At 38.3% G+C, this 60,948-nt stretch overlaps 1 protein-coding gene across 1 annotated transcript; it reads right to left on the bottom strand.

Moving 5' to 3' along the window:
• Positions 1-3,394: 3,394 nt before the first annotated feature.
• lgr4 (leucine-rich repeat containing G protein-coupled receptor 4) lies at positions 3,395-48,770 on the bottom strand. The gene is made up of 19 exons (XM_052561216.1): positions 48,466-48,770; positions 47,990-48,279; positions 28,595-28,666; positions 21,470-21,541; positions 20,546-20,617; positions 15,661-15,876; positions 14,023-14,094; positions 12,741-12,809; positions 12,181-12,252; positions 11,990-12,061; positions 11,486-11,554; positions 11,225-11,296; positions 10,487-10,552; positions 10,330-10,401; positions 8,972-9,043; positions 8,608-8,733; positions 8,224-8,321; positions 8,007-8,063; positions 3,395-6,959 (listed from the first exon to the last, which is right to left on the bottom strand). The coding sequence occupies exons 2-19, from the start codon at positions 48,187-48,189 to the stop codon at positions 5,587-5,589; spliced, it is 2,922 nt and encodes a 973-aa protein (XP_052417176.1). The 5' UTR covers positions 48,190-48,279; positions 48,466-48,770; the 3' UTR covers positions 3,395-5,586.
• Positions 48,771-60,948: the final 12,178 nt, after the last annotated feature.

Genomic DNA, 60,948 nt, shown 5'->3' with positions numbered 1-60,948 from the left:
GCTTAAAAATGAGCCTTGCCACGGTGCATCTGTGTGAGATGTTTGACAGCGAGAGATAAGCTTGCATAAGCAGGATGTGGCTAAGCTGAAGCCGTTCCCCAATGAGGCGGTGATCACCTTCAGCCGCTGAGAGAGGAAAGCCAGGGGGAGATGAAAATGGGCAACTCAGTGTGATTAGGTGTGTGCTTTCTCCACAAACAATCAAGATGGCAGATGTGCCACTGTGAATTACCTTGTAATGTTAGCGAACGCTAATCCCTCAGCACATTCGTGCCCTTTGCTTCCTTTTTTAAATAATGTCTGCTGATATGAGCAGAGTGTGTTGTCAGAGATACCACAGACAAGGCCATAGGGAGATGAACTGTGCTATTAGCAGCCTCTCGAGTGGAGAGAAATCATGCTAACTTTGTACTAAAAGACTGTTATAGTGGTGACGTTAAAATTAAACTGGAACTAACTTGTAGTTTACATGCTGTCTGACTGTATTTGTTCCAAACTTTGAGTAAACACACTTGGCTCCATTCAGCAAACAACCATAAAGCTATGGTGCATCTAAATATAAAGACAAATATGTTCTATTGTTGAGGTTATGTATTGACTTTGGTGGTGGAGACCTTCCATCGTACTAGTTTTTGTTCAAAATTATTTTAAGCATGTCAGCATCTAGTAGACTGGCGTTTGAGTAACTGCTTAGATTCTGGACAGTAGCTGTTGAGAAAATTATTATTTAAAAGAATATTAATGTGGTCAAGGAGATTGGACAGATTGTCTTTAACCCTTTATAATGCATTTAAATAAAGTGTTAACCAAAAAGCTCATCAAATTCACAAAATCACATAACAAAATTACTAAAACTTAAAACGAAAACTGAAAATACAAATATAGATGCTCATTCAAAATATGCTAATAAACAATCCTAAAACAACACTACATTTGCACAATGTTAGTGGGTTAAAGTTGGGGTGGAAGGTATGGTGGAGCTTTATTTGGTTTGTGAGATTTCCGACCATGTGCCACAGCTGACTGAATTTGTAGGCGACAGACTGAGGGGGGTTTATTTTTAACAGCTTAAGTTTCTTTACAAACTCAGTCTAACGTTGTCTCTTCCAGGTCCAGATGGACAGCTCTACTGATACCCTTTTCTTATTCATTTCATGCCAGAAAGAATCAACATTCTGAACACTTATAGACGTAGTTTTTTCTTTCTCTTTTCCCTGGTTCCGGTCCAGCGTCACTCCCTCCCAGTTTGTCCTTTATCCGGAAACTGCACTAGGAGAGATTTGTGGCTCAGCTGCTCCATTGGTACAGCGCTCTGAATGACTTTTATGTGCTAATGACTCTGTTTAATGAAACCTTGTAAAATTCTGCACATGGTGAAGGAAGCCTAATTTAAAGGCTTGGAGATTTCAAGCTCACTAAATTGCAGAACTGATGGCTCTGTTCGGGCCTTCTCTCCATACTTTCTTAATGATTCAAGCTTTCCAGTGTGCGTGGCAAGTCAGATTTCTAATAAACAGATTATATGCAAAACATTCAAAATTCCTGGATGGAAATATCATTCACAGACCTCTCAGCTGACATAACATAACTTGCATTTAATCTTCACTCAAATGAGTATGAACAGTAAAACAACAGTTACAGTAAGTACTGTAGTTATTAAAGATGTAAACTGAAGATGGATCCAAGAGAACAGGTGAAGCTATATTAGCCTTCCCAGTTCATAGTATCACCATAGCAACCCTCCTGGAGACTAAATACTTTATAAAACGGCAATGTCATACATCTTTATATAGAAGATTGATTGCTTCAGCAGTACCAGATATTGGCAATAGTAAAATAAATACTAGAGACGACAGAACTACACAACAGCTCATAAATCTGGAGCACATGACTCTTGAAGCCAGATGATGGCACATACAGAGTCGTAAAGAATTTTTGATATATATTTTTAAACATTTACACTATTAGGCTGAGCGACATCAGCAATGTTAATAGTAAACGTATAAACGGCTCAAGTTGAAATGTTAGCAGGCTAATGTGATGGCCAAGCAAAATCAATATGCAGTGTGCACTTACTGTACATATGAAGGTTACAGGAGGACATTTGGAAAGATCAGAGGCTCACAACAGCTGGGGAAAATCTCCTGCGTTCAATGTTGAGCTGAAGTAGCAAGGAGTTAGAAACCAGCTAAACGGCACTGCCATCTACAGGCACGAACCAGCCGGAGCATATGAGGCCTCCCTCCTGTCAGACTCACTAATTACATGTTGAATTGACTGTCATGAGCCGTATATTTAGTACTGACGGTGATATTAGTCTTAGTAATGAGTCTTTTTCTCAGCCTGGATGGTTTAGTCTATCACCAGGAACATTAAGGTAATAACAAATCCTGGCAGGCTACTCCTTCTCACTCCTGCTAAATCAAAGCTATCCATTCAACACACGCAGTGAGGTCTGCAGTGACCCCATAGATCTCCTCAAACACCAAACTGTGGACCGTAAGTTATGTAAGATCAGCCCTGTTCAGAAAAAGGTTTTGTGCAGATCTGTACAACTAATATTACATAAGTTTGGAGAAAGATGGCAGTTTATCAAGCATTAACCAGCGTGACTGTAATAAGGTTTATTGCAGAAAGCGTTCACGCTTAAGTGGTTGGTACAATTATGGCCACCTTAGGATAGATTCCCACTGAGATGTTTTTGCAACTCGACGATGAGCTCCAGGGGGTCTACTTGAAATTCTCTTATTCCGCCCCTCGAGTTAAGCATTGGGAGACTGATAACAGGGAAATTAGAAAGAGGGGAAAAAGAAGAATTGACTGGCCTTTATTAAGAATCCCTCCCTGTGCCTTCTGGCAGTGTCTGGTGGTTCCACACTCCCCAGCCCTCCCTGCCTGATCGGTGGAGCCATTTTCCACAGCACCGGCTGTGATGTTTTTCCTTTTAGGGAACCGATAATTCCCTTGGGTTGAGCAGACGATTGTTTTGTAGACACTCTCCTCTCTTTATAACACGACGTACTAATGCTCCATTAATTGAATTACTAATATCGTCAAGCATTTAAATGGCATGACAGGTTAAAGAATAATGAATGCATTAACCGCATGAAATGTTGTAATATCGAAGATAGCTGCTATTTTTGGATGAAAGAGCTAATGTTCATTGTTATGACACAAAGGTGAAGTTTTAGGAGCTGCAGTTAGTGGTATAAAGACGATGAGCTCGTTTAGGATGAAAGTCATAATAGTGCAAGGTTAAATCTATCAGTGAGAGGAACAGTGTCAGGGCCTTTCAGCTCCATTGGAATAAAAAGCAGATGTAACTCTTCAACCAGAAGAGGACTAAACTATCATGAGGGAAACTTCTTAATAACAAAGGACAAGTACTCCCATCTTTCAAAGCGAATCAGTTTATATAGTTTGGTTTACAAAAAATGTCTGTATACAGTATGTCATTTTCTCCCAGTACAAACTAAGGCGTGACTCATTCAGTGAGAACGTACAACTAGATGTATTTACAGCGCAAGCAATCATTCCAACAAAATAAACATGGGAACGTAACCACATGTACTACTCACTACTGGCAGCCGCTACGGTTGAAGAGGTAGCTTCCACAGTTAGACAATGCATCCCAATTTTGATTAGATGTGTCCTACAAAAATAATTTACAACACACTAACATCTCTAAATGTCACACACACACATTCAGATCTCTCACACAAATGTATAGACATATGATTTGGAATTCTGTCAGTTCTATTAGCTACGACCTGCAAGGCTTGTCAGTTGATGCCAGAGCTTAATGACTGGCGTAATGGCATCCACTTTGCAAACATGTTACAAGACCAAAGGAAGGTGTTGACATTCGGCAAACAAACACGCATGTCTTTTCACTTGAATTCCTGAACATACATGGGCAAAGGTGTACAAATGGAATCACGATGATGAAACATTGTTCTATATTCCTGAACACAAAGACACAATTTGGTCCCCTTGTCCATCTCACGTGACATAACTTACTGGCAACTTGAACATCGATATATCATACAGCTGATCAAACAACTGCTACTGTATGGATGAAAGTGTAGCGAGAGAGAAAAAAATGGTTTTATATGGACAGGTTTTAAATATTAAAGACCTTGATACAAAGCATTTAATGCCAGCTTTTGTGCAAGGATGCACAACTTTCAGTTTCTTTGCATTTAGATTGAATAATATTGGATATTTACTTCTTCCTATTTTTACATTAAGATTACTTTTGCCAGCACTAAACATTCACTTAAAGTTTACGTTCACTTAAAGTTTATCTTTAAAAACACTAATTATTCAGTAACACTGTTAAATGTTTTTTTTTTGGCTTTTAGCATTTTATTTAAATTGAGTCATAACAGTATAAATATTAATATCGGTCATTAATAATTTATCAACCATATCATAAAATAATCATTGTCTTATATTGGCCAGAATCTTAATACTGGTGAATCCCTTTTTGTGTTTAATGTAGTAAGCTGTATAGTCAGATTATCTGGACAGGAAGAAGCTTTTAATATACAAAAAGCCTTTTTTACTCTACCCAGTGTACAAAATACATATTGAAACAATCTAGTGACATATTTGTCAGGAATAATAGCTGAATAAAAAAAGTGTAGTTTGCCATTCATGCATCAAAGCATTTCCTTGTCTAGCAATAAATTATTAGAAACTTACTAGCGATTAAGAAAGTTCTGGTCAAGAGATCCAAATGTCAATTTAAAACATAAATTAAAGAATTTCTTTTGACAAACAGTTCTGTACTGGCATTACTGGATCACTCTGTTAGCTGAAGGAGAGGGTTGTGATTTTAGGATCACTTTTAAAATAATCAACAGGAAAGGAATGAATGCTTGGCAAAACTAACAGCCACCAGGAACTGTGAGGGGACACAAGACAGCGTGAACATAAACTTGTTGATTACATTCTCATCGGCATACTGGAAGTCCAGTATAAGGAGGAACTTTGCTACATAGAACGGGATCCCCCGCCACACTCAGGACTTACGATGACAACAGGAAATAAGAGAAAAAGAATCGACATCACTATAAACAGTGGCACATATATCCCTGCTTTAAATCAAAACGACAAACATTTGTAAGAATAAAAGGGAAAACATTTTTTCTTTTCTAAAAATGCCCTAAGAAAATAAACAGACAAGTTCTACTCTCTTGCAGACTGAAAGGCAGGCACTGGGAGATAAGATCACTGTGTCCATCAGCCGTCAATCAGCCCTGGGTGCCGATGCAACCCAATTTGGCTGAGGGGGACAGGAAACAGAAAACAAGACGTTGTTGTTTGCTGACAACATTTGGCTCAGTGAGTCTTTCTGTACTGTTAGCTTCCCTTTTCATGGATTCGGTCTACATTCACTCGTACACACACATACACACAAGTGTGAAAAGAGAGAAAGTGCTTCTGGTCTGTTTGGGTTTCCACGGCTCTGCAGCCATGTGTCCAGCCCCTCCCTGTCCTCTGTCCTTGAGGAGCAGGGACACTCCACACCCTGGAGGACTGTGTGAGGAAGTGAGTGTGTGAGCGCTCGGGGCTGTGAGCTCAGTCTGTCATGCGGGGGATGTTATAAGAATAGTGTACTAAAGGGAAGCCGCGGCTCTGACAGAAACAGGCTCGGCCGCACGCCTGCACCTGTTCCGAACTGTCCGACACGAACGAATCGCCCTCGTCCCCATATTCCGACTGAGCGGAAAGCGTCCCGGTGTCGGGCCAGTACCCCTCTGAGCTCAAGCACTGGGGTGCGTTTGCCATCAAGGCCGGGCAGCTGTGGGACTTCACTAAATGTCTGCAGGCTGAGGAAGATGAGGAAGCGGAAGAGGAAGACGCGCTGATGTGAAGGGTTGCGTCACAGTGCTCGCACATTCCCCCAGTGTCCCCGTGGAGCTTCGTGTACATTCCGCAGTCGCTAGACAGGCCTTCGCCATCGTCAGATGCCGCCGAACCCTCTGCTACCGTCCCCTTGGTGACCTCTTTCCTGACCAGCCCACAGCAACCTCCGGCCCGGCCCCGTCCTCTCAGGCGAAGCCAGTCGTATCTGAAGGAGGGACTGAAGCAGACGTAGAGCACGGGGTTCAAGCAGGCAGAGAGGGGAAAGAATATGAGCGTCACAGATTTGGCCATCTCTGGTCCTCCCACTGCAGTACTGGTCCCAGCCAGCAGGGGTGCGAAAGAGAAAGCAGCCACCGGACAGAAGAAGATGCAGTTGGTGAAGATGAGCCAGGCGATGTGCCTCACAGACCCGGCCTGCTCGGGGTCAGCCAGCTGGGCACGGCCCAACCTGCAGTATAACCGTGTATAGACCACCGCGCTCAGCAGGAACGCAAGTGTGTTCATTAGCACCAGGGCCACTGTGAACCCCAGGCCTGGTCCAGGACCTCCAGAGAAGGGCAAGCAGAGAGGAGAGCCCATGGCTGATCCGTGATACAGACTGAGGCAGGCAGCTGCAACAGATACCAGTCCCAGCAGGAGCGCTGCGATACCGAACCTCCTTCGTCTTTCCCTCCTTTCGCCCCTGGACCTCAGAGCTCCCGCCTTCCCCATGAGAGCCCTCACAGCCAAGCAACGCTCCACCGCAGCTAAAGCCAGCAGTAGGACGGCCCACTCGGAGGAGAACACAGCGAGGAAGCCCACCACCTGACACCCAGCGCCTGTTTCCCACCACACGCCATACTCTGCAAACGAGCCCCAGGTGACCACGTCCAGAAGTGTCAGTGCCGCCACATAGACCCCTGTCAGCAGGTTACTGGAGGCCAGGAGAGCCACCAGGAGGCGGGCCGGGGAGAGAGGGGAGGTGCGTGGGGAGAAGGTGGCAGCGAGGACCAGGCAGTTGAAGAGGAGCGCCACCAGGCAGATGAACCAGACGGTCAGTCGGATCATCCAGCTTCCCAACAAGTGTTCGCAAGGTTTAAATGCCCCTGGAAGACGAAAACCACAGAGAGCCGAAGTATGAGAGGTGCATAAGAAGCTAAATCAACATTTCACAACAAAACAAAACACAAACAATCAACATTTCAAAATTTTTGGGGTTAGATTGGTGTTTTTGAAAAAAAAAGTCTCTTAAATGCTCACCAAGGCTGCCTGTATTTGATCAATAAATATGTTACAACAGTAATATTGTGAAATAATATTACAATGTAAAATATATTTAAAATGTAATTAATTCCTGGGATGCAAGATTGACTTTTCAGTATTATTACTCCTGCCTTCTGTGTCACATGATCCTTCAGAAATCATTATAATATGCTAATTTCATAATAATAAGAAATGTTTCTTAAGCACCAAATCTTTAATACAGTTGTGTTGCTTCTTGAACAGGAAGTTTTTTAAAGTAGTTAAAGAAGTATTTAATATATATATTTTTTGCAACATTACAAATGTCTCTTTTGATCAGTTTAGTTTATCTTCCAGACCCCAAACCTTTGAAAGACAGTGTACACATTAGGTATGCACAGATATTATTATTAGTTACTACTACGATAAGCAGGTAATTATTTTTATTTAACGGCCAATAACCTGATTTCGTGTAATGCCAGATATGAAAATTCTATACTATTTTGTGTAAATCTAAAATAATACCGTAATTTTAAATGCAAAAAGTGAATTTAAGAGTCATTAACATTATAATGTACAGTATAAAAAAAATCTGATATTTATTTTGAGATTACAAGTGTTATTAAATTATTTATTTTAGTTTTAAAAGATCTTTATGTGATCTTTATATAATTTAAATGTTAAAATATTGGAAACTGGAATTTAAATATCCACTTCCAGCCAATAAATATCTAATAATCTGTGATATCAAATAAAAACAAAGCATAATATGCTACAGATGTATTGTGCATCCCTATTACATAGAATGCATGTGCTATGTGACATTAATCTGTATCACGTAACATTTCATTACCCAGAGTTCTCTGACTATATCAAAAGGAGAGAAAAATATACTTTTTTTTTGTATTTACCGGGTGATGGTGAACAGTGCATGACCAGAGGAATCCTTTCCATCTCCTCCTCGCCACCTAACATATATATTTATATGCATGTCAGCTAAGAGAAACATAATACCACACATAAATACAGCCAGACCACTTCATTCAATCACATGCAGCCACAAACACCAAAGCAGCAAGCAGCTGAGCTGAACTGAACTGCTTTATAGTGCACACCAAAAAGTCATACCAAATGCATTTCTCCGCTCATCATCCTCCGCTGAGTTAACTGCACTGTCACAAGCCACAAAAGCACAACACTGGTAGGCATAGGGAACTGTTATAGACCTGTGGGGACAAAGAGGGAGAGAAAGAGAGAGAGAGAGAGAGAGTGAACAAGAGAGAGAAACACAAACTGCTTTGGAAGACCCAAAGATTTACTTAATTATCTGGGTTTTGTTCACAGAAAAGCTCAAGGTCTCTCTGATTTCTCGAGTACGCTGTAAGTGTGATTACAGAGTACGGGTGAAGGTGGGGACGTCACGTCATTATTCATATAAACTGGGACACAGGAGCAAGCTTAATGACCTGTAATCAGTCACGGCTCATGAGTAGAGCTGTGAAGAGCTCTAACCTGAGTTTAGGCAGACTCTTAGACATTAGGCCGTTCCTCAGCTCCACATTTCCAGTCAGTTTAAGCTGGTTCAGTGCACTCAGTCCTGCGGTAGGAACGCTGGCAAGGGAGTTCAGACTGAGATCCCTAATGGCATGATGGAAAAAAGGCAATTATATTCAAGAACACACAAGAAAGCCCCGTATGGGTTTGTTGTTTAATCAGAGGCACTCTGGTGGAGAAACTGCATCAAAGTACTTTTGATATCTTTAAGTAATTCAACAGCAATGTCTGATAAATTAAATCATGACAGTTATATTTCAATTCCCCAGCAGTTTTTCTACTAAAATGAAATGAATGTGAATAATTATAACTGAACACTCACAGGTTGGTGAGTGCACTGAGAGAAAGGAAAGCATCTCTGTGGATGAACTTGATCTGGTTTCTGCTCAGGTCTCTATAGAGTCAGTGGGAAGAAAACAAACAGATCCACAGGCTAAGCATATACAGATGGCTCTGGGTAAAGATTCCCAATTCAGGACAAGCCTTGTGCGAGCTCACTATGAGGAGATCAGTCAGAGTGTGATTACTGAACTGCTGTTCATTTCATTAAAAGAGTCATAAACTGGTCATTTTACCATTGCCTTGAAGCCCTCTTAACCATGGTAAAAATGACTGTAATATAGGGTCTCCTGTTACTTTTTTTTTTTATACAACAGTGACAAAAGCAATTAACAGTACATTAAACGAATTGAACGCAGGCCTGAGCCTTGTGGCGCGGCTGACACAGAAGAGCGTACGCTGCCTGCTTTCAGCTCATAGTCTCCAAAATGTCGCTACGGTGATGCAGAGAGACACAAAGGAGGCAAATTGTTGAATAAAGTCGCTATGTTTGTTTTATTGATGTGCAAAAAGTATTCTCTTGACTTCATAACATTATGGTTGAACCACTGATGGCAGATGGACTATTCTGGCGATTTCTTTCATACGTTTCTGGACCTTGACAGTGTATTTACTTGGCAGTCAATAGGACAGCCACAAGCCTCATGGTTTTCATCCAAAATATCTTAAATTGTATTCTGAAGATGAACAAAGCTTTTATGGGTTTAGAACGACATGGGGGTAAGTGATTAATGACAAAATCTTCATTTTGGGGTGGAGTATCCCTTTAAAAGTTAAAAATATTCAGTTAAATATGTTCATGATACAATTATTATTATCGTTATGATTAGAAATAAAGAAATATTTAAGTAATATAGTTTATTAGACCATTTACAATTTTAGTACAGCACTCAATATTGAAGTTTAAACCTTTTCACAATTGTTTATATGCATTTCATGCAAAGTAGATGTCGTATTGTAAAACTTTAAGGTATACTTTATTCTCATTGGATAATTTCAGCATTCTGTGGTGAAATATTGTATGCATAATAAGCACTTATCTGCATAATTGACAGTTTCCTAAAATGTGTACCGGTAATAGCTTCAGGTCTCTCTGTTGTACCACTCCATGGTCTCTTTTTTCTCATATAATAACGTCTTTCAATTCAAATCAATATTTCATGTCCATTTATTTATTTATGTGGAAAGTAGCCAAGTAATAAGTGGAATAATGTAGGATCATCTAAAACAGGACTGATCACCCTGTCTGGGATAATTTCATGATAATGACCGACTGACTTCACATTATAATTTTCATATACATACATTCATGGCTCGTTTATGAAAACTGTGATTACTTACAGCACTCTAAGGCTGGACATGCCCTGGAAAGTTCCTCTGTCTATCTGCCGGATTTGGTTATGCTGTAGACTTCTGCAGAGCACATAATTAAAAAACAGAGAAACGTCAATGTCTGCTCAGAAACACAATTAATTCCAACTTCGAGAACCAAACTTACATATCCTGCAGTCTAGCACAGCCCTGAAAGGACGGCAGGTCTTCAATCTCATTATAGGAAAGATCTCTGTCAGAAACACACACACACATGTTGAGACACTGAGCTTGTGAGGAATGGAACTGTTTTGATGAAGTTTAGACAGGAACTGAAGGATCTGTTATGTGTTGCAGCAGTCAGGCTGGGAGCAGGCCTGCTTCTGGCACGCTCTCCTCCGGGAGGTCATTAGACATCACTTTAAAACGTCCCCCTGCAGCTGTGCCTTTGACAGGCCACTGTGCACGGACGGGCCTATGAGGTGGATGAGGCCGGACTGCGCTTGTGTGCGACGGATTGCGTCTGTGTGTATTTGAAGCGGAGACGGAAAGGGCAGTGTGTGGTTATGACTGACATGCCGAGCATATGTTAGTCTCTTGAATGACAGCACCGGCTTGAAGGCTTTTCCGGGACACTCAGTGTTCTGAGTGACGGCTAACCTTTGTGTGTTAGGGGCCAGTGACTGATGATTAATTACCGAGCGCTCGAGGCTGTAACTGGCACATCATTGGCCACTCATGGACATTTGACTGACATGTGTTACGAACTATTATGAGTAGTGTGTCACTGCTTAAAAACATGCTGGTCACAATGTGGTATTCAGTGCTATTATCTTTCTGTGTGTCTCGGATGTATTACACTGTTGTGTCAGCAGTATAAGAATGGAACTGAATTATAAATCATGTGTTAATGTGTATGACTTACAGTGTACGCAGCACAGTCAGATCCTCACACAGGTCTTCTGGGATGCCTCTGATATTAGTTCCTGTTAAAGTCCTGGACAACACGAGAAACGTGAGGTTTGCTCAATTTATACTGTATTTCAAACTTTTAAAGGGCTTAGTTATTTGTCATTTATTATTATTTCAGGCTGTGCTGTGTGACTTTTCCATATTAGGCATATTTTTTATTGTAACTGATGCTGTATTTTTTTGTGCATGCTTATGCCGTGTAAAATAAACTCACAGGCTTTCTAGATTTATTGTTCCAGTCAGGCTCGGGAAATCTTGCATCATACTGGCACCACGCAGCATTCTGAAATACATAACAAATTAAAGAAAATAAAAACACTGTGTTCATTACTTCGACATGAAAAGAAAAGCTTAGCAGAAACTTTGACCTGCTCTTTTCCATATAATGAAAGTAAATGGGGATGCTGTAAAGCTCTATTAAAGTATGATATATAGTTTATTAAATGGGAAATGCAATATAGAAAACAAATACATAATTAAAAAACCTTCTTTGTCGTTTCATGGAAAGAACAGAAAAATCATTCTAGACTGGAATAACAACACTGTAATTTTGGAGTGATTAATTGCTATACGGTTGGATAAACAGAAATGAACAAATAAAAGGAAGTAAACACTATAATATGCAAAAGAGCATTTAAGTGACAGGTGTCAGTGTGAGTGACTGACATGTGTAATTATTCCAGTTCCAGAACAATGACTGAATAATGGTTCTGCTTACAAAGAGTGCAAGTCTGACAGGTTCTGGAAAGCCGTGGTTCCCACGAAGGACAGCGGGTTGTCAAAAAGATGGCTGCAGACACAGATATAATGGATGTTTATAGCCAACAACATAAATAAATAAATCACAGCATTTCAACTAGACTGTGTGTGTGTGTGTGTTGCGTGACAGTGGGATCAGCGTTTGCTTACATTGTGCGGAGCAGGGGATTCCTACGGAAAGCTCCCTCGGGGATAGATGCAATGTTGTTGCTATGAAAACCACTGGCAGACAGGGAAAAATTAAACGCATTATAAAATCATTAAGCTAGAAATCTTTAAGAAGCTCTGTGAGATGAGATACTTTCCCTAAGGATTCATAACTGCTACTTCACTGATCACAGCTCAACGTTAGGAAGAAGTTATAATTCTCAACACTAGATGGCAGCTTGGCACAAGTGATGCTTTTTTAAAGCTCTCTGAAACTCCAAACACAATGGTGAAGAGGTTAACAGACACCTGTTTGGTACCCTTGATTTTTACACTCTCCTAGACTTTTAAAAGGATTATAATTTTTCAAATGATGAAAGAAGAAGCTGAAACTCCACACCAGTTTGATTTCCTTTCCTCTCTGTAATAGAGGCTCATTAATCCCAAATTTCAAACTGTGATATAACGACACCAGCAATCCACATCAAAAGCCAAGTGTCTAAGAGGAATGATTGGAATGACTGTAAATGAGTGTGTGTGTGTGTGTGTTTGGAGACACTCACAGTTCTTTCAGCTTGGGCAGCGTCTGAATGGCCTCTGGAAAGGTCTTCAGATTATTGAAGTTTAGATCCCTAAAAGGAGACAGCACAGATGAAAGTTAGTCACATTAGGACAAAACTAAACACTTAAGCTAAAGCAACTTTTATTGTTCTTTATACCTTCCTTGTACTGTATATTTAATAAAGCCGTATAATAAGGGCTATTTCTGTTCTATGTTTAAAGAAACACTAGACAACCATAACTGAAGATCATTTCTGGCTAAAAGACAAAAAATGTGTTTAGAGAAATCGACTGTACTGTTTACAGAGGCCAATCCGGACAGCCAGTCTGCTGATTTCTTCAGTGTGTTATTGTTTGTCTCAGCTGCCACATGATACACAACCTGGCATGATACTTCCTCTCTACCCCCTAATGCCCCTGTCCGGTGTCCCACTCTCCTCCCTAGGGGCACAGGACGTTGGCGTGTCCTCATCCTGTCCTAATTATGGTCAGAATAAGTAAATAAAGCAGAATCAGCGATGGCTATCTGCCTTCCCCTTCCCCTCGCCTCTTCCTCCCTGACGCGGTGGATGTTTGCTAAACGAACTGTGGTAAGTGGAGAGAGAGAACGGAGGCAATAAGGTAAAGCCAAAGGTCTTGAAAAGACTCCTTTGTCCTTTATCGGTATACTGTAAATCTTGCTTAACTCAGTTCAAGTGAAGCAGTAATGACTCATGAGTGTTGCCGGGCTTTAGGTGGAACTCTGATCACATCAAAATATATGAAGAAAATGCATATTACTATTTATTTGAACTTTCAGAATAACAGCTTACTGCACATACTGTACCAAGTGTCAAAGAAGGACTCGTCTATGCTACGTAATAAAATGCTTATAAATGCCATTAAGTCATAAACCTCATGTTTTGAAATGTCTTGCATGCTTTTTATTCATAATGAAATGCATGAGGTAACATTTCAGGCTCAAGGTTCAAGGATTACACCCTCTACTCTACACTGCATACAGGTTTTAAATAACTGAAGCTAAAGCATCCTTACAGAAAGCTCCCAACATTCTCTGCAATACTGAGTCTTGCAGAAGAGGGCGCTAGAGCAGCAGATAACTATCCTATCAAACACTGCATAACTATACTTGTACCCACATACAGTCTCTTGTCAAATTATGTAGCATGATGCTATTGATGACAGACCCACTGCAGCAGATATAAATGTAGTGTTGCATGCTGTTACAATCTCTTTAACGTCAGGAAGTGTGGCTACACATGTAGGTGAAGGGGAACAACTCACAATGTCTCCAGGTTGTCCAGCCCATTAAAGCAGTTTGTTCCAATCTCTTGGATTCGATTGTTGTGTAGATGCCTGAACAACACGGACAAACAAGATTTTAGAAGCTAGTATTTAGGCATTCATTAACATACACACAACCAATGGACAAAAATGTAAATTCTATACTATACTATACTATACGAAGATATTCATTTTGAGATTTGCTAAAGATTACATTTTAAAATATTATTAAATAATTCAGTGAATTTTAAAGATTAACTCTAGGTGTGCATTAGATGACTAAATAGGTGAACTAAATATAAAACTAAAAATAAAAAGGTGAACTAAATATAAAAATAAGGGAAATTACCATGCACCATTGAATATCAATATAAAACACCACACTCAAAAATTGTTATTGTCAATAATCAGTAAGGTGCACTAATGCTAAAGTGAGTATAATCTGAGAGGTAAAATTCATTTCTGCAGGTTTTATAAAGGAAAATTTACGACTCTTTATGAACAAGTAAAGAAAATTTAAGCAATAAATTGAATGGCACACAACCACATGATAAATAGAATAGAATACAACAAATATTAATTACTTTTTAATTTATTGAAAAAATAAATAAAAGCAAGGCTAAAACGACTTTTAAATCAAGATGAATTTATTCGAGAAGCAAAATGTAATAAAATAAAAAGTCTCGTTTCTTCAGAAACTGATAAAGCTAACTAATTTCAACCTAAATCTAATTAAATTAACTTAATCTTATCCCATTAACAGATATTTCTTTAGGTATAAACTTCAATTTCTCGGAACAAAAAGACTACATATGTTCAAGTTGCATCTCAAGTAAATGTATCCTGATTTAAGGATGTTTAGATATTTGTATTGGCAAACAAAACAAAAATACATTCATGTTTAGCAGTGAATGGAATATTTAGTGCCATGACTTTATAAATGTAAGACGTTTTGTGGCCATCATTTATGAAAGGGCGAATTAAGACTTTAAGAGCTGAAGAAACCCTCTAAAAGAATAGCATCTCATCTATGCAGAATCAATTTAGATGACAAGGGATCTATTTCGCTTGAATTTTCCAGTCATTAAAAAGATGCACTTCTCAGCAGAACACCAACACAAACATCTTCTGTCCCTGGAAGATAACTCCTCAGCTGTTTTGCTGAGCACTTCACCGCACAGGTCTGTGTGTTTGTTCAGTCTACTTAACGGATTAATTGGCCTCCACTCCTAAGACAAATATTTTCCAGCAGCTGGAATGTAATTGGTAAATCAGACCCACATAGAAGCTTCCAGAAGTAAGGCACGGAGAGCGAGAGAGCGAGAGAGAGAGAGAGAGAGAGGGTCTATAGCCTCTGTTTGACTTTGCAAGACACAAGGGTCCATTTTACTTTCCCCTGTTTTCTCTCTCTAAAATCGTCCATCCACGCCACTGTTTACTTGCATGTGTACTTAACCATGTGCAAGTGTATTTGCATGAGTGTTTTACGAGCCACCTAGGACTACAGTTAGTGTAGCGCATTGATGGATTTAACTGATGTGTGTTAAAGGGCAACGAGGGAAGGTCAATTTCTCAGTGTTAAAAGTAGGATCTTATGAATTCCTCTGGTGTGTGGGACCAAAATGGCAGAGTACTCACAGAACAACGAGGCTGGAGAGGTTGGCAAAGGCGTTGTCAGGGATGTGTGTGATCCGGTTGAGGGCCAGCGTCAGGGCCTGCAGGTTACTCTGGTGCCGTAGCGGCCCGACGGGAACCTCGGTCAGGCTGTTGTCATCTAGCCAGAGGTGCCTGAGCTGCTGCAGACCCTCAAAACTGTCCTCAGGCACTGACGTGATCTGGTTAGCATCCAATCGCCTGCACAGATCGTGAAAGAGGTTTCTTCAAGGTGATGAGGATAGAGCATAAATGAGTTGAAAATGTTTTACGTGATGAAACAGACGCTTCGACAAACGCCACTGGGTGAGCGTGCATATTGGGAATAACAGTGTGCTATCAAGTAGGTGCTAAAACATCAGTTAGCACTCAGTCTCCGAACACTGTGCTGTTAAAGAAGCACAAGCCATTTCCATGATCTCACTGCACTGGCCTCCCTTTTTCACACTGTCCATCCGGGAACATCAAAACTGGCCCCACTAAAGGGCCCCTTCGATTGGTTTATGAGAAAAGAGGACCACACCTTTCAGGCCTGAGGGCTAATGACCGAAATAAACAGTGCTGTGTCAAATACTGTGGATGCTTAAAGGATCTGACTCAGTATGGATATACTTTATCAACCAGTGTGAGTTGCACATGACCTCGGAAGACTATGAATAAAGTGCACAAGTCACGTGGAGCATTTTCTATTTCAATTTTCTATTCTAAGTTAGGGCTAATCATAGGGAGGAAGGGTTTGATGGGTAATACTGGTGGGGTGGTGACTTCCTGTTTATGAATGACTGACACTGACTAAGCTATACTCTCCCTCCCCTGAAGATTGTACAATTAAAAAACACAAAAGGGTAGAGCATGCGTAGGTGTAGATCTCAGTTAGAACAAGAACTAAGCCTTATAACCTTTTCACTGCAACTTTAAGTATGGGAACACACACACACACACGCACACACACACACACACACACACACACACACAGTCCGTTATCAGACTTAGCTGAGCTGTCTAATGCCTACCTAGATATCCTAACTCAAACAGAACCTCAGAAATATCTCAATTTTTGAACACTTTGTCCATCGAACAAAATGACATCACAAGTCTACTCGCTTGTTGATGTGTCTGACAATTTTGGAATAAATTACTTCAGTATATAAGAAAAAATTTAAATTGTATCAGGTTTTTAGTTGAAACGCTAAATATAACTGTAGAAGTCGGACAGTCAACATGTCATAATCATTGACATTAACACAAAGGATAAATGTGTAACTAACACTAATGGGCAAAATAAAATTATTTTGTACAAATGTAATGATATTTTGTTTATGGATGATCATTTAAAATTTGTCAAATTGTTTGTACTACCGTCTGATCCAGCACTTTCATTTTTTGAGATTACTGGATGGCTTCTGGGAAACAGACCGAACAACTCTTTATTCTTGGAATACCTAGTAACCAAATTGCATGTACCACAACAACACCTTAATCTTAGAAATAAGCCAAAAAAAGGAGGTTTATATGTCACAGACAGTTCAGTAAGTTTGACAGCTAAAATGGTGGATAACGACAAAGCTTCTCAGCAACTGATTTGGATAATCAATCATTAATCTGTAGTAAAGTCAACTCTATATACCATACAAAAAAAATTCCTCTTGTAAATCACACAGCGGGGTCCTTTCAACTGATTAACATTTGATAAGTGATCACTAAGCTAATCACGATTCTCCATTAAGCATATACATTACATTTACATCTGTTCCTTTTGTTCTATTTTTAATTAGTCTGAGCTATTTCTATTGACACTTTTTCACTGAGCTTGCCTTAATTGCTTTCTATGTACAACACATCAAGCATATGCATATGTCGCCTTAAAATGTTCCATACTGTATACAGTCAGCTCACTATATGGGCACAGAAACATACACAGTGGGGAGATTATGAATGCCTTTGTTCAATGGAAATATATTACAGAGGTCTAGTGGATCTATCGAATGAAAATATAAACAGCTCATAATTGTTCACAATGGCCTTGCGTGGAGTAATGTGTGCACAGTGTACTTTAAGCTTAGTCTCACTAGTTAAATAAACTTCTAGTGCTCTCTCAGGCCATTCGAAGAAAGGAGGACTAAAGAGTGAAAACCAGTTTTTTAATACATGCACTGTTCCCCTTTTTTTTTCTGAGTGCAAGTCTTTAGGAAAAACATTTCAGCACTCCGAGGCATTTGTGTGAGATACAGTGAGAGATCATCTCAACTGACATGTGCTTTGGATATGAACTCTGGCTCACTTTCGGCTTTGGCACGTTTGAGAATGTTTGATTCTCCGCTCTACACAGACATGAAGCTCACACAATGTGGGCATAATGTGGGGCCGGTGAGTGATAGGTAAACTGAAATCAGTGAATGAATGACACAATCTGGCATTCAAAGTCCCTTATAGATCTATCCCAAAACGGACAGTTAATTTGTGAATTGAACTGAATTACAATTCAGGAGTCGACTCCGGAGGCTCTTATCTATGGAGATATAGATCTGTCAGCTGCAGCTGAAGGCTGTGCATGCTGCTTGTTTTGAACGTACAGATCTAGGCATGTCCACATCAGCCACTTCCAAACCTGAGCGTGCACACGCTAACAAACACATATAGTACAAGATTCACAGAGAAAAGGGTTGGGTGGCACAGACGAGAGATATTCATTTAAGATCTATATCTCCAAGGAAACATTTGGCCACAGGAGCAGTTGTAATGTAACACATTAGCAGCTCCATGTTTGTTACGATTTATTACTTTGTAAGCATTTTCCGATCATAAGGATAATTGTTCATGATAATGAATTGCTCTTTGGTCTGTTGCATGGCTAGGAAACCACAGAATTGACTTTTGAGGTTACAAGAATAAGATCTTTACCGGATCACTGCAAACTGTGGCACAGGCAGCCACTTGAAATTATAGATGGACCTAGGATTATAATTGTGGTTTTGGAAACTGTTTGAGTGAGGAGAGGCAGTCATATTTCTAGAACATATCCGTAGCATCAACTGCTCAAACTAGGGATGCAAAGAATGTTGGCCAGCTGAAACTTTAAAAAAAGAAAAGAAAAATTAAAAGAAAGAAGGAAATGGTCCTTTCAAATTTAAATTCAATAACAGAATCATCGGCATGGAAGAAAAAGCAGTGTGCACATGAAAAGATCCAGCTTTGATGAGATTTAATTTAAACACGGGCTGTTAATGGATAATATACTGATAGGAAAGAGGTTGAGTTTTATAGTTGTTGAGACAAGCACACCTCAGTATTCACAATAGATAAGAGCTGACAGACAAACACACTATTGTTGAAAAGCTTAGGCTCAATATTTGATGAACGGCATAAATTCAGTGACAATGACATTTCTAATTCATCTATGTGTGTGTATATATATATATATATATATATATATATATAATAAATGCTGCTCTTGGAACCTTCTATTTAGCAAAAATATTATCATGGTTAAAAATAAAATATTAAGTAGGACGATTTTTAAGATTAAATGTAACTTTAGCTTTGCCATCACAGGCATAAATAAAAATACATTACATACTGTAATATCCCAAAATATTCAAATATTTTGTTCCATTTAAATATATATTTTAATGGAACAAAATATTTGAATATTTTGGGATATTACAGTATGTAATGTATTTTTGATCAAATAAATGCAGCCTTGGTAAGAATAACAAAAAAAAAAAAAAAAAAAACTTTTGAATAAAAGCACAGACATTTTGAAATATGAAAAAAAAAAAATGTTATTTTAAACATATGCTAATTTAGAATGGTTTTGGTTTTCAGTACCAGCTTTTACCAGAATGCATCACTGGCTACAACCAAAAATGTATTAGTCGATCTATCAAACACCGTGAAAGCAGAACTGCAGTAAGGGGTGAAATAAAGGGGTTTTTCTGGTGTTTTCTACAGGCTTTGACTCCACCTGGTTCCCCACAGCAATGTTACAGTAATTAGGAGTTTTTTTTTTTTTTTTTTGGTAGCCTGATTAGTGCAGCTGAAGAACCTGTGCAGAAAGCCTGCAGGGTGAACACATTCCCGGAGGACTGCCCCCTTCCTTCTCTCATGTGTCTCTCGTCCTTGGCCTCTGCTCTGACTATATTCCCACTCTTTCTCTCATCGTCCATGCTGAGGGGCAGAAGGCCCGTTGATTGACAGGTCGTTCTCTAAGGCATTATCCCAAAGCAGATGGACTGTGCCAAAACACATTACTTTAGCACCACAGGGAAAAAGAAAAGGAAAAACACACAACATGAGGGGGAGCGATAGAGAGAGAGACGAAGAGATCTGGAGAGGTGATAATGGTTCAGAGCTGATTTTTTAAACATACATTGACCCACAGCAGAAACAGCAGCTGGACTAAGTCTCTTTTGAGACAAAGTTAGAGGACAAACACACAAACAAAAAATGCAAGTAACAGAAACACTAATGCAGCTGAGACATTTCCATGTAAATATAAAATAATACATTAATTCTCACTATTAACTACTTGTTTATTAGCATGCCTATTATTAACATATTAGTTGTGTATTAGTGCTTATAAACCACATACAGTATTCTGAATGACCATATTCTACATCCCTAATCCTACCCAATACCTAAACCTAACAACTACCTTACTAACTATTAAGAACCAGCAAATTAGTAGATTATTGAGTCAAATAATAGGTAAAGGTTTGTTAATACTGAGAACTGGACCTTAAAATAAAGAGTGACCATCATTTCTAAATAAAATCAATAATCTCTATCTTACTATACCTTACTGACCCCAGTTGTTTTGATGATAGTTTACACTGAAATATTTGTTCAAGAAAATGAGTGAGATGCTTACAAAGACTGCAGGGCATGGAGATTCTTGAGAGCTGCGCTTGGGACAGTCTTCAACTGATTGTTCTGAAGCATTCTGAAAAAGAAGTTTAAAACACCACCATTATATACTGTGTGCACCTCTATATCACAACACAACAAATATGCACTTCAAGATTTCTCCATAATTATAAGCTCTAGTATTGATTTATGTTGTGTCGTGTTCTGAGTTAATCAAGGTGCATATCTTGCTTCCTCTACCCTATCGGCTCTCTGGCGTCACTCAAATGGCATAGGCCACGGGGACAGCTTTTCCCACTCAGTGCCAGGCCACAGCACACACAAGTACACACTAACACACACATATACAATTACACACATGCAGCCCAGCCAAGAGGCATTCACAAACACACGACCACAGCAAATAAAAACTGGTCTCAAATCATCTCCAACATCTATAGCTCCAAAGCCCTTGGCTTTTGGTGCACAACCAGTTTCTCTAAATCAATTCCCACTAGAGTGTTTGGATGAGCTGTAACAGCACCATGGGGCTTTGAAACAGCCCTGGATGAGGGCAGGAAGAGGAAAAGTGAGCTTTATGTAAATCATGGCTGAGGGGACCAGGCAGCTGATAAGCTGCATTTGAATTCGCTCACAAACACCTGAAGGATAAAATACAGTATAAGTTACCGCAAAGAGAGAGAGAACACATCACGCTGTATCATGATGAAAGGTACTCTATCAGACACTGACAGACTCGCTGATCCAGTAGCAGCGAAATTCCTGTTAGTTACACAACACCACTTAACAACTCAACAAAACTCACAGCAGGATCTACTGCTCTCTCACTGCGCTGTACTCGATCTTCTCACTGGGTGAACGAGTAAGCCTGTATCAAATAGAGGTGTGTGTATGTGTGTGTGTGTGTGTGTGTGTGTTGAATACTTACAGGACTTTAAGCTGATGGAGTCCAGACAGAGCCTCTGGGTGGATGAATGCAAGGTCATTACCAGCCAAACGTCTACGAAGAGAGAAAGAGACATACTTCATATAAGCTAAAATGCAAAAAAAAAAAAAAGTCAGATATTCTGATGGAAAGCTGGAGAAAGGGTGTCAGAGGGACTGAAAGTGAAGTAATGAGAGGAAAGGAACAGTGAAGAAAGAGTGATTTAAAAACTAGGCTGGATGAGCTCCTACGACTTTCTTATTTTTTACATTTACATTTTTACTTTCACTAAGCACCACCTTAAGGCCATGTGTCCACCAAAGCATTTATAGCCAGCTGGAAACACCAGATGATCTGCTGAAAAAGCCTAGCTGTGAGTGCTTCTCTGTTTTCAGCTGAGACGCTTTGTTTGCTATAGTATTATAGAATATCCGCATTGCAAATTAAATGATTCTCCAAGTATTTTTTTTTTTTTTTAAATTGGTAATCCGGGGTTATTCCATCTGGTGAACACAAGGATGTTTGGAGACAAACAATATTAACTTCTCCATTGTTATTCAGTCGTAGTACAACCATGGTATGAAGGTTGGTCGGTGTGGTATTAGTAAAATTTTATTAGGTATAAATTAGGTATATATTAGGTGTTAAATTAGGTATATATATATTAGTAGCAACTAATATACAAAATATATATATATATTCGTCTAGCAGAAGAAACCCAGGAATTCCCTACAGTATAGCGGTAGCCGAATAAACAGAAGATTTAATGTCTTTCATTAATTCAACGTGACTAATAAACACACGACTACAACAATATATGGTTTATCTGAGTTTGTAATAATTTTTATTACAATAAAGTATATAATAATGCAATGCTAATCGACATTAACCTTTATCACTGCTTAGAATACTATGAAATATGTTGCGTGCCTTATTCTGTGTAAGAAACCACATCATCTCACGGAAAGATTTATTTCAAACACTTGGTTGACGTTATGAAGTGGGTTTGGAGTAAAAAATTTTTATTAAATGTGTTATTTTCACATGCTTTCAGATGGAGCAGCATTTACTGCACAGAGCCGTAGTTCACTGACAAGCTACACAAACAGCTTTTATAATTGCAGAACGATTTCTTTGATTTCATAATTGCGCGATTAAATCGTCTGCGATTATGAACGCAATTTTGCGTAGTTTGTCAGTGAACTACGGCTCTGTGTAGTAAATGTTGCTCATCTGAAAGCACGTGATGGAGATTTACTACAAATCACAGAAACGGCTTTACTGACAAGATGCGCAAGACAATTAATCGCAAAGCCCAATAATTTATACTATAAATTATTTACACACATATAAAGTAAATACATGATTTCATAGTGATTTCAAGGATCATGTTACATTGAAGACTAGAGTAGCGTCTGCTGTCAGCACAGGAATAAATTACATTTTAAAATATATTAAAGGGGTCATCGGATGCAAAATTCACTTTTACATGTTGTTTGAACCGAAATGTGTCTTGGCAGTGAGAGCACACAACCACCCTACAATGATAAAAATCCAACCAGTGTTCCTTTTTTTTTTTTTTTTATCCCAATAAATCATAACCACCGCCTCAGATCAAACTGTTCTCATACATTTGGCAGAGTGGACACAGTTCTGCACAGGCCCCTCTCACGATTTTTGATCGACACTGGTGTTTTACCTTAGACCTGCCCTTAGCTTGCTCTTTGTTGGCCAAAGCCTCTCCAGACTCTCTGTCTGACTGGGCAGCACAAATACCTAAGGACGTGTCAGAATGTGATGGTCGGAATGAATGTGCTGTGGAGTTGATGAGCTCTGATTGTACAGATATGTTTTGGGCTGGACAACACTTACCCTGACACCTTCTATTCAGAAAGAATCTAGTGGACATCTTGAGTCAGAATTTCAGATGGCGTGTGAAGGCATGTTACACAGGTTAAGCTGTACTGCATAATAGGATGTAAATTGTTTGTATACATGCATTTTTCAGTGCTGCATGTGCCATTAGAGTGTTTGTGTGTGGTAAGGCAGGCAGAAGGTCCACATAACTTCACCAAATCAGGCCTGAGAGATTAACACCAGATTTATCAGCCACTGAAACTGGAGTCAGAGAACTCTCTCACACTCTTCTACTGTAACTCTCTTATCGTCTCTCTCTCTCTCTCTCTATCTGTTAGGAGCATAAATAGGCCACAGTGTTTCAGAAAGAACAGAAAGCCTTCCATTTGGCCTTCTCATCACAGGAAGTGCTGGACAGCACACATTTATCTGGATGTTTACAGCATCAGGACGTGTTAACTGCCCCTTGGTGGCCCTAAGATGCATGTCTGAAATAAATCAAATCTAAAATATAATATACAAACAAAACATTTGCTTTGTGATTATTTCAATTTAAAAAACAAAAACACATTCAATTTCCATCCTCACTATAGCACCACCTGTGTGTGGAAGTAACCAAACTGAGAGAAAAGTCTTCAATGAGTTCTTCTGGCAATATCAAGCTGCACCAAGTAATTTTGTTTTTGTTACTGAATTTTCCATGACTATCATCTAGACCTATTTTCCATTGACAAATATAAAAGCTGCAACAAACTGAATTTTTTGAGGACTTGAAATGTTATTTTCTTACTCCTCTGCTGCCAAAAAAAATAAAAATAAAAAGACAGCACAACCAAAAACAAAAAGCAAAGTAAAACAAAAATAACACAAAACAAAACAAAGTTGGATGTGAAATGGAGCATAACGAGAACTGGCAAAGAATCAAGGGATAATTTGCCAACTGTGCAACTGCTGTTAAGAAGAATAAAGGACTTCTTGGGAAAAAATTATGATGCACCTTTCAGGGTAAAAATTCAGAGTCTTTTTACAGTGCTGCTTTTCTCTAAAACACCCATAATACCAAAGTATATACGTGGATAACTATCTTATGGCACCATGTCTCCATTATTCACCTGTAGACCTGGAGAAAGACAAACAGGCAGGAAAAACAACTAGAGACACTAGATAATACAGCTGGAATTATGATGGTGAGGACATGACAGGGGTGGCTTATCAGTCAGCTGGATCATAGGGGTTCAGCTTCATAGTGTTGAAATATTGCCACATACAAGAAGATGGATGGAGGGAGAAAACACAGGGAGAGATGGAAAAGACTGCTGAGACACTGAAAAGTTAAAATGATGAACCGTCACACGGGCTTTGACAGAATATCTGTCTCTCTACAACCACGACACAAACCCCAAATTACACAATCAACTGCTGTCCAACTGCGTTCTTGTTTACATCAACACATTTGTTGTGGCACACCAATGCGGTCGAGTTAGCCTGCGGGAAACAGAGACGTTTTCTCGATCCACATCTCTCTCTCTCTCTCTCTCTCGACATCGTTCGGGTTTGGCTGTGTCTCAAAGCCACCAGATTTGGCCAGGCTTCCATGGGTGGATTCTTAAGCACACACTCATCGTCACTACTCAGCAGTCTGATGCGTTGAGAGGGGAGATGTCACCCCTGATCTCGATTTGTCTGGAACTAATCTAAGTCTCATTCTGTGGTCAGTGTGTTGCCAAAGCTGTGTAGTGCTACTCCGGCGTGTTGCTTTAGTTACCACTTCAGTGAGCAAGGCAACTGTCATGTGACCTGCTGAAGGCTTCAGCCAAGATAGAATTACCTATAGCAAATTACAAATTAACTAATAAGACAATGCAATGCAATTCATCCTTTCTGGCATCGTCAAATTGTCCTACTGTATTGTTTAGGACACACCCAGCGAAGCTGGTTTCAGATTGGTCCAAGTGACATCATTTTGAAACCACAGACTCTGATGGTGAAATTTTCAAGTGCTTTAATGGTCAACTTTTATATAAGTTTAAAACATGTACTTCCAGTTCAGACCTTTCATTAATGAAAAATAACTGCAGTCTTTGCAACTGTACTGTAGGTCACTGTAGAAATATCTTTACAGTATATATCATCATTATGGTTGGGAATTTTCCGGTTCCAATTCTGGTTCCAATTCTCGTTCCATTTAACATCATTAAACATCTATTAAAAAAAATAGTGGGAAGGAAAAAGGCACAATACTCAACTACTAAATGCTCAGTACTGTTTATTACTTACTGTCAACTTAATTTAAAGGTTGACAATGTCAAAATTCTACATGTATTACAGTATACACATTTTCCGATTCCATTTAAATTAACTATTATTATGGTTTTTTTTTTTACTATTTTAACTTCATTGAATGTAGTGTCGCTGGAAGGTAGGTACTAAGTAATGTTGAGTAATGCAAGTCCATCAATCAGCATGTGCCGTGACGTCATTGCAGTGCGCTTTCAGTCAAAGAAAGGCGTTGCGTTTTCATGAGGACCAATTTACAAGAGCTACATTGGATAAACAAACCGAAAGTGGAATGAATCTGCGCTAGTTTGGGCTGTGCAGACCGTTTATCTGCTCGAGCAGAATCAAAATCTCTGTGAAAACTTGAGAAGCATTCACATTCAGCGAACAATTCTGGTAAAGCTGATATCAGAACAAATGCCACTGATGTGGAAACCAGGAAAAACATTGTTCATTAAACACAAAATCTCCACCTTTGACCATGGATTTAACAGTAAAGCTACAGGGACAACTTGTGGGAGAAATGGTCTAATGAGATGTGATTTCGAGTGATTTTAAATGCTTCACACAACTTTTCCCAGAACTTCAATGCTTTAAGTAAATGTGACGATATTGGTTCTTTCTTAATAGGTTTCCCCCATGAATAAAACTAAAAGATTTATTATGTAGGAAAGCAAATACTTATAAAAAAAAAAAAAAAAAAAAAAGATTAAATGACCACTATTAGATGGCTGCAGAGAAGTACTTATAGGCCATTTCCACTCCCTAATATAGCCTATATATTTTTGCATTCATTAAATTATATTTAGACATTATGAATGACAGTAACAAAAGTATATTTTATCAGATGTAATATATTTATTGCATCTGTAAGACGTCTGCTAAAGATCTGGGAATCATCTGCTGTGTAAGGTCTCAGAAGCAGTTTTACATGCATTCTAATAAATGTCTATTTGACATCTGACAGGAAACATCTTAGAGACGTACTGCAGACGAACAAGCACTCTTAAAAATACATCTTGCATATGTAAATGCATGACATTAGATCGACATCTCTGAGATGTACATGTGTGATTAGGGTGAGTGCTTTACTGTCAGCGGCTGGTGCCACCTTCTGTAGAACTTAATGGCACTGGTGCTGGTGTCCTCAAACGCTAAGCTGGAGACCTACAGTGGTTGTCGAAGTCAGAAAAGTCCTAACGTTGTTAGAAGAATGTTGTCTGTGGTATATTTTCACTGCAAAACAATAGGAAATGCCGCAAAAATTTTGAGAAAAGCCGCAGCTGCAGTCATTTTGATCGCAAAAATCACACAAAAAAATCTTGAAATCCTGGAGGGACTGCCCTATTTTACTTTTTTTTTTTTTATAATTATCATTATTATATTTTGCTTAAATACTGTTTTGATTGTTGTACAGTAAAAAGTTACAATAGTAATATTTAGTATATTTTTTATTTGTAAAAACCAAGTATTCTTTGCTCTTTTTTTGTATGGATATAGGCTACTTTAAAATCTTGCAATGTAAATGTAGCTGCTGAGTGGTTACAACAGTCCAGGATGTGTTTAAAAATAAATTTAAGCCCAGAAAGTGAACTCCTGACCCTCGTGATTAACCACACCCATTGTGACCACTGAACCATGAGCAACCTGACAAAGAGCATCTGGCACAATACAGTGCTGTACAGGACCCAGAGACCTCGCGCACCCCCAGCCCATTCCCAGATAGCACACGCTTCTGAAAACGCCAGTTGTCACGGAAACCATTGTTTTGCCCTCCTTCTTCCTGCCATGCATTCCTTCTCACAATGCGTTGAAAAGCAAATTGGCCTTTGACAAAGCGCTGGAGGACTGTTTGGGAACGAGAGCTGAGGAGATTGGAGTGGATGAAAGACACACGAGGGTAAGAAAACACACTCCAATCAAACGAATAAAAAAAAAAAAAAGGGAAAAAACAGAGGAAAAGAGCGAACTGCGAGGGGGGGCCGTCTCTGGGAGCTGGTCATTTCAGCAGTCTGAAAGCGCAGGTACCTGATATCACTTAGATGTTATCTGCCCTTCCTGCAGATGGGCAGACGCGGGATGAGTGAAGGAGTAAAGAAAAGACAGACACAAAGAAAAAGATCAGTCACTCACACCCAATCAGAGTTCAGAACTTACTTCAAACATGTGGATTCAGCCACTCCAAAACGGTCTAAAACAGCACGTGTCTGTTCCTTTAATGTCACTGACACACTACAGATAAGGCCATCCTGAGATGCTCTGACTAACAGTACTTCAAGCTATAAGACAGATGTGCAGCAACACAATGATGGAGCCGTGGGTGGCCAAATCTGTTCCCCGCTTATTATTATTTAAAAAAAAAAAAGCGGAGACTTTGTTTCATACCAAAAGTAACCTGTTGGAGCGTTGTGAGTTTCCTCTTTGCTCCGTGATGTAACTAAATGGGGCGGGGCCTTTGTAAAGGGTCAATTTATGTTATACTTGAATTAGTGCTGTTATACTGAATATTCACCTGAGAGGATTTTCTGTGGAAATAAGCCCTGAATCCTCATATAACAGCACTAAAGCATTAACAGTGATTGCACAGTCAAAGTGTCTGGAAGTCGTACATTTTCAATGATAGTTGGCAAATCTGAGGTGACATGAGAAACACTGTTCATCAGACTTTAATTTGTGATAATGGACAGTGAAACAATGTGGTGGCTAGCAAAAGAAATGAAGACAATGGAGTTCACGTAATGAGACCAGCAGCCGTTTAATGGATGCCATGTGGATTACGCCGTTTCTGCAGTTCTATAAACATTTTAAAATCTCAAAATAGACAAGAGTATTCAAGAATAATGACAAAAAGATCATCTCAGATCATCGTGGAACTGTTCCATACATAATCTTTCTAGGACGGTGTTTGAAAAAAGTATCAAGCATACGTAAGAAAAAGAAAACAGAGCTTGAGGCAAAGTAGTGAAAGAGAGGGAAAACAGAACTCATCCTCACAGTTCTTCCAGATAGGGCAGGTTTCTGAAGACATTAGCAGGCAGCTCAGTGATGTTGTTCATGCTGATATCCCTATGGAAACAGAAGAACAAATGCTTGTAGTCAGTGGTTGAGAGGCATGGCTTCTATAGGTTAACACAACATAAACAATTTACATTTGCTGTTTGGATGCATTTCTGTTTGACTTTTCATTTTCTGGTTCACATTGTTTACATTGACTGCTTCACGGTTTTGCATGGAAGAGAATAATGGATGATTTCATACTGTGATTTTGCTCGCTTTGGGTTTGAGCTGACTTACCAACATAACTTAAACTGGCCTTGTGCAGACACTCATTTTAAACAGAGCTAGATTTCATGCTCGTATCATGATTTATTCAAAGGTGCTCCCTCCCCAATCCAAAAAGGCCATTTGTTAAAAATAAACAGTAAAAAATAGGCATGTGAAACTGTAGCAACTAGACATGTTGCATTTGAAACCTTGAGGAAAAATTAAAAGCTTTTTTGCAATATAATTATAGTACTGTAAATGCATTTTAAATATAAAATCTAGTAAAAAAAAAAAAGAGAGAGAGAGAGAGATTAAAATGACCCCTATAACACAGTATAACTACTCAAAATCCTGTCATGGGGCAACATAGAGTATTTCATTTTGACTAAAATTTCTTTAAGCGGTCCGTCCCACAGCTGATGTTCATGCTTTACAAGTTCAAACAGAGATCTGTATGTCTGTGACGACTGATAAGACCTGAATCCAGATCAGACAGTGAGATCAAGCATCATGCAACAGTAATAGAAGAAGCAGAGTCTATTTGATGTCATCAGCACTGCACTATGGTGATTTACCTCTCATCGTGCAAGTATGACATCAGAGGCTTACAAGTGTTTGGCTGGGAGTAAAAGTATGAATTTCCTCCTAAAAATCTCCCGCTCTGTCGCTCTACCTCAGATCCACATTACTGGCACATATCTCAGTACATTGTGCAAATATAACAGCGACCCCATTCGTCTGACCCCAGTGAATTCTTTAGAATTTATGGTTATTAGGAAAGGGTTACTGAACTATTTTTTAACAACTTGATTCTCATTAAATCTAATTTGCTAATTCATTTCTAATGAGGTGGATCATATTCACACTGACATTTAATAATAATAATAAAAAAAATCTCCAAAGTGTGCCCTATATACAGCTAAATAATCTTGAATTCTGTCAGATTTCTGAACAAAAACTACTGTTTGTATAACTTTCACCATGCATACATCATGCCTGACAAATTTATTTTATGGTGTATCATGTTGCTTCATAAAAGTCTATTTAAAAAAAAGATGGCTTGACAAATAGGTTCATAGAGCTGTTTTGTTAGGCAAATTGTAAAAGATGACCAGGGGCTAATTTTATTGTGCTTTTTGTCCTCTTGAAGTTTAAGAGCCTCTAATTATCATACTTTTAGACTGAATGGAAAAGAGTAACATTAAACTGCTACAGAAAAATAAAGAAAAATCATTCAGTGAACAATTTCATTAAAGTGTGCCCCTATTATGGGTAGTGAAAGGTTCATATTTTGGTTTTGGGAGTCCCCAATAACAGGTTGACATGCATTTTCCAAACCCCTCCTTTCCCTGACGCTAATCTGTGGTGATTGGTCTCATTTTCATTTAATCTTGCCTGTAATGCCTGATGAAGCAGTGTTTGTGAGCGCAGTGCTGCTTTGTGTACCGAGTCACCAGGGAAACCGCTATTTTTACCGCTCCAAAAGCAGCACCTAGTGGCGAAGAATGAATTTGCATTTTCATTCAGACCAACAAGTGGGCGACAATATGCTAATGATTCATGTTGACGTCAACATGAAATGGCTTGGGATTCATTTTAAAAATGACTCGTTTCAATGATTCAGAGTCAACTCTTTCTTTTGAGAGACAATAACTTTATACACGGTGCACTTTGTTTTAAAGATTTGCAGGATGTTTTCATTCACTTAAGAGCTGTTACACACTGCATGAAAGGTCATTTTCAAAAATCCATAAGGGCACTTTAATGAAGTGAAATTCTCTAGGTTTTCCCTCATTGACTTTTTTTTCTTTTCTTATTTCTATATAACTATCTATGTCCCTCCTTTTTCTCCCTAAGGCTCCGAAGCTCTGAGCAGACAGAGAGAGAGAGAGAGAGAGAGAGAGAGAGAGAGCTGAGGCTGTCAAGGAGATGGAGAGATAGCATGTAGCAGCATGACAAAAATGCAGGCAGTACACAAAGTGTTTTCCTCTCTCTCTTTCTCTTTTCTATTTGGGCTGAAAGGTGAAGTGTGTGGGCAGCTAGAAAAGTAAATGGTAGATCCGCAGTGAGAGAGGTCAGAACACTGACCTTAAAACACCCGCCGTTAGAGACGCCACAACACAGACTCGCAGAGAGGAAATGAGAACCAGTGCATGTAAATCATAATAAGTGTGTTTTTATGTGACATTCGACTTGTTATACATCTCAGTCCTTTTGTTTATTTATTCTACCGTATTCCAGCCAGAATTGTGTGTGTGTGATTCAGTCTTTGTTCTGGAGGAGATGCACATGGATCCCAGGCAGGTTTTTCAGCTCAGACTAAGATCTTGATTAGGAATCCATTATATTCGGCTTCAAAAGCCGGGCTGTAAATGGTAGACATGGAGACTGTGTCCGATGGAGCCTAACAAACAGCTACAATAGCTAATGAAGCACATCTCCAACCCTGAAGGAAGATAAAAACAAGGGGATGATATCGTCCGCCATCTTGGATTTCAATGCAAGGGCTGTCTTGAGTCTTGAAAGCGTATATATGAGCACGAGGGCCTCTGGCCACACTGTGTATCAGATTACCCCCCAATCACACACACCGAAAGGGGCCTCCCTATCCCCCCTGCAGCTATGACCTTCCATCACTCCGCTTTTTTTTTTTTTTTTTTTTTTTTTTGGGATCCGCAGGTTACTTGCCCTATCCAATTACCCTTCAGGCTGCTTTCAATGGACCATGTACCACCAGAACACTCACGTTTCTTCTCTCATTCCTTATCACTCGCTCTTTCTCTCTCTCTCTCTTTCCCCCTTGGTGGTGTCCCTGGGCCCCTATTTGTGCAGCGGTCCCGGTGGTCCTCTGGATACATTATGTATTACTGACAGTCCTGTTCCTCTTGTACTGTCTCTCTCACACACACACACACACACACACACACACTGCTCTACGCCCGCAGCCTTTCGCCCTGCTGCAAACTCTCTCAGTCTTTTGGCTGAGGTGACTGGGAGCAGAATGTGAGCGAGAGAAAGAAGACTGTGTGTTTGGGTCTGTGAATGTGATCTCTATCCCTGAGTAGCAGGTTTCCTCATTAGGGGCCAGGGGCCGCAGTGCAGTGACAAAGACAGGGACGGAGACAGAGGCCTACTGGAGCCGTTACCGGAGGAAACTCTATCCTATGAGACTGATAGCGTGTGCTCTTAAAGAGTGTGTGCGTTTGTGACCGTGTGAGACCAGTTCTACTGCATTTATGTTCTGTTTAAATAAAGTATAATTATTAACCTAAAACAAATTGAAAAAGTGATGCTTCTCATTTATATGGTACCAAACTGAATTGCAGTTTCAAACTTCTATTTTCTTATACAAATCACAACCTTACAATTAAAACTTATTTTAAAACTTAAAATGTCAATTTCTTACCTTCAAAGGTTAGTTTCCCCTAAAAAATTACAATTCTGTCTTTATTTACTCACCCTCACAACTCATGTTTTTCATCTGTGGAGCACAAAATAAGATGTTTTGGACCTCAGCATTGTCTAAAATATCTTACTTCATGTTGTACAAAAGAAAGAAAGTCAAACAAGGTTAGAAAGACAATACAGAACTTTCATTTTTTTAAGTAACTATTTCTAAATAATATTCTTATCAGTGTAGTGTAATGTAGTCAGATGTCCTAACTTATTTAGCTGGTTGAGTATATAAAAAATCTTGTTTTAACATAAATGATAGAAACACAATGTAATACCCGTTGGGTATTGTAAAGGTGAAATTCTGCAACATGCTCATACAGTATATTTCAGCTTGCAAAGGCAGATACAATTTGGTATTGTCATTAAAACACTAGCTCGACGACTACAAATAAGGACCACCCTAAGCGCTACAGATGGAGTGTGACTGAATGGAAAATGCATACTACAAACATGGAAGGAAGAAGAAAAGCCTTGTTTTAGGAGAGCTCAGCAACATGTCAAGTCTCAACAGAGCACTGTAGATTTCCTGCCTGTCAGCAAGAGTAACAAAAATAGAGCAGGAAAGAGGCTGAAGCTAGGCCTGGATGATAAAATGGTATTGATATTTATCGAAGGTACTCCTTCATCGATAAAAACTATATAAAACATTTTCAATATAGAGCACGGTATAGGCACATGCTATGAGTGATGCAGACAGCACACACAAACACAAGCATGAGTACTATGAAAAAAAATTGTATTAGTCAAAATTAATTTGAATGCAAAAATGGTAGAGTCGAATGTTAGGTGTCCGTCGAGGAGCATGATCAGTGGCGTGTGAGATGGGGTGATGATGATGTAAGTGACGTTGTTGAATTTTAATGTTTTGTTAGTCCAGCCTTGCATGCTTTCTTGCGATGCTATACACAACATTGGGTCTACGGCAACCTAGAACTAGGGATGCACGATCATGATTTTTCATGGCCGATTCCGATACCGATTTTTTTTTACAAGCAAACTGCATTATTTTCCGATACCGATTTCCGATTTTTCTTCTTTAATCAACAAACAAAAAAGAAGGAAAGTATCTATAAACAAGATGTTTATTTGGTATTTAATAGGCCAAACTGACTTTTGGCTATTGAAAACAATAACCATAACCATCTGAAATTAACGGCAGTAACTGCACAGTAAGTAGCCTACATTCAATACAAACATAGACGGTACAGAAATCAGCACTTATCTTTTGCTTTTGAATTGGGTGGAAACTACATAGAACTGGCCTTAAATGAAGAGATTAACTGTAACCATGTGAAATTAAAGGCAATAACTACATAGTTCTACAGTCCAAACAACACAATCAACACACATTCAATAAAAGGTTTCTTAATCAGCATTCGGTATTTATTTTAGTTTTTACATTTTGTTTTAAATTTAAAAAAGGTCTCTACCAGTGAGACTAAATAAATGTATGCTATATAAATACATTATTCCAAAATGTTAAAATCAAATATGGTGCAAATTAAAGATTCAAAGTGTTTCATTCATCCAATTAAAAATTAAAATAAAAAAAATAAAAAATAAGGTAATGATTCACATCTATATTTTTTTTTTACTTGAGCCAATGAAAAATAAATAACTATTGGCTCAAGCAAAAAAAAAAATATAGATGTGATTACAATGTAGTCTGTGCACGCTGGCACACTTCCAGAAAATCGGCCAAAAAAAGACCAAAAATCAGCCGATTGCCGATCACGTATTTTAAGCAAAAACCGTCCGGTTCCGATTTATGGCGGTCAACCGGTGCATCCCTAACTAGAACACAGTAATGCAATTCAGTCTATGATTTTTTGCAATGGTTATGTTTAAGTGTCTGATAACCAATTTGGATAAAGTTATTTAATAACATGCTGTTTTGCACAATAAGAACTAAACAGAGTATAGTATAACAATAATACATTACATTATAAGAATTTTTGTAATACTATATATGGTGAGTATCCACTTCAAGTAAACAACGCATGTCTGTGTTGATGTAAGCAGCAGCACAATGCGCATGCTTTGTTTACATCAAGCAGATGTGCGTGCATGCGTCATGATACTCTCCATAACGGGAGGGTCAAAGAGCTCTCGAAATGCATAAAAACTATTTTAATTTGTGTTCTGAAGATGATCGAAGGTCTTAGGGTTTGGAACGACTTGAGGGTGAGTTTTTGGGTGAACTATCCCCATAAGAGATTTATAAAAAATAATAATAATAATCTTACAAATCAAACACATATGTAAAAATATCAATTATTTATCCGATACTCTTCAGTTAATCTGTGTAACAATTAATAATATAACGATTAATTAATTAACTCATACAGATATATGTATAAATATTTATTTTCAGTTAATTAATATTACAAAATGCAATGCTATTTTGGGGTTTATTCATTAGCGAATATATATAATATTATTTATATAAAAATGACAAGCGATTATGTAAAAAACATCAATATCTGACGAAAAAGGAATTATTGGTCAGTCACTACTTAGTAACAACCTACTGTACAAGATCGGTAATTATGCTGAGAAAATTGGATTTAGCACAGATTTTGTGGCCACGTTTGCATTTGTTACTTAATATCTATAATTATTTTAGTGAATTAAACGGTCAAACAATGCAGAAAGCCTGTTTGTGAGCGTTTGCAGGAATGTTCTCAATAGCAGCTGCTCTCCGTGGGCTCCTAAACTCCTCAGCTAAGATTCTGAGGCTTAACTTTTACATTTCCACTGCATCAGTGAAACATGGGAGCATCCGCGTGTCGGCAAACCACCCCAGCACCGCAGCAGGCCCTTCAGTGGCCACAGCTGCCCACAGAGCCCCACATCACAGCTGGGCCAGTCCGCTCACAGCCCTGCCAAGCCCTGAAGGAGCCCAGCCACAGCCTGCCCCATGATAAGGCAAGCAGATGTGGTGTGTGTGTGTGTGTGTGAGTGTATGTGTTGGGGCATGGGTGGGTCTCATTCACCGACTGGATTTTGGGCCAAGAAGGGCGAGGCGCTTCTGTGACAGCTTCATTTTGATTGACAAGCCTGCAAATGATGTCTTTTAAGGATCAAGTGTAAAAAGGGTGTGCACCTTAAAAATGGACTTGAAATAAGGACACTTTTTGTCCTACTTTATCTAAATGTTTGTGTATCTTACAGAAACTTGCATCTAATTGTATTCCAAAAATCCATAGGATCCTTTCTATTCAGTCACTTGTATATCATGTCACCGTGTAAATGTAATATATAATACAGATAAAACAGATTATTTCACGGGATTATTTACCCCACATTCTGAATGCACATTTTATGGGATTGATTAAAATTGTGCACAATACATACAATCCCACACTGAGTTTCAAGGCCTGAGTTAGGCTGAGGGTTTGTTGTTTCAAGCAGGACCTCCACCCTGAATTCATAGCACATTAGTCTCTTCTCACAAGCCTGATGATTTGTTTTACTTCAGCGTTACATACAGTAGAGTGAACACTAAACACTGGAAGCCTATCAGTGGTTTGGATGATGTCATGCCTGACAAATTCCTCTCCTTCTCCACACAAGAGAAAAGTTTGACTCATATTAGAGCTCCGGCAAACTGTCTGCCATTCAAGAAGACAATTATATGGTTTGAATCATGAAAAAAAGTCTAAAGCACCTTTTCTTTAAGAAAAGACAGGACTGATGGCCTCAACGATGGGATATAAGCTATGTATTTGGATCTTTAACTTAAATGTTTTGGGAAAAGAGGGCCGTCTGACGCAGACCATGGGATTTTAACTGTGAGTAATGGGTTCCAGTCTAAACCCTCTTTGAACTACCTGAGATCCTTAAAAAAAAGAAAAATCTACAGACTTGCCCTATACTAAAAGAAGAGAATACGACCACACACAGGCACGCATAACTTATACTCTAAATAAATATATATAAATAAAATACCTTCATCAAGTCACACTTTACACACAGGGAGCTCTATGCCCAGTTAAAAAAAGGCTACAGTCTGGAGTCACAGAGCAAGAAGCCAATTCCCTCACGTGAGCTCTAACACAAACACTCAGCCTTGAGAGCAAACATGTCAACCCACAAAAAAAAAAAAAAAACCTTCTGAGTCTAAGAGAAAGCAAAGGATTTATAGAAAGAGAAAGATAGCAGAAATGCAAGAAAGGAAGTATATAAAGCTGCTAATTCCACAGGAACACCATGGCTGCAAGCTGACAGTGTGCTGATAGCCTATCTGTAATGAGATATGGACAAGGCTGAACACACCACCGATCTACACTGGAGTCTGACTGCAAAGTTTGCCAAGAGCAAACCAATGTCTCTTCAACAGCTTTTATTTACTTAAATGTAAACCTAATATGTAAAATATCATGAAAAATGTGCTTGAATACATAACATTTTCCAATCAGAATTAACAAAACAGACTTAATAGTATAATTCAAAGTCTGTCACAATTACTTGCCCCCATATCAATCCAAATCCATCTGTTTTTCTTTATTGTAAGGAGCACAATTGTAGAATATTCAGGCTGTTTTTTTTTCATTCACTGAAATGGCTTATAACAAAAAAAAAAAAACACCATTCAAGTATAAAAAACATCATAGATCCAACTCCTCTTAAGTTATAGAGCAGAACAGTCATTCTATATAACTATACATTATTCTATTGTGCTCAAATCTCAATCATGCTTTCATAAATTCAACGTTATTCAACAAAAAAATATATATAAAAAACTGGTGAGAAGGAAACACCCTTCCACTAAAGAAGGATAAGCTATCATGATATTAGCCGATATCTGACATTAATCAGCTGATATCTCAACAGCTTAAAATAACAGTCGTTTTAATACAACATCAGCAAGGTCAAAATACCACGTGCTTGCTAATGTTTGGCAGTGAGTGCTGTCCAGATGTCTTTGACAGCATCACCTAAATGTAAGTTGCCTCCCATAAGGGGTTTGATACTGACAAAATTCAGAAAAACACACACATCTCATGGCCAGCAAGTTCTTTTCCACAGTGCTCCAGCTCAAACTGGTCCATGCGTTCCCTCTCTTTCTCTCTGGAGAGGTGAGCAGAGCTGGACGGAAGCTTGACGGAACGAAACCCAAATAAAAACAGTTTTCTGGGAAGCCATTTCACATTCCAGTGAGACCAGAGAGGCTTCCCACCTTCCAGTAAGAGTGTGTGTACAGACCTGTCTTTGGCTGCACCTATTTGCGTGTCTGTGTGTGTTGTGACACTAAGAGACAGAATGTGTGTGTGTGTGTGCGTGTGGCTCAGTGCTTTCCCAGCTCATCTCAATCAGTATACCCCTCTGTTTATCGTTCGGCCCATCTCTCTCCCTCCGTTTCTCTCTCCATCCTTCCCCTTCATTCCTTTCCACTGATCTCAGATCCTCATCCTGTCATTTGTCTGGTGTCCATTAGAAAAAGAAGATGTGATGGGAGACAGGCGTTTCTAACGCAGCAGATGGCCTTCTTCAAGGCTCCATCAGGAAGCTCACATTAAACAAACCCATTAACTGCCAAGGCAACCTGTCTGCATCCCAACAACACTACTGACCATGAACGATATCTAAATAATCACACGGCCATGTCTGCGAGCGTCCACAACCTTTTGCTTCTGGAGGACGGAGATGAACTCGAGCATGTGAATGGAGTGAGTGGAAGGGAGTGTCAGGCTGTCCTCGGCTGGTTTAGACCATACACAGTCAATCAGACTGGCTTTGACTAGAACTCAGCACTTCAATAAATTACAGAGGGGCCTCTGCCCTCTTCACTACCTTATTACCCCACAATCTGGCCTGCCTTCCCTACAACATACTCTCTCGGTTTGCAAGTGAAAATTACTTAATGAATATAAATATAACTTAATGAATATAAATATTCATATCCATGGCTTGAAAATTAGTTTAATGTAGTTTAATGTTTATAAAGTGCTGATGTTAAACAGTGCAAATATTTGTTAATGACTAATAAAAGTTCCCTAAAGTCTAACCATACACTACCTGTCAAAAATGTTTTTTTTTTTTTTTTTTTTTGAATGCTTTTATTCAGCAAGGATACATTAAAGTGACAGTAAAGTTATTTATACAGATTTTTATTTCAAATGCATGTTTTTAAAGCAGAAGAATCTTTCAAATGTATTAAGGTTTCTGTAAAAAAAAAAATTAAGCAGAACAACAGTTTTTAAAATGATAATTAGAAATGCTATTGGAACATATTAGACTGATTGCTGAAGGATCATGTGACACTGAAGGATGGGAGTAATGGATGATAAAATTTAAGCTTTACAAATCACAGGAATAAATTACATTTTAAAATATATTCAAATAGAAGACTTTTTTCAATATTGCTGTTTTTTTATCCAATTTTGTTAAATTTGTTCTCAGATATTTATAATGTAATTAGTAAGAATGAGTGACCGTGCATGTAAAGCAAAAAAAAAAAACTACCTTTGAAATATCTACTGATATCTACTGTACACCCTGTTTTTCAGTTCAGTGCAGCCCGTATAGCCTTTTGGTGAATAGATGACTTTTTTTGTAAAGAAAGACCTTTTCTGTGTGTAATTTCTGTGTCAGTCTAAACTCCATACACCACACTGACAAAGCAAAAACAGAATTGTAACTTGTAAAATTTATTTAAAAAAATAAATAAAAAAAAACTAATTTAAATAGATTATTAAAATTAAAGAATAATTTAAGCGGTGTAACATAAGGCAGCAACATAAAACTTGAAAAAAAAAAATTATGGGGTATGAATTATTTCACAAGGCACTGTGTTTGTGTGTGTGTGTGTGTGTGTGTGTGTGTGTATGTATGTATGTGTATGTATGTATGTATGTGTATATATACATATCAATTGTTTTAAACTGTTAAAAATAAAAGAAAAAAAGTTTTAAAGTACTGACATTTCTCTCTCTCTCTCACACACACACACATGCACACAAACACACAAAATATTGCAAACCCAAAATAGCGATGCAAAATGAGACATGACTACAGGGCTCCAGACTGCTACCATTTGCAACCATTTTTTTTTGCCGGTGCGACCAATTTTCGTGAGTTGTCGCACTGGTGCGACCACCGCGTTGCCCAACTCATAAGCTCTGCAATTTCTGTTGCACTTGAGAAACATCAATCGGCAAACTAATGAAAACTATACTAAACCGCGATATGTTTCAGCTGTGCAGCACAGACTGTTTATCATCTTGGACCACGATGCAAACAATCTTGGTCAAGCTCAAAACAGCTTTACTCATGAGCCAAAGCCACTGTTACTGCAAAGAAGCGTTTCATCACTACCTCCATCATATTGATGTTAAGTGTGAATCATTCAAATTCTGCACAGAAATCTCTGTTATAAACAGTGCTGACATATGTCAGGAAACCAGAAGCGGTAACGCTAACTGGAACCATTGTGTCATCAGTCCAGTGCATTATATCATTCATCTCAGGGTTTGTACAACCTTTTGAGAGAGAAATTCAAGCACTTTTCAATGACTTTCAAGCATTTCACACAACAATTTCCAGCACTTTAAAAGTCTAATATGATCCAGTTTGAATTGTATTTGTAATGGGATGAATAACAAATATTTTGTGGTAAACAATCACTCATGTAAAATTTTGAATATACATCAAATCACATAGGGATGGAAATTAACTTTTTTTGTCCACCGGCCACTGTGGCTGGTGGTTTTTAAAATCTACCAGCCACTCGATGTTTTTACCAGCCACTTTCATTTTTTTAACAGACAATGTGTAACTGCATGTGAAAATTAATACTACAAGATCTACAATACTTAAGCAGTCTATTTAATCTCAAGTCTCAATGAAATACTGATATTTTCTCTTTCAGTGATTCTCAAAAATGCTGCCTATCCAGGCAGTTTACTAGGTTTTGAAACAGCCGACTCTTGCTGAAGTAGCTCATTCTCTCAACTCTGTAGCCCAACCGGATGATACACTGCACTGAACTTTTTTAACGCACAGAAAAAAAATTATATTCTAAACAGTTTTTGTACGTATTAATAATGTTGTATTTTATTTCAAAGTAAAGGATTCAACAGTATAAGTGTAATGTATTTTTTTTTGTTGTTGTGGTTGAGGGAACACATTGGGAAAAGTTCACTGTTCAACACTGTACCACTGAAAGAAATCTCGGCTCGCAAACTTTTACGCCATTGACAAACAAACGCACATCATTTTTAATACATCGTTTTTACGCGTCTCGTCACGCCAGAGCTGTCAAACATGTGTAGCAATGTTATTTTCTACAAACAAAAATGAACAGCGTAACAACTTACTAGCCACAGAGCTAACTTCTGAAAAAGTACTTGAAGACTTTTTATGTTGGAAATAAAATGCATCCCCCGGACAGCGGTTATTAGACACACGACCGATAATACTGTTTGTTAGTTTGCTTATTATGCCATTAAAAACAATATAAACACAAACTGTCCATATAATCTAAAATGTTGCAGAATGCTGGAGGAGAATGAACTTATCTGCGTTTGACAGAGACGTGACAGTATGCAGAAATTTGTGCGCGATAACAAATTCAACTCTTCACGCGATCTTGTATATCATGAGCGCGTGCTATAAAACGTACTGTAAATAACCAACAAATATTTCACTCCGACAGCGGCACTAACTTCAGCTGCAAACACTGTAGTGGGAACAACGCCACCGTTTCGAGCCCGGATTACACCGCCTTTCTCCACGGAGCTGCTTCGAATGATATTACACTTTATTGCGTGTTGTACACACACCAGGGATGGAAATTAATGGTGTGTGTACAAATGGTGAAGTGAGTTTACACACCAAAACACAAAATAACCCACATTTGGCTGATGCTAATTTCCATCTTTGAAATCACAATTATAACCAGTTGACAGCAGCAGAGGAGCTCTTATTGGCTTATTAATCATTCATTTCTACTTTTTCTCTATATTTTGAAATTATAAAATCACTATTATAAAATATCAAATCATCAAGAAATCAGATATAAAAGAAACGTAATGGTACATACTGATATATACATTTTCTGTATTTAAAAAGTAGATTTTGCACCTTTTGCACCTGTTACTTTTAATAAAAGTCAATTTTGTATGCATCTTAACTCAACCTTAGTTCTTTACTGTCTCATCTGTATAAACAATAAACAAAAGAAAAATAAACAAAAAATAAAGATGAAATATTATTGGTAACTGTACTTATTAATGCAAATTAATAGTAATTTTATGATTAAATGATCTTTATTTTGGATACCCCCACACACCACCCCCAGCGCTACCAATTCTGCTCCTGGCGCCACCATCTGTAGAGCTTAGTGGCGCTGGTGCCACTGCTCTCAAATGTTAGTCTGGAGCCCTGGACTGGCTTAAATATGACATGCCACACAGACAAGGAGACAGCAGAGGTTTTCGAAATGAGGAAGAAAATTATGAACTGGGAATAACTGTTTATTTTACTGCCCTCTAGACATAATTTATCATCAGCTCAGTTTAAATAAATTCAACACGTTCTGCTTTTCTGTCTCTCTCACACTCATAAACACACACAAATCGTTGGCAGGAGGCACCGTGTGGACAGATGCAGGGGACCCGAGGGGGTCATCTCCCGGTCAGGAAGTGTGCGGCTGTGGAGCGATGATGGACTCCAGGTCACCAGGGGTCACGCACGCAGGCAGAGAGGAAATGCCAGCCAAGTGGCACCACGTAGGACCACACACGTTCAAACCTTCGGCAAGGAGGAGAGGTGCCATGTAAAACACTCCTTACTGGAAGAGCTGGACAGAGAAGACATCCGCACTTCTTCAGCTGCTGGACACTTCTCAAGAAGTCAAACCACCGGAGAACACAACACACGCAAACCTTGGATTAGAGCTCATCTCCGGTCCGATTCCTACTGGGGACTACTTGTCAGTCCACTAATCTAGTCTTCATAGTTCCTCACAGCAGAATGGACATTTGGCGGATATTTTCTCCACATGGGTTGAAATCCACGGAACAAAGGCATGGCCAATAAGGCTTGATTTGAGGTCTGAGTGCAGCACGTGTAAACACTCGCAATAAATTAAGAAACTCTGGCAGCCAAGTGAAAGAAAACCAAAAGAACCAAAAAGGGAAAGATACATGGTGACAGAAAGATGCTATTTGGTATGGGAACTATGGCTGGGCAATATATATATAATATTTGTACGACATTCTATCTATCTATCTATATATATATTTTTGCATTTAAATGAAAAAAAAAAACTGGATTAAACTAAATACTTTTTTTTTTTTTTTTTTTACAAGTTTTTAGCTACGAACATAGGCCTTCCTACTGTCTCTGTTCCAAAGTTCAAGTTTGGTGAACTCCTGAATTCACATAACGTGAAGATGTGGGACCAGTAGAAGATCGACTTCTCTCTACAGAAGTAAAAAAAATTAAGGAAGCACTAGTTTTAGCCGTAGCGCAGCGTCCTATTTAATATAATGCATCTTTAAAAGATTATAAAATAAAATGAAAAAAAACAAGCTGCATAGTTCAATTTTTTTTATTTTACATCGTCGCCGAATTATTCCAAAATTTTTGCAAAAATTCAATATATCGCCCATTCCATGGGAATCAAAAATAATTTTCCACTTAACATTTTAAATTGTTTATTTTACTTTTTGAAACGAATAAATATTTGGTGAAAACTTGGATCCACTGCCTAATGATGAGATGATTCTATAATAAAATAAAACGCTATTAAATAATATTTTACTAAATTAAAACAACAGATGGAACCTCAGATTAGGAAACACATATTCACTACAAACTTCTTCCCTCAGTAAACCTCTAATTTGCTGCTTATTGATAACAAGTCAGGTAGGTGTTTTGTTATAGTTATGTTCAGGTTTGGGGTAAGGTTAATGGATCTAGAATACAGAGATGCAGAATTAAGCACTAATAAGTGCTTTGTAAGTACTAATACAAATATGCTAGTCATATCCATGCTAACAAGCAAATAGTTAATTGTGAATATGTGTTCCCTAATCTAAAGTGTTACCAAACATTTCTTGCAAAAAAAAAAACAGGCCGATTTAATTCAATTCAATATTTGGCCTTAACTGTTAAATCGCTATACCAAACAAAACAAAAAAGCAGTTATATTTCATTCATGAATGTTTATACAATTCTTTATCTTTATCTACACAATGTCACATAAACAACCAGACAGTAACTAAACTGATTTAGGTTTCACTGCAAGTTGTATGCGTTTGATTCACACACACAAAAAATATATATATATGTTCATGCTGTAAATTCACTAGTGGATTGACTAGTGCAGGATTCGGTCATGGTCTTTTAGTCCGTTTGACAACTGTAAATGGTTCTTTACATTAGGAACATTGTTCCTAACCCTAGATTTACTGTAGTGAGTTCAACATTTGGGACTCAAACTGGATATGCAATGTTGTTCTTGAAGAAAAGCGGTCACAGACATTCATGAGGCTTCACCTTTAACGGCTGAGAGAGTCTTTGCCAGAACGCTGAACACAGAGGGCCCTCTTCTCCTCCAGAGCTCTTCTCATGACCTGTGTGTGTGTGTTCGTGTGTGTGTGTGTGTGTGGTTTGTGTGTGTGTGTGTGTGTGTGTGTGTGTGCAGGTATGACTGAAGGCTGCCTGTGTTCATGTACATAAAACAACCTTTATCTTGAACTATCCCAATTTACCTCAATAACATCAGAGCTGTAAATCATTTGTGCAGCAATGAGGCATACAAACCATCTTTAGGTGAAGCAATGCATTGGATCAACTACACTAGAATTTACACAACAGTAATTTTAACTGACAGATTCAATAAAACTGTGACTTGCTTTGGTGGCATACTCAAACAAAATCTAAATAAAAAAGAGCACTGACAAACTTTTATCCTCCACTTCACATTAAATCTCCCATTAAAAGTGCATTACCTCACCAGTCACTTTCTGTCACGTACCCCCTGACTGCACAGAAATGGTATTGTCTTCAGAGGTGAATGTGAAAAAAAAAAAGCATTCACTAATCGCTCTATACATTCAGAAAGGTGTGGAAAAATGGTGTAGCCGGTTCCATCTGACTGAGCTTGAAGACGTGCAACCCTTCCCAGAGCCTTTAAGATGGAAAAGAACATGGCGTCTCTGTTTTGTTAATGGGACACAAAGGCACATTCCAGCTCCTCACTGCTGAAGGGCTTTACTGAGGCTGAGACAAGAGTGGGCTAATGGCGTGTGGACAGACGGTTAAGGGGGGATATCCCCACTGCACACACACTCACATATACACAGGGGAAATTCATTCAGCCAGCAAGGGGACACCAAAAAATAGGCAAGGTGGACTGAACTGTAGAAAGGGTCAAAAGTAAAGGAGTCACGCGCTGGACTATGAAGGACGTGCCACTGAATCATAAAAAAAACACATTCTTTAAACTTACTGGATAAGAACAAACAAGTAAGTGAGAAAGGGAAATAGCTAGGAAATATTTTCATATTTTATTATTATTATTTTTGTCAGGAACAAGGTTACTGTATCTTATGATAAATATCTATATAAATATCTCTCTCTCTCATACATATATATATATACACACTGTATATATAATTTTTTTTTTTTTTTTTTGCAATGATGCCATAAAAACATATCTAAAAAATATTAGATCATTGACAGATCCATAAAGAACCTTTAACATCCTTGGAACCTTTCCATTGAACTTTTCAGTTTTTAAAGAAATTTTAATGTGTGAAGATCTGATCTAAAGGACCATTTCCACTATTAAAAAACCTTTTATGGATTGAAAAGTTTCCATGGATGTTAAACGTTCCTCAAGGAAACATTAGCAACAATAAAGAACATTTATTTTTAAGTGTGTAAGAAAAATACAACACAGAAATTCAGAAATACATTCAGGTGATACTTTCTCAAAAACATCAGTTACCCATATCTTGCCCTATACAACATAACAGACGCACGTTTATGAGGTGCTTGTTAAAACATTATGAAGGCCATTTGATCGAAAGCAGAGTGTAATAAGCTATGAACCACTTGCAGTGGGAGTTAAGTATATAGTTACATCCGCCCATACAGCACAGTCAAGGTCAAAGTTTCTCTGGTGTGGAGCGATACTACAGTGCATATTTGTTTCTTAAGCCGGTGCTAAGTCTCTCGCTTGCCCTGCTCCGATACTCCGCCTAAACAGAGTATGATTAACCTGAAGCATTGCGCAACAACCTGTTGAAGTGAGCAAACTATATTAACCCCACAAGACTGAGAGCTGCTATCTGGACTGGGAGAATAATGATCAACCAGACTGTGCCTACTCTCTTTCTCTCACACTTTCACACATTTCCCTCCCTTTCTTTTTCTCAGACCCTTCGAATGCTGCTATACTCCAACATATTTTTCCTGGTCACTTTACCAGTTTTTTAAACTTCAACTCCCTCTCTCTGTCGTCCTCTCTCTGGCTAATTCTCCAGTGCTGTTCTTCTCTGCGGGGAGAGACAGTGTGGCGACAGCTGAAGGCAACCCAGAGGACGGGCAGAGAGAACTGCCCTACTATTATCAATTACATAAATAAATACCAGAAATGCAGTTAAGCGTGCAGCAGGCCGACGCAGCCGGATGCAGCAATGCGGCTGGAACGGTGGCAACGCATTTCACAGCTCATGACTGTTACCACACAGACTGACTGACAGATGTCCCATCATCTGCTCAGCATCACTTGAGGATTGATCTGTAATGTGTGTTTTTTTTTAAAGAAAAAATAAAATAAAATCTAATGTGGCCTGCAGGTCTTATATATATATTTATTGGTCACTCAAAACACAAATATGATGTATACAATGATAAAGCTGCCTAACAAAATGTTTAAAACAAAAGCAACAACCAGAAGGGGTTAGCATCCTGCTGATGCCTATACATGCAGCCCCCCCCCCCCCCCTGCATATAATTTACTGATATCCAAGATGGCCACTTCCACCTCTAGTGTTAACTCTGTGGCTTTATTTCTGGCTTTATCGCTTCTCCAGACTGGACTTAGCTTGGCGTTGGGTTACACGCTCCAGCTTGGCAGAGATATTTCGAGAGCCCGGTCAAGCTGTTTTCGAAACGTATGGGCTCCAAGAGAGAGCTGCAGAATAAACATTTGCCTCCAGACACGCTTCTAAACACTTTGGCAGAAACGTACCACACTTAATCACAACAGAGTGAAAACACAATGAATGCTGGCAAAGTGTAATGAGGTGAGGGATGTGATTCACACGTGCCACACAGCGGGCTCTGGCTCAGGCCTGCAATAAACCAGTCTTTCTGTACTCAGACAGATGGAAAAACTTGAGGGATAAAAAGTTCTCCAAGTCAACCAGAGAGAAATCAAACTATGCAGTTGATGCGAGTTCTCTATTGATACAGACCAACGGAGACAGCGTCAACAATGATGGCTATAACAATGACTTTAAAGTTTTAATAATCATTTTAATTCTATAATAAAGTAGTCAATAATAATAACAGCTCAGAGAAACGATTCTGTTAAGATCATGTTTCCTGCTGATGAACAATCAAAACATTGATAGCCAATCAGAATCCACCTGACTTAAAAGGTTTAGAGCATTTAATGCGGCACGGTTATAATAACAAAAAGAATGCATTTATGTGGACGCTAATATGGTTAACGATACAGTTATCGTTCTTGGTGTAAATGTACCTTTAGTCAGTGATGGTAAAAGTTACAGCTTGACAGTAAACTTAGACACAGTTTATGTTTTATTACTTTAAGAGGGCTCCTAAATTATCAGCAAATCCATAAAGCTATTTAAAAAAAAATTGTAATGGTAAAATAAGAATTCAGAAAGAGATAATACTAGTGTCTGGTATGCACTGTAAAAATCAGCAGCAGACTGCTGACTTGTGGAAAGCACTATTAATAGAAAAGCACCCCAACTCACCTCAAAATATAAATAACTGGCACAATATCTACCTTTTTATGCTGCATGGGTTTAAAAGCAGGCCGGTGAGGTTTTAAAGGCTGACTGACTTTAATAATGGATGAGCAGCCCTCTCTCTATTACCAGTTTGAGCCATACAGCATTTAGTCTGTTACACTCACACAAAGTACCCAAAGAGAGGCCCAAGATGGACTTTGAGCTACAAAGTGAAAAACCTCTCCAATGAATCTCGGTCTCAAAACAACTGCCAGCCTTATTCATACAAAACACATTTAGCTAAATGTAATAATCATACTTGTCAATATTGATTTCTCACTTCTAATCTTTAATATTGTGTTATGGTTTTCTGACTGCTATGCTGCAAATAAAACTGATTGTGTGCAGGTGTGTTTCTGAGTCATAGTTACAGTTTATTATGATTTGATATTACATGATCAATGATCTTACTCACTTGATGTCTGAAAACTATTTTAGACAAGTTATTGGTAGTTTTCGTAACTGCATAAATTACATGTTTCATTATTTCAGGGGATAACATGGTGTTTCTGGAGCAATTCGTTGTAGAAATATGTAACATGCGTAACATGGACAGTGCAAGGAGCGTTTTGAAAAGGGAGCCAAACATTTCTAGCCTTATACATACAGTATGCACTTGTTCCCAGCATGCACTCAATTGTTAAACGTTACTGTGGTGACTTACAGGTAATAAGTGAAAGCGCTGAGGCCGGTGGGGACGGTGGTCAGTCCTCGTCCAGAGCAGTCCGCTCCTCCGTCTTCATCGCAGCGGCACAGCGGAGAGCATGTGGCCGGAGTGGACGGTCCCTCTCCCGCAGCAGCAGCCGCCGCCGCCGCACAACCCCACAGCCCCAACATGAGCATCCGGACGGCCAGCAATGCCATTATTCTCCTCCTTTCGACCCAAAAGCCCCTCGAAGGAAATGCGTGGTGCTTGTTTCGCCAGTAAACAGAGATGTTGATAGCCCCTTTAACCTAAGAACAAGTACAATATCAGACTCGGTACTGGGTTGTATTCGCTGGGTTTGATCGGATTTAGACATTAACGTTAACGGACTAAAATTAAGATTCAACATGTCTTATTGTTGTGAGTGCCCCAAAAGAAACGTTATGCTACCTGCTTTTCTTTCAGCCATGATCGATGTAAATAAGTGCTCTTACCTAATGCCCGCGAACGATAAACAGATCGGGCCAGTCAACGGTCATTCTGCGCGGAGTCTCGAGCCTCACACCTCCAAAAACACACCAAATAAACACCTTTAGCTTGTATTCCCGGTCTAAACAAACGGGGCTCAAGATTGCCCCGATTCGCTAAGCGTCCGCTTCCAGGAAAACACTCACAAAACCGCGACGAAACACGGCGGTTTACAACAGTATATTCCCTCTCTCTCTCTCTCTGATTTGTTTCCTGTAGAAAACACAGTTCTCGGTCGAGCCTCACGTTTCCTTCTCTCTCTCGCTCGCTCGCTCGCTCGCTCGCTCGCTCGCTCGCTCGCTCGCTCGCTCGCTCGCTCGCTCGCTCGCTCGCTCGCTCGCTCGCTCGCTCTCTGCAGGACAGCCAGTGAGGTGCTGAATATGTTAATACAGACCTACATATTAATGATTTCTCGACGTCAGCTGTATAGTGTGAAACCGAAGGCAGAAAACTATTAATTTAATAATAACTTTAAAAAATTGAAAAAAAGTTACTTAAAGTAACTTAGTCATTTCAAACTGTAGCAGGCACCTTTACCCAATTCAAATTCCAAATAAGAAAAAAAAAATACATAACTCCACAAAGCAGTAGGCCTAAAATAATAATTTTCAGGAAATTACAAAAGCTTGAGCATGTGTGTACTTATAAAAATAGAGATTTTATTAAGAATTCAAAGTGTTGTGTGTAGCGTAAACATTATAAAATAAAGTTGCTTTGAAAGTGCTTTAAAATGTCAGAGGGAACAGATGCAGAATCTGTAATTCAATGAAATGAGAAGTGCCTAAATACCTTTGCAAGGTATTGTGTATTTAAAACCATCATTTGTAGATATTTACAGTAATATTTGGACTCTCCAAAGTTTAAACTTTAAGGTCATATTTGAAAAGGCCAAGAGAATACAATATACACTCTACCCATTCTGGCTAGCACGAACTGTCTGTGATAACATAAGAGAAAGACTGTCTTCTTCTGCCAGTACTCCTGTTTTTTTCAGCTTTATAAGCCATGGTAAAGTTTTCATAAATGTCTGCACAGCTACACACATAGCTGCACCACCCATGGGATTACATGGCACTGACTCATAAACTGAGAGGGTAAAAGGAAAGAGACAGAGAAAAAAAAAAAAATGTTTAATGTTTTGGCCAGAGTGCGTGTGTTTTGTAAGTTCTTCCATGTTACCTCCTCGATACAAGCTCCACTGACGTCAGGTTTAGCTATCTGAGATCACTAAAGCTTGCTTTTATAGGCAGATATTTGTCCAGACTGTATAGCTCTTTATCTTATCTGCCAAACGCTACACCTCACACCATTATCATTCTATTGCATTTGACTATGTTATTTTTCAATGTTTTATCTCAATTTCTGTTATGCCCAGATGCCTACAGGGACAGATTTTTCCATGGAGCTGTATTTAAAATTTAGACCGAATGTAAACACAAAAACTACAAATGGTCTAAAGTGAACTTGCACTCCTCTCAGCATAAAATTAAATCTTCCCATACCACTAATATTATCAAACTTATGACGGTACCCTGGCAAATGAATGTTTCGTTTGTAGTATACTGTTTTTATATTACTCACTAATAGAGGTATGTCTGCTTTGGGTATGTGAATAATTATAAGGTTTGTTGAATTCCTTCGCTCTGTATGTCAGCAGCCACCTTCAAGTTAGCATGTTTGGGAAACAGATCCAGCTCCTGTGTCAAAACCTGCTGTCGCTTTCTTTAATTGATTGTGTGAGTATGGAAATATGGCATACCTAGGATGACCGATGGCCTATCAGTTACACAAGATCAATTCATAGAGGCAGTAATATTGTCATTTTGATGCAGGGATTCAATCTGATTGTCGATATATGTGCAGCAGCAGCAACGGTCTCAGTTCCCAAGGGCAGGAAGGGTCCACGAGGCAATGGGTTTTCATGCAAATACAATTTGCATTAGCACCAGTGACAGATGACCAGTGAAAAGGCACTTGTGCAACCTGTTGTGATAGATGGCCCAAAGAGGAAATTACATGGGTGAGAGCACATTTGAATGGCACATATCAAGATCCCGCTGCAAATAGACAGTGACTATCAAAACAGGGTTATCAAAGCTGTGAATGGGGAGAGGGAGATACAGACACAAAATACAGTAAGATCAACTATTGTTATAACAATTTCATTATGAAGAAGAAAACAGATAATGTGGAGGAAAAAAAGACAGAATCTGATTTAGTAACAGACAGAGAGAGGTATAAAAAATATTGAGATATGCTGTAAAATTGAGATCAATTTAACAGTAGCTTGACCATTATCCTTATTTTTATCATAGTTTTCAGAGCTTAGTGATTTTTAAATTATTAAAACAAATACATTACATTACATTGTAGAAATACAATAAAGCAAGTCATAAACTATGTGTTGTGGCAAGAAACCCAGGTAATGTAGTTTTAACATTAAATAGGCTACATAAATTCAATTCTGACATAAATGAACAAAAATGATGGCATATCAAATTCACAAAAAATAATAAAACCTCTTTAAACAGATAACAGTTAAAAAAAAACTTACTTCTGTCCTGACTATTTTTCAGATTTTAACATTATATTAATTATCAAGATGATTATTTAGCAAAAGTATCAACATTTATATTTATTAAGTTATGTATTAATTAGGCTAAGCAGATATTTTTATCCAGTGCAAATTATTGGGGAGGAAAAATTCACAATTCACAAACACAAAGCAATATATCACAATATTCAATTTCAAGTCCAAAGAGAGAGCGAGAGAGGGGGAGGGGGGGCAATAAGATAGCTCTGAACATTCAGTTTTCACGGCTTGGCGAAACAAGTTTTGTTTTTATTAAATGTGGAATTGCTCCGACATGGTTAGCAACAGTTTTAGTAGAATGGACCATATTCAAAATACGTGTAATACTAAGAAGGGGCTGGCTAAAAGTAAGGCTTGCAGATATAACCGATCATTCAGTAGAGCAATACTCGAGATCAGTTTATTGAGTGATCATCTATCGCCATCTTCCGTTTAAATTCTAAAATGCATGTTTGTATTGACGTTTTATTCAACTTTAAGTACAGCAGAAGTGGAAACACTGACACTCAGTGGTAGTATAAAATAGGGCTTTTCAAACTTTTTAATACTAAAGACAACTGATTAAAAAGGCTGTACTGTACCCTTAAAGCCAACTGAAGATATTTAAATATTACCTGCAAAGTAAGTATTTACTGTACATTGTATTTTTTTTACCTAGTCATATTATAGTAATAATAGGCATGTGAACATATAAAACATTTTAAATTAAATTCAAATGTATTTTTATGAAACCTTTCATAATAAATATTTTTTTCCAAAACAGCTACAGACCATTTTGCCTTATACAACAAACTTATTGGCAAGGTGCAACCCACAAAACAGCTGAGAATTCTAGAAATTTGTTGAGGAAATAAAAACAAATCTCAGAGTTAATCACTAGGAGTTCCCAGCATAACATATTTTGGCTCTGCACATAGTATACACATACTGTTGTTTGTATGTGCACACAGTCACACACATTCAACTGCTTTTCCCACCTACAGCAGCAATCTTCCTCTACAAGCACTTAATCAAAATGTATCTATTAGAAAAACCCAATAGTATCAACGAAACTGCACCAAAACCACTACTCAAATCCTAACAACTTAATACACTTCCTGAAATCCAGATCCTCAAAAGGCACAGTGGATGCCAACACAGCCACCCCATCATGTTCTTCTGGCAAACTGTCTGGGCATTAACCATACCAAACCACAAACCACTACATGCTCTACCCGTCAGGGCAACTACAAATTATGATGAATTTGTGATTAGATCAAAGTGCTGCCATGTGCTACTGATCACAGAGAGTGTACCGCCCATTATAAGAGTCAACCGCAAGACACTACATGTCATTGAGATGCAAAACCACACTCAGCAGCCACATCAATGTGGCAATAGACAGTGGCAGGAACTCTAGAAGTCAAGACAATTGTCATCTAGCACTGAAACCACGAGCCAGCACAATGTCAATGGCAAAAACGGCTACGTTTAAAAGCATCTTTAACATAAAAAATACATAAAAATATATTTTTTACATACATAATTAGCATATTTGAATTTTAGAGATCTTTTCATTTACCCCATTACATTTCACAATAATGATAATAATAAAAACATCACAGTTAAAAGAACCAAAGACTTAAACTACTTCAGTCTGTGTGCATTGCATTTATTTAATACGCAAGTTTCACAATTTGAGTTGAATTACTGAAATAAACAAACTTTTCCACAACATTCTAATTTATTTAGATGCACCTGTATATACAGTAGAAAAACTGTATTTGTAAATAGTAGTATATCATAATTCCCAATCATAAAACATATAAATGACTTACAACCTTTAGTGAGATTCTGATGTGCAAATCCAATTTGCATTGAGGCCAAAGGAGAGGATTTGTGAATGACAGTGAAGTGACACAGCTGATGGTGGTAGGTCACATGACAGTCACAATGTGACCAACACAGTTCATTTGGACAGTATTCATGCTACACACATTCATACTGTATAGAACATACTTTTTAACAGTTGCAAAATGAGTACTTATTCAAAAGAAGCTGTTCTTGATTCAAAGACTCACTGATTTATTGATCTGCTCAGAAAAAGATTCCAGTTAATGACTCGTCTTGGTCTGACTCAAAATGAGCCGAGAATAGGACGTGAGTGCAGAAGACCTGACTGAAGTGCAGAAGAACTGACTGAAGTGCAGAAGAAACTGATTGGAAATTAAGTGACTAATACCAAATCTTAGTATTGTTTCTTGCAAATGGAAATCATATTTATGTTATACAAGACTGTTAATTGTTTGTGAAGCAGGGTCTTTGCAAACATCCCTACTGAAACAACAACAACAACAACAAAAACACTTTTGCTGGCTGACTGGTCTTAGCTGGTTTAAGCTGGTCTTCCAGCCGGGCCAAGCTGGGTTTTCGGCTAAGACCAGCTCACCAGCTTAGGCTTGTTTCAGTTATTGTTGTTTTTTTCAGCAGGGATTGTATGAAATCCTACAATGCTGACTGTTTATAATAATTCATAATATACTGTATCAAGCCTGTTAAACTTTATATTTCTGTGCTTTTATGCACGTTAGACCCCTCTCTCCTTAAATATAAATTTTGAGAATTTGCCCTAGTAAAAAAAAAAAAAAAAAAACTGTTATATATTTAAAATAAATTTATTTCATAAGTATAGTTAAAATCTATAAACATATTTACTCACATATCGCTCGAGATTGACTAATATTAAAATTATAATGACATTTTATTTGGAGTACTACTTGTGCACAATCCACATTTCTTATTATTATCAGTTTAGTATGCCAAAAGTACAATTGCAGAATATTTTTATTCAGTACAAGAATATGTAAATGTATTTGTAGTACACTCAGCGAGAAATAAATGTATTTCAAATACATTTCAGTATATTTATTTTTCACTAGGGTTTATGGGGCATATTGAATTAAATAAACAAAATAAATATGCACTAATTAAACAGAATGAATGATTGATCCCTTATTTCACTTGAGTAAATGCATTTTAACTCAAGTACATGATTTGTGTACTTAGCATGCATGAACTTACAGGGATGAGTGTGAGATTTGTGTGCATGTCTGGTCTTGCAGCACCTCATGCCACTCTCTTTCTCATTTCATCTGTCTCTCACTCTTTCTCTCTATTTTTTTCCCCAGTCTCTCTGGGCCTGATCAACAGTAAGCAGTTGAGTAACCAGAAATAAACCCCTCAGCATGCCACATTCTTCACGTCGGATAAATCCATCTCCTCCGTTCCCCACATTTAATCCCCATCATCCTGCTTCATTCTTCCCTCCTCCTGTCCAATCCATCCTGAATGTCTCAAAACAGCAGACGTGTCTAGAGATGTGACTGACATATCTGAACTGTTTATACTGTAAGTCCTACAAATACAGAGAATTATTACCCAAAGACAGCAGATGTTTACGATCAAAGCTAGAAAATATGTAATGATGTTTTGGAAAAGCAGAACAATCCAACGGAACACTGGAGCATCCGGTCCTAGATGGCGCTCATCCGCTTCTCAAACCCAAGACCTTGAAACAGCGCAAGATGTTTGATAGATGTGTAAGACAGACAGTCAGACCGTGTCATATCCTCACAGAGTTGTTATTGTCTCCAGCCTGGTGACGGGGAATTTGAGGACATATCAGAGACAGAGCAGGGCAGAAATGAACAATTACATGTCAGACATAAGAGCCTTTCAAATCACGCTGTTAAAAAATTTCAAAAGGAGGAGAGTGGCCATAAAGTAGCTGACCGCAGAACACTTGTCACATTGCTCAGCAGACATTATGCAAATCTACTTCATCAGGCACTGTGGTCGTGTTGGATCCCTCTCTCTCTTCTGCTCTCCTCCAAGACACAAATGAATGAGGCCATTGAAGAAACTGCCGTTGGCTGTATGACAAAGAGATGTTGTGCACATTTTGTGTTTCTCAGTCACCAATTATCTCATTCTGAAGACCATTAGTAAATGTTATTACCCTAGATTCGGTTTCCATGGGAACAAAACATTGATTGAAATGCCAGAGAACTTTTTGAAGTCGATTATCTTAGGATAAATAGCTATTATTGTCACATTTATAACTAAAAGATGATGTTTTAAGTTTTTTAACTTGGTCATGGGACTGACACCAAGTGTGGTGCTGTCAGTTATGTGTCTTTATTGTCTGACAGATAAAGCAGCCCTTCATGACTTCTTGTGGTGGACTCGCTTCAAAGCATGACGGCAAAGCCTTTAGAACTTGTCAACAAGAGTCTGGAATACTTGGAGTGGGTATGTTTTATGAGTGTGACTTCAGTGCCCTTGCTCTGTCTGTTTGATGGTCAGTACAGTACGGAGGCTCACTGAACAAAAAATGCACACAGAAATTCCTGGTAAATTTCACAATGAATTATATATAGAACAACAAGTAACATTGAATTAAACTTGAAATGTTGAAGTAGTAAGTACATTTGCTCACTCATAAGTAAAGATGCTAATTAAATTGAATGGGCACAATAAATGAACTCAGTTCTGTTCTGCATTTCATTGTGTCTCGACCCTCGACCCGTGCAAGTTAGATTCTGCAGTGTATAATGTAGTAAACGCACTGTTATTTTGGGAATACAAAGGATTAGACAGGATAAATAGGTGTGGGAGAATGAATAGATTATCTTTAACTCTCACATCCATCAAAATGAATTAATCTTTGTACCAGACTGTGAGAAATCTTTTCAATGGTGTAAGAGGTGTACAAGCACCTGAATTTCTGTGTTGTATAATCCTGCTTAAATAGTTTTTCTCTGTCTGATGATAACCTTGGACATGTTTCCCAAAGACTTAAAAGTAGAATGTTAGACACACACAAGCAGTACTTCATCTTAATGACATGTTTCCCGTAAGTGCAATTGTTTAAGTAGCAAATAGAAATGTTCTTGAATGAGAACCAGTGACCAGTTGTAAACCTGTTATTTTCCATTTAAATAGATGCTTTATCAGATGCATTTTGATCATTGAACACTATTTTCATGGAATGAATTTTTTTTTTTACCTACATTAGGTAGATCTTTGGAACACTTCATTTTGTTAGGCCAAGCATGGCATATATCATGACCATTTTCTGTGACAACACTGTACTCTACGAGTAAACTAACAAAATAATTCAAAAGCAGGTGTGTTATATTTTTACTTATTTTATTAACACAAAACAAAACAAATAAAATAAAATAAAAAATTGTACCATAATTGCACATTATCCCCCACTTAATAAAAAGCAAACTGGTTTCCGAAGCAGTCTCAGGAGTGTTAAGATAATCTTGAGCATGATTTGCATTGTTGTCAGGAAACAATAAATCATAACTTTTGTATTCTGAACAAGCAAGTGACAAGAGTGACCACTAAATTTGATCAAATAAAACCGGCAGACAAATTATATTAGCTATCTTATTATTAGCTTTTTTAATTACAATTTTTTTTAAAGATAAGAAATCTTTTTAAAATACCCTTTTCTTTTAACTATGTGGCACTTTTTTGGAATTTATTTATTTACATTCATTTAAATTTAACTGTTATGTTGGTGTCATCATAACTGCTAAAATGCAATAGTCATAAACAAAGCATTATCACGACAATGGGATTTTAGGTGTTTGCATTAAGGCACTTTTTTCTCTAATGCACCACATCTATAATCATCCAGCAGCGTGCGTGTGAAGCACTGTGTTTGGCGTGAGGGTAGAGGAGCACAGAGAAATAAAGGGTATTAGAGTAGCCTCAGGCACGACTGCATCTTTCAAGTGGAGAGGGAGCATATCTGGGCATGTAAGTAGGCTGATGGGGACACGAGTCCTGAGGTGGGATCTTAGAGCGACTTGGCAAGAATCCACATGGCCTGTTTGTGCAGGTGCATCTTAAATTTCCTGGGGGCCCAACTGATGTGAAATGAGCCAAGGGTGAAATAAGGAGCTGTGCATATCCTCATGTGATCATGAACAGGGGTGTGTTACTTCAGGGAAATGGAGGTTAGACTTTACGTAGATGCTCTGCCTCTCTCCATACTCTCTTATCCCAGCTTCTGGTCATGTTTCAGGCATCTTATATCGCAAAGCAAAGTCAGACATCTTCCCAGTGGAGTCCTTTAGAAGAACCACCTGCAGACTTTCTTCTGTTGGGAAATGTGTGGCTGCTTTTATGTCTTTGTAAGTGACATGAGCTTGCCTGGGAGGTAAGGGTCCTTATTGTGATTGCATTCATCTTCTTTTTGGCTATGCGCACATATTGCTCTCTCAGAGACTCTTAAACTCTGTGATGTGGTCTGGCTCCTCTTCCAAAGCTGTTGGACTTCATCTCTGAAGTGCTAAGTGGAACTGTTGACACTTTCCATGCAGCTGTTTTACGTGACTTTTAAGAAAACAGATTTTTCACATCATAAGTATTTTCTAATCAAGCCAAGCCACCCTCTGTGCCAACACTGTACTACCAAAATACTGTTGTTGCAGTCTGCAGCAAATATGTAATTAGTGGAGAACAATAACTTTCTTAAAACTACATTAAAAGCAACAGGATTTCAATCTCTTGTTTACCTGCCTCTTTGTTCTCTATTTTTGTATTTTATTGTATTGCAGTGGTTTTCAAACTCTCACTGAGAAGAGAATCTGTGAGAATTATATTACAATAAATGATTTTACAAACAGTACATTTGGAGTTGTCAGATTAAGTTGTTAGACTAATGTATGTGTAATTTATATTAATTTGATATTATTACTTATTTCTTTTTTTTTTTTTTTTTGGGAAATCATTAGATGAATCATGGTTGTTGTATTCAATTTAAATCCCTTTTTAATACTAAGATCTAATTTAACACAAGGTTAACACACCTAATTACTCTAACAGAAAAATAGACAAAAAGATTTGCTGTCAACTATTTCTTTAATATTCAATGGGGCCCTGTGCATCAATACCTTTGAAACCCACGACATATCCTTCCTTCTTCAGATCCCTAGTTCATTCAACAGTCGAGCTTACTAAATGAAATGGATGAAACTGAATTTGAGATGAGCTTCAGCAGATTTCATTTTCTCAGTATACTTTGCTTCAGACAGCTTAAAGAGAGTAAATGTTGGAACTAGGTGTTATTTTATATGCTTTTACTCAAGATTAATATGGGGAGATCTGTTAGTGGTTAATGTTCTGTTATGTTGGGATTTAAAAGTGTTTCTGTAATGTCTGACTTGCTATTGTGGTAAAGAGTAGAGCCTGTGGTTAGACTGAGGATTGGCTAAGTAACTTTAAGATTATATGCTGCTTTATTTAAAAAGCAATGGCTGTGCGCACATCAGCTCAGTGATAGTTTCTTTGTGAATTACATTAGCACATGCATGTGTTTTTGTGATATTGCTAGTTAGCAGTTAAATGCAAGAGTGTGTGATAACCCCCCCCACCCACCCACCCACCCACCAAACCAATTAAGCACAAACCCCACTGTTTCAGCACTCTGGCCAATGAAATCTTTAGAAATGGTTGCGAGGCAGGAAGAGCACTTTTTTGAGAAATAAAAAATGCAATTTTGAGTTAAAGGGGTCATATGTTGTGATTTCAATTTTTCCTTTCTCTTAGTAGTGTTGTTAGCTCTTGGTGCATGAAGAAGATCTGTAGAGTTGCAAAGACTAAATAAAAAAAATACTCTAAAAAAAGAGATATTCTTCATAAAAGTTAAGACTTTGCCACGACCCCCTAAAAAGGCCCATTCAAACACGCCCCCACATATCTACGTCACTATGTGGAAATATTTGCGTAATGCTGCACAAATGTTCATTCAAAGACAAAGAAGGCGTGGTTCAAGTAACCGCAGTTAGTGTTGAAGCATTTTATTTGTCCTACCAAAAGTAGATGCATTTAGGAATCTATAAGATTACTTACAACAGAACAGCAACACATTTTACAACGCTATCTCACGACCAATTTGTATGTATTTTACGAGGTGGCTTATTTGTACGAATTTGTATGACCTCACTCATACAATTTTGTACAATTTGTCTAAACCCCAGTGATGGTTAGGTTTAGGGGCGGGGTTAGGTGTAGGTCAGTCGTACAAATTCATACGAATTGTGCAACTCGTAAAATACGTGCAATTTGGGAAAAATCGTATGAATTTGTACGAGAGTGGTCATACGAATTCGTACGAATAAGCCACCTCATGAAAAATGTACGAATTGCCGTTGCATTTTATGGATGACAGTTTCGTGAACCTAGGAGAGGAGGTAATTCTGACTTTTGCTACGACAATCTGCTGCTTTTGAATCAGCTACTTTAAGTATGTTTTGTTATTAGTTTAAGTATTTGCTATTGATTGTTCAAATGCGAAGTTTTGCGCGTTGTGTCTCATATGTGTGTGTGTGTGTGTGAGAGAGAGAGACAGGGTCACACAGTGGAGTCAGCTGTCTTAACCGTCAGTAGCTTGTGTAACGCAAACACATATGGGCTTCATCACTGTGTCTGTCACTCCACTCTGTTCCCCTTTCAGGCTTGAACTGATGGTAAAACTAAGGACATTATTAACGGTCTTTACATTTATTTTGAAAGATGAAGCTCGCAATTATGGAAAGGGGCATGACATTTCCGACGAGTACTTGCGGTGTTTGGCCAATCAGAGCAGACTGCGCTTGTCGGAAGGAGGGACTTTGTAGAAATTGATGCGTTTGAGAGAGGCGGAGCATAGAGGATCTACAAAGATGTACAGTATTTAAAAAAATAATGTGTTTTTTTTTTTACATTAAAGCATGACAACATATTCTGACATCATATGACATAAATATTCTGCTTTCAGCAACACAAAGCATTTTAGTGAATTTATCATTTAAATGAATATTTAAACAATACTGTGGACACATACATTTACATTTTTTTAAGGCAAACGATTTCATCAAATGGTTAGAGTTACCTTCACCCGTTGGATTTCATAGTGCAGTAAGAGACACGGTGATGGCTCCTCTCTCTTATTCTTGATTCTCTTCTCTCTAGGCACACAGTGTTCTGTGTCAGAACCTTAATGATGGACGGAGAAGACACAGGCTAACAAGACCCTGTGAAGCACCTAATTGGTAGTTCTGCCATGTAACTACCTGCATCTGAGTCAGCGGCTAGAAAGCCAACACTGAATTCTCATTTTCACAGGTTTAAGTAGGGTGTTCACTGGAGACTTGGCATATCACCAATCAGGAGAAGATGTCCTTCATGTCACATGTAATGTCTGTAATAGTCGTAACCCATTATGCGCTAAAGAAGAAAGGGCAGCAGCATGACATCTATGATGGTTCTTTAGTTTCTGAATCTAATATTTCATCTGCATTAGATTTCTTTCTTCTATGTTACAGAGCCAGAAATTGCTTTGTGAGTAAGTGTTGTGCTTTTCTAATTTCCGCAGATGTCGTGGTAATCATTTTGACTAACCGGCGGAAGGGTGAGATCTTTAAGGCTTAGGCCAAATCCTGCTCATTAATGCACAGAGACAGCCAAACACCTTCCAGACTCGACAGAAACAGAATAAATCTGCACTGACCTCCTCAATCATATCACAGCTAAGAAAGCACATTTACATCTTACCAACACACTGTCTATGGTAAAAAAAAAAATATTTCAAAAAATGTCATTTAAAACAGAGAAATTTACTCAAGATGGTTTTGAAAATCTACAAGATTTTTCAAGTTTCAGTTTAAAATGTTTTATAATTAGATTAAATGTATATATCTGAATATTATAAATATTGTAATGTTTATAAATACTATTTAGCTGACACTTATTTCTAATGCAATTTTAAAAATAAGTTTTTTTTTATAATAATGATAAATAAACTGAACAAAATGTA

Source organism: Carassius gibelio, chromosome B7 (assembly GCF_023724105.1).
Source record: "Carassius gibelio isolate Cgi1373 ecotype wild population from Czech Republic chromosome B7, carGib1.2-hapl.c, whole genome shotgun sequence".
Taxonomy (NCBI): domain Eukaryota; kingdom Metazoa; phylum Chordata; class Actinopteri; order Cypriniformes; family Cyprinidae; genus Carassius; species Carassius gibelio.
The sequence above is the reverse complement of the archived record's forward strand: the minus strand, read 5'-3'. Positions and strand labels throughout refer to the sequence as shown.

Coding starts and splice junctions, on each gene's coding strand:
- lgr4 (XM_052561216.1), bottom strand. CDS start 48,189: ATGGCATTGCTGGCCGTCCGGATGCTCATGTTGGGGCTGTGGGGTTGT. Junction 11,555..11,989: donor CTGTCAGACTTGCACTCTTT/GTAAGCAGAACC, acceptor TATGTATTTCAG/AATGCTGCGTGGTGCCAGTA. Junction 8,322..8,607: donor AAGAGTCTGCCTAAACTCAG/GTTAGAGCTCTT, acceptor TTGTCCCCACAG/GTCTATAACAGTTCCCTATG.